The 64,175-nt window shown below is 40.8% G+C and overlaps 1 protein-coding gene across 2 annotated transcripts; it reads right to left on the minus strand.

Annotated features, from left to right (window-relative positions):
- Window positions 1-16,722: 16,722 nt before the first annotated feature.
- LOC120792678 (protein inscuteable homolog) lies at window positions 16,723-57,301 on the minus strand. Of its 2 annotated transcripts, XM_040131912.1 has the most exons (13): window positions 57,166-57,301; window positions 48,529-48,620; window positions 36,495-36,861; window positions 35,409-35,461; window positions 35,175-35,298; window positions 33,822-33,935; window positions 27,521-27,646; window positions 22,137-22,308; window positions 21,182-21,360; window positions 20,950-21,016; window positions 19,548-19,703; window positions 18,437-18,513; window positions 16,723-17,336 (listed from the first exon to the last, which is right to left on the minus strand). In XM_040131912.1, exons 2-13 carry the CDS (start codon window positions 48,585-48,587, stop codon window positions 17,208-17,210), a joined length of 1,623 nt encoding a protein of 540 aa, XP_039987846.1. In that variant the 5' UTR covers window positions 48,588-48,620; window positions 57,166-57,301; the 3' UTR covers window positions 16,723-17,207. The 2 variants fall into 2 exon arrangements, with proteins under 2 accessions (XP_039987846.1, XP_039987847.1); XM_040131913.1 differs by lacking the exon at window positions 33,822-33,935.
- Between the last annotated feature and the right edge of the window lie 6,874 nt (window positions 57,302-64,175).

The following is a 64,175-nucleotide window of genomic DNA, read 5'->3' on the forward strand; positions in this document are numbered from 1 at the left end:
TAGAGTCAGACTCTAGTTATTTCTGCCTGCCTTACCCTGTATGTGGCTGTTAGCCCCAAGCCCATTCGTTCCTATAGAAGTCCACTTTAAAAACAGGACACAAATATATAGATTAATTTTTTTTTAAAGGCTAAATAAGCTCCTAAAACAGCTGGGAAATGAAGCTACTAAAAACCGTGTTTTTTTAGCTCAAACAGGGGCGAATCGGGCATTTGTTGAGGACCATATTCATAGTGGAGATTTGTCGCTATAGTGAGTTAGATAGCCTCTGCAAATCGGTCACGAGTTCTCAAAAAAATAAAATTATAGAAAAATAACTTATTTAAAGTTATGTAGAAAACACTACATTTGTGGGGAAATTTTGAACTGATATCTGAACCCTATATAACCCTTAAAAAAAGGTATGAAGAAGAAAAAGTCATGTTCCAAAATAAGGATGGTCTTGGTGTTTCAAACACACTGAACTGTATAAAATGGCACTTCAGATTTCCAAGTTGGTAAAACTTTGGAAAACTGAGAAAGAACAAGTGAAATGAGGACGCTGAACTGAAGAAAGAATCCCTCTACAAGCAGAGGTCCACATCAGTATCATTTAATCCAGAGGTCCATTGATGAGGAACAGTGAGTTAGCTAAATGCTAATGTTACCATGCTATCTTGCTCACAATGACAATGCTAACATGAGGATGCCAAGAGGGTATAAAGGCTACGGTGTTTACCATTTTAGTTCACCGTTTTAACACACGCTAACGCTTGCTGATTAACACTAAACACAAAGCACAGTTGAGGCTGATGAGAATGTCATTAATCTTTTCATGAAAAAACAAAGTATTCGACGAATCGGAAATTTGACATGATGGTGGCGCTGAAAGATGAAAGGTCAAGGGATCACCAAAAATAGTTAGGATTCATCGTCTGGGCACCGTGGATGTCTGTACCAAGTTTCATGACAATCCATCCGATTGTTATGTAGATGCTATTTATGGATGGTTTTTTTTTACTAAAAAAACCAGAAATGTGAACTGCTAAAAAAAAATAAAAGGTGTACTTACTTTGCAAGATCTTGCAAAGATCTTACTTTGCTTGAATTTTGCAAGATGTAACTTGAAAGCAAAATAAGAAAAATTTGATGAGTTTTTTTTTTTTTATTCACCAAATACACAGGAGAGAACCACAGAGAACCATTTTTTGTGGATGACCTTGATCTTTCAATCCCAAGTGTAAGCCTGTTATTTGGAGAATTGTGAGTAAATACTGAATAATGGTAAACTGTTATGTCCTGTTATACATACTTAAAGAAAAAGTTCTTGAGAAGTTCTTAAAAACTTTGAACTTTCTTGAGCTTTCAAATAAAGCTTACAGTCATTATCACCAACAAAGTCTCTTTTGGATAGAACAGTAGTTTATTAAAATACAGAGGAAGAGTGCCTATGTACTGAAGGAGAAGGTTGCTTGTAGTGTATGTCATTTCCTCAAAGTATGAAATTGTGTTGTCCCTACATAAAAAATAGCGTGTGTGGTTGTATGTATGTGGATGACATGCCAATGTGCTTAGAAATTGTACACGTGGACAACTGAAGTTTGTGAAAAGAGAAAATTCCCTTTTATTACAAGGCAAACAGTTGTTGGTGTCCTTTATCAAACAGCTCTTTGGAGAGAAAGAGAGAGAGAGAGAGAGAGGGCTATGCAGACATTTAACCTTTTTATATAGTCTTACAATTGGGGCTCTCAAGGCCTTTCATTTGTGAAGTTCCTGTGGAAAAATCAGGGAGCTTGGACTCATTTCATCTACCGGTACAGTATATTTATATTTCAGCTCCAATCAAGGCTAGCAAATATGCCATCCCTATGTATTTTCCCCTCTGAGCCCTACCTCCCCACTATAATTTCCACCGACATTTTGTGTGCAAATGCAGTAATAGACACATTTATCACATCAAAAGGGATTCAATTTTCTTTTCAATCATCCACCGGTATGAATAGCGCCACATCCTCTGCGGCCAACAATAAGGGGCCATTACCGTGAGCCAAAGGATGGCTTCGCCTTCTCTATGCATTCAAGGGGAAAGTGTGTCAAACTGTTTGCCGACACCAACGTTTGTTCTAGGCAAATGGAGACAGCTTTCAGACAGGTTAGTATCCAATTTTATTGTCAGACAAATGTCATTTTTGTTTGGGGCAGCGGTAATCATTGGGCTCAGACACCAGTGTTCCGCGATGGTAAAGCCGGCAGTTAGTCCATTTAATACTCTAACTCTCATGTCAGTAGCAGATTGCCAAGTCCAGACATGACACCCGCTGTCTCTTCATTATGTGAAGAGGGTGACATGCAGGATTCAGGCCTCAGCCCTCTGAGGATGGCGGAGGTGGGGGGGCTAAATGTTGAGACATTGTTGATCTACATGGAGAAAGAAAATACTCTGCAACTGCAACTAATTGTTCCCTTGCACTGACAGATCAGAGATGTGGATGGGATACTTTCTGTCAGATTTTCTTTGCAGTGATATATGTGAGTGTTGTGCTTGCAGTTCTGTAAAGGAAAAATCACCACTTCAGTCAGTATACTGTAGCTTTTTTACTAAAGTTTAGAGAGTTTTGCTAAGAATGAATAATAATAATACCAAAATTAAACATGATTCTTCATACAACTGCATGGTTTTGCTTTTGACAAATAAGTTTCAGGTTTAGTTGATGGACAACATCCTACTATATTAATGAAATACAACCTAATAAGGAACAGATCATCCTTGTCCAGTTCACCTACCCTTATCAAGACATATTTAGGTATTCAATGTCTGACATTAAGATATATCAGAAAATAGGCATATATCTTAAAAAAAATAAAGGAAATTAGAGGATATTATTCCAACTCACTGATTTATGAAATGTATTGATTATTCTATGCAGGATGAGGAGTCTTTCCACAGGCTATCTAATTATGTTCCAAATATTTAGCACTTGTTCTCACTTTGCACTTCTTTTTTTGCTTCTACAAATTAGTTTTTCTCTTGGCGGTAGAAAATTTGTATAAAAGGGTATAAAAGACATTGAAAAGTGTTCCCTTCGAATTAAATGGAGCAGCCTTGGGTTTGAATATTTCACTCAGTGTTAACAACATATATTTCAATGAGGGAGTTGAAACAAGCTGATATAGAATATATTCACAGTGTGGAATAAGATCATTAAAACACCTTTCTTTTTAGCCATGCAAGGGGAAACAAAAAGGATAAACTTAATTATATGATGCATTTTAACTTTATTATTTTAGTTTTTTTCTATTTTGCTTTAATTTTATTAATTGTTTACATTATATTTAGTTGAGTGTCATTTTGTTCCCATCTTTCATTTAATTTATTATTATCATAAATAAATTACTAAAAGCCGATGCGTCTTTTTCTAAAGTACCATACAGAGCCATCAAACACTGTTGTAAAGTAGGTGAATACATAGTTTTACGTGTCTCTGATTCTTTGGAGGTTTTGGAAACCCCAAAGCTTCCCAGGCCATTACTCTTCTCGACTTAATTTGATCAAATAAAGCATCTGAGGATCAAACTGCTGCCAGTGTCGCGACCAAGACACTCTCTCTGCCCAAAACGTCTCTGCTGCGTTCTCTGTCATCCCCCTGCAGCAGCTTATACACGGTCCCTCACTGCCAAACCACCCGAGCCGCAGCTGATGAGGTCATCCGCGTAGCCAGCACCGGACGGCCCCCGAAAGCTCTGTTTAATCTTATATCATTGGCAGAGAGGCGCCTAACCAGCTCCGTCTCTCACCGCACTGTTTCAGGGTGTTCACCATCCAACAATGCTGTCTTGTCTCAGCCTGCGCGGATTCTTAGAGCCGGCTCGTAAAGCTGAATCATTCTCAATTGAAACGTTTGAAGTCTACAGGGAGCTTGTGCTTATGATGCTGTTCGCAAGGGGCAACGTGGTGGTTGGGACAGCGTTTTTATAGAGCATGGCGACTTGGCGGTGATGCTGAAACGATCTAGAAATGAAGAGTGAGCCACAAAACCACGTCAGCACATGAGACAGAGGTAGCCCATTTACTTTTATGTTAAGCAGAGTGTGCTCTAGTTGTGGTCTGGCTACTGAACTATGTTGGAAGTGGAGGAAATGAACAATCACTGTCTGGGTTTAGACCCCGCAAACTGAAAAAGAAAAACATTTCTTATTAATGACACATTGAAAATGATAAATAATGCAGTGTAAAGATGCTGTGCAGTGATTTATTTGAGTGGCTCATTTATTTCACGGGCCAAAATGAGCAACAGCAGCCGAGGAGGATATTTAAGATACAGTATAGCTCAAGTATCCAGCCACACATGTTCACGTTTCTGTCTTTCTCCATTAAATATGTATTGCATAGGCTTAGGCCTCTGACCTTGGCTTGGGAGAAGGCTCGCATCATTTCATCTTGAAATAAAAAGAGAGACTGCCAGCAATTATAGCATGTTAATTACATATTCACTTTCATCTGCTAGAAAATCACACAGATCTGCCCTCAATGCTGCTGTTGGGTCTCTTTTGATGGAAGGGAAAAAGCGCTGTACTGTATCTGAAAAAAAATCTGTCAAGTGCCCTGTCTAGTTAATATCTACTTGTCCTTACCTGTTTTGGTTACAAGTGCTGCTCTTGTTTAATCTTTGAGAGATGAGGGAAAATAATTTGAAGTTGAAGCTGGTATGACATACCTGAAGAAAGTCCTGAATATTTGAAGGAATCAGTACTAGGACAGGAATCAGAAATAGGCTAGTCTATTTTTATCTTGTTGTAGACAACAGCTGTAGGAGCAACATCTGTGAGGAAACATCACCTGGGAAATACACACAGTCACTCGTTTCACCTCTTAATGAAAGACTCAATATTCTGTCTACAAGTGCCTCTAATGGAGAAGGCCTCTTCAGCGGCTTTTGTAATGTCCCCTGTCAGGGTATGTGAGGAGGAGGTGGAGGGGTTTGACAAACACTCTGCCCCCTCTGTCCCATGAACCCCCCCCCGTCTCTGTGTCAGAGAGCGATTTGAACAGAGATGGTAATGTCGCTGCCATGTTAGATCGGAGGGCAGCGGTGCAGAACAGCCCAGCGGAGATGCAGCGGCTTCGACGCTCTATGTCGAGCAACTGAGGTCAAGAACAGAGACTTTGTACTGGGATGAAAGGAATTAAGTCTGCATGGAGCTATTTTACAGGGCAAGAGAAGGGAAAAAGGAGAAAAATAAATAAATAGCCCATCAGGGATTTGAAGTTAAATGTACCCTATAAAAGATGTCGAACGCTAGATGGGAACGTTTTTTTATTTAATACGATTTAATACAGAGGCAAGGAGCTCAAATCAGAAGTAAAATGATGATGCCGTCATTGATGTGACAAAATGGTGACAAACTGAACTGACATGTTACCTGACCAATGAAGAGAATTTATTTTAAGTTTGACAACTGCCTTTGTTTTCTATTTATGTTTCAGAAAAACTTTCCCCAAAAAAAAGGTAAAAACATCTGCACCTTTATCTCCTTTGCACCAATATCGTTGCATCTGCAAAGCTGTAAAATGTTCATACTGAATTTCATTTGTTTTCCTACGATACCCACTCTTGTATACAATATTAGCTCATAGCACTTAAAGCTTGATTAACATTTTTTGGGGTTCTGTTTTGGCACGCTTTCCTGGTTAAAAGCATTATAATGACCAGTCTGAGCCAATTCCTCAAATCCCATTATAGAGAGAAATGTCTGTTTTATCAGTTATTACTTATGGCACTGTTCATAGCTTCACAAACACGGCATCTCTTTTTCTTGAATGTTCATTCTTCAAGTGGAAATTCCTTCTCACAGACACACACAAAGTCATACATGTTCAAACAGCCGCTCCAAGAGGGCAAACACAATCAGCCATCCGTCTTAATGTTTAACCAGGAGTGTCACTTTAGGACACAGGTTACATACATGAGACTCCATGAGTCTCCATATTTACTTTTCTGCTCGGGGAAAAGTTACAAAAATCAACTATCAATTTAATTTTTCTTATTAGCATCTGAACACGTCTGTAATTTAAAAAGTGGAAACTAAATGTATTGTTTTCAAATTCTGAATGAAATACAAGCTACATCAAAACAAAAAACATTCAAAACAAAATTTGGATAAGGAAAAAAAAGTCAGTATAACACGTATATATATATATATATATATATATATGCCCCATGTATATATATATATATATGCCCCATGTATATATATATAACACAGGGGCAAATGGCATTCCCTCACATCCAATGCAGTTTTGGAAAAAAAACATCACTCAACCTGTCACTCAAAATAAAAATGCCCTGGAAACCAGAAAGAACTGCTGCCAATCCAAAACAGTGTCAAACATATTCAGACTTGTTAGACATATAAAACCTAAAGGCTATGGATTCTCTGGGCTGTTACATGATATACGCCGTCATAACTGTGGACACAGACAGTTAACATGCATAGTCCAGCGGTTTGCTACTGTCTGCAGTTATGGGCAGCGATACAGAAAAAACAAATACAATTCTGCTGCCTGGTCGTCTGCAGGAGAAACAATCTCTCCACAAATCCTCTGAGACAGAAAAGGAAGAAGAGTCTGCGAGTGTGTGCGTGTGTGTGTGTGTGTGTGTGTGTGTATGTGTCTGTGTGTGTGTATTTGTGTGTGGGGGGGGGGCGTGCTGCGGTGGCCTGTTAATGAAGAGGGGGGCTCAGAGGACCAAAGAGAGAAGAATTCTATGTGCTTATGCATGTGTGTGTGTGTCTGTGTGTGTGTGTGTGTGTGTGTGTGTGTGTGTGTGTGTGTGTGTGTGTGTGTGTGTGTGTGTGTGTGTGCTTGCATACCTATCCAACAGTGGACCTCCCAATGATTACACACTCACCAACAGTGGACCGGTGAGCAAATAGAGTGCACTGCCGGACCAAGGCGGGTTGGTGTGGAGGCACAGGGCAGGGCCAACGCAGGTCCAAGCCCAAGTGACATGCATGGAGGCTCTGGAGGATTGATTTTGGTACTCCAGGTGCCACTGTTGGGCAGGATTTGAACCAGACACTGCACCACCGGTGCCTTATGGTTGCAAAAAATGTCCCCTTCACACTTTCTATCCTTTCAGTCTTCACTTTGAGTTTTGGACTTCAAAACTGACTGAGCCTCATAAGGATCAAACTCACATCCTCAATTTTTAAAAGCAATCCTCTAACAACATGAGATATTTGGTCAGACAATTAACCCTAATTTCCTAGAGCATTTGAATGTTTATCTTGGGCGTTGTACTTCAAAATTTACTGCAGATCCTGAGGATTGAACCCAAGACCTATAAAACTCTAGAGTAGTCCTCTTACTCGAGCTATTGGAACAGAGACACCTGAACTCTTACTTTTTTTAGTAAGTACTAAGAGATTTTGACTCTTTCTGTAGGACATTGGACCACAAATTCAGGTCTCCTCAAAGGAACTCTACCAAACAGTCCTCTAACTCCTTGAGCTATCTCACTGACTAGACTCGCTCTCTTTCCCTCTGTGTGTGGGACTTCAAAGTACAACAACTTGCCTTAGGGTCAACCCAACAACCTCTAAACCCGTACGTGGTCCTGTTACCCCGGTGCCTTTTTTACCGGGCCACCATGACCTGTCAAAGGTGATCCCAACTTTTTCTTTGAAAAGCACCCAAAGGAAAGAGTCAAAAGCTCTAAGAAAAAGAGTGAAACATTCCTCAAGTAAGTAGCTCAGCAAGTTAGAGGACTGCTTAGAAGTGTTGACATTCAGTTTTTGTGAGGCTCAGTAAATCTTGAAGCATTGTCCAAAGGATGGACACAAGAGCTCTAAAGTAAAAACTGCTCAAGGGGTCCTGGCTAAATCGCTCAAGGAGTCAGAGGACTATTGAGAAATCTTGAGGTCAAAGGTACTACATATTATGTTGATGCTCACTCAATTTTGAAGTCCAATGTCCAAAGGAAAGAGTGAAAAGCTCCAATAAATCAAGATCAAGTCTGTCCCGTCAAATAGCTCTGGGTGTTACAGGACCACTCTTAAGTTTTGAAATCTTGGGTTCAATCCTCAGGTTCTCAAATCAGGTGCTCCAATCTGTGGAGATGGATTCATGGCACCATCCCCCTGCTGGCAACTCTGACACTTGTGCATTGCTGTGAAAATGTTTTTTGGGTTGCTTGTTTTTAGGTACATCACTTGTTATCGACTTTGAATTTATGCTTATGTCCTCACAGAAAACGTGTTAGTGTCACTACTGTTGTGGAAGTGTGTCTTTCATGTTATCTGCTGATGCCCATATGATATATGTCCTTAGTTTGATCAAACAAACCATATAACAAGTTTCTCCTCTGGAGATTAGTTAAATAATTCACTGTAACCCAGCCTATTCCCAGATATACAGTAATAATAAAAATTAAGAGATGATCAAATATATATAGTGCTTATTTGTACACTAAAATAAGCCTTACAACAAGAAAAGAACATCAAGTACAAGATAAGAAACTTAAAACATGTAGTTATGAAGAAATTAATCTGAGCTAAAGTTAAATTAAGTTTAAGATTAAGTTATAATTAAGACTTTTTTCTGTTTAAATAAAACACATTGTCTCAGGCAGATGAATGAACTACAGTATCAGCAAATGTTAAACTACAGTAGTGAGTAAAACTACTTTTTAAAGGGTTAGTCCAAAATTACAATCTACCTATAACTCTGGATAATACACAGACCTCTTGGTCAACAGTTTATATTAATGCTATTTCTTATATAAGGAAGTAAGTCTCAATTAGGACTCGCTTCACGCAACTTGTTCACGCAGTTTCATTCCACTGTATTTTCACTCTATTGGGGTGGTAGCAAAAATATTTGAGACAGACATTTTAAAACCTGGATAAGTAAAACCCAAACTATCTGGACGTTATATCATTATAGGCGAGTCAGAGAATATGTTTTTTTGTAAACTGGGTGAATCAACCCTAAGGTTTTGTCTTGAAAACATAGTACTTTCATGGTGGGTTTGGCCTAGTCGTCATGTGGTGATGATGGTTAAGGTTTAGAGACTAGAATCATTTATGTCACTGGGGGTCCTCATAAGTTTAGAGGTACAAACATGTGTGTTCATACAGTATATGTGTGTACACAAGATGTTCAAAGCAGTTTTTCTCTGGTGGAGTTGCTCTAGTCCCGAAAGAGCAGTGGTCTCTCTCTCTGCTCTCTTTCTCACACACACACACACACACACACACACACACACACGCACACACATGCGCACACCAAACACACACACTAAAATGCAAAAATACAGACTTAATGAAAACACCCTTTGAAACTAAGGAGACTGTGGGTGCTCAAATTTTAATCACCACATTTCATTAATTCATTCCTTTTCCACAAGCACGCTGCTCTCTGTCCAATGAGCTACTGTAGCTACGAGCTACTATGCCTGAGAATTATTTTAGTAACAGAAAAAGATTGAAAATGTTCATTTTCTTTCACTGAAAATTAATCACATTTGTTTATCTTTTACTTTATGGTGTGAAAAATAAATTGCAGCCCTGAATACGCCGAACGCTTGATCAAGGCCACACGTCTTGAGACAAAAAGAAGCTGTTTGAGCCTTGGCGCGGCGCTTTTATTTGAGAGTCAATTCTGACCCACACAGAGCAACCTCCTGCCGTCCTGCCTGGCACGAACAAATTAAGGTGCACTCAGGCAACAATTGAACAAATTCATGGCAGTCCACCAGGAATTCTGTTGAACACAAAGAAAAAACAGGTTTTGTTTTACACTGAAGGTCTGTGAAAGTAAAGTTTACTGTACAGCGCTTGACTTGCTTTAACGATAGTTTTAGCACAAATTAACATTGAGACGCCTTTTTTTTAATTGTTTGTTGTACTTTCTTGACAGTAAAGTGTCTCGTCCCGCAGGATTTTGAATGGTGCAGTGGGCAGTTTCTTTTCTCAAACTGCGGTACATTAAAATGACAGGAAAACAAAATGTTCTCTTGTTTTTATTGAGTGGATGCTCACTAAATACTGAAAGGTAAATAGCGTGAAAGACTACCCATAATTCTATATGATTTACACATTATGAGGAAAAAAATTGATTAAAGGTGTCAAGGACGCAATGATACACTCCGAGGTAGCACGATATAAGGAAATGATGGACGATGCACAAGTAATAACGTCAAAACACAAAACAGACTGTCCATTATTTTCAATATCAGAACACCTCATAGTGTTATTATCGTGGTTATACCATGGCAACACACATATCACAGCAAAAAAGACTAAATGTGTTCACGTTCCAGAAGTTAAAGTCCCAGTCATTTATGGCATGGAGAGTTTTGGCAGCTGGAGTGCTTGAAGGCGTGGATGGAGATGAAACTCTCCTGGTTGAATCTTCAGTACAAAAGGTGAGCGACTGCAATAGAGATAAAGTCAACAGTACAGGCCTGTGTACATAAAAATCGTACGACTCCCAAGCTATATAAATGCACTTTACTTTAGGATTCTGGGGCAATTATGGATGAAATCTATGCAACCGTGCAACCGTGGGGAAGTGTTTTATTCCTAATGTCACACAACTCTGATTCACTCCTCTCACTGACTTATTCTCCACAGCAATGGCGTCTGAGGCTCTTGGGTATCACAGTGTTTAGAGCCGTCCATGCCAAACGGAGAGAAAAACATGATTTCTCAGAAACAAAGTTGAAATCATTAAAACTGATCACCACTGATATACATATCATTATACATCGGACTCCTGTGTTTCAGTGTTGAGGAACACTGAGGAAATTATAACAATAAATGAATTAATAAAATACAAACTTTTAAATGGGACTTTGGGGAAAAAAACTTCTGGAAACAGCAGCTTCTCCCAGTTTGCACCACTATGGTCCCGCTTGTCCAACTGACATACTGTTGAATTCAATACACATTTAAGGCTTATTTTTTAACTTGTCAGATTGTTTTGGCAACTTAGGAGCAAAAAGTAGAAAACACCGGCAGAATTGTACATAGGGCTGACAGAACATGACATAGAAAAACACTACCAAATATATATCTGTACATCAGGGCCAGACTTGTTAAATAGTATCTGATCCTTCAGAGCCTCTTCATGTTGAGTTGGAAGTGCCTCCCTCAGGTAGGTAATAAGAGACCCTGCACATATTGAGTAACATCATCTCCAGGATTTTTATGTTGTCCATGCTTCCTGTCATCAGAGTTTTAAGCCAATAACAATATCACAAGACGATTTTAGTTCAAATACTTCAAATGTCACAAAGGCAGTGGCATTCAAAATTACGTTTAGCGAAAGTTGAATTAACTCCGGCTACACTACAGCCAGCAGGGAGGGTTTAGAAAATTGAGGTTACTCATACAGTAGTTATTTGTGTTTGTTGCTTAACATATACAATTTATTTATCTGCAGTATCAAGACACATAGAATAAAATCATCAAAAGGAATTTGTACAGTACATGGGGTAAGGCTCTATGATGTTCTAATGCATGGCAGCTAGAGGATAAATACGTATGACCACTGTACACAAAACCCTGAACATTTTTGGCATTAGGCTTTTACCCTCCACCGACTTTTGCAAACGCAAAGTGCTGATATTAATTTACACTCAATGTTGTGGTTGTATTTTAGCAAGTAAGATCCCGCGGGACCCTCTAATGGGAGTCAGCTAGGGGACTGGACCAGAGATATCCGTAAACAGGAGTATTACTCTCTTAATTGGCTGTGCAACAGGTGATGGCACTTAAGACATAATTAGTCTTTATACTGTGAGGTCATATGTGCTGCAGCAGAATGCTAATGTGGGATTGGTTTGTGTGTGTGTGTGTGTGTGTGTGTGTGTGTGTGTGAGAGAGAGAGAGAGAGAGACTCTAGAGCTTTAATGGGCAGCATGTTTGCATATAAAGTCAGTGCAAAGACATGAGTGAATGCAAATTTTTTCTTGGTCTCACGATTTAAGGTGAAGAAGATTTGTGCGTTGAAACGTTTCCATCGGAGCGAAACATTAGCGTTTATCTCGAGGCTCGATGTCTCGACTGCTTTGTCAAACGAAAAAGGAAAACAAGGAGATGTAGAGAGGTCTCTTCAAGAAAATAACAGAAGGAACTGGGATTCCTGGGAAGTTCTGTGATGAGCTGTGACACAAAAAGACAGGTGCAGGCGCACTCCGTACATGCATGGCCCATGTCTATGTTACTTGTAATAGAAATCTTCAAGTGGAAATTAAAAGAAATTGCATTTTTTTCTGCTTTAGCATACATATCAGCGACAGAAAAACTGCAGGTGTGGAATTTAACTGGTGGCTTTGTTGAGAAGAATCAATTTAAATTACCCACTGATGTTGTATCCGTGACGTGTGTAAATTTTTTTTTTAAGCACCTGTGATGTACTGTATGTGGACATTTTTGAGAAACGTCAGAGCACCTACAAGATACCATCTTAAAAATAACTTGGAATGAAAAAGGAAACAGGGCAACGCTGTAACAGTGGTCTCGTTCACATCATATTCTTCAGACCATAATAATGAGCAACCAACTCTCTGTTTTGTCTCAGAGCCAGAATAATAACTGAAACAGGAAAAGTTTTAACTTAGTTGTAATGAGCTGAAATGCAATTTGGTTTTTGACGGTCATCAGATATTGGTCATTGCGTGTTGACCTCGGCTGACTGACTCTGTCCTGTCAATCTCGATCAGACTACTCAGATGAGGGGAGGGCTCAACTTATTGAAATATAACTGATGTTTTTGTTGGTGGAAACATTGAAAGTACCACAACTGGGCAGCGGCGGCCAACATATGCCTTTTATGGCTTTGGAAGTTGTGCCCTCGATGCACTCTGAAGCATACCGTCTGTGGGCCTCTGCCATTGGATTGGAGGCATTCATATTGAGCCAAATGTACCAAACCAACAAACAAATTAAAAAAAAAATCTGCACAAATGTGCATCTTAACACACCTTAGTAATACATCATCTTGTCTCCTCTTCAGGGAGCTGCTTCTGTTTTGGGGCTCCTTGAAAATAACCTTCCCTTCCCGACGATGGAGTTCTTGAGCCTGAGATCAACTGCATCCGAATAGCAGTTCATGAGTAGACTAACAGTGGACACAGGGGTCTACAATTCTTTTGTGTGCATCTTGAAAATATGAGAACTATTAATCCCTTTTAATCTCTTAGCCAAGTGAATATGACTTTTATGTTTGGCCAAATTATTTCCTACTAATTTGTGAGGGGTTTTTTTTGTTTTTTTTTTAAGTAAAATCTAATGTATCAAGTTCTCAAAGTAGTTTCAAAGACATTTCAATAAATTTTGGCCCTCTGAAGAAAAGAAAGTAAGACACAGAAACTCTTCCGAGTCAGAAGCAAAAGACGTGGCACATAAAATATTAAAGTCTCAGGAGAGTCAGAGAGAAGTGTCTTCTTGCATTAGTCTACAAGTCCTCAGATCCTTTTCTTACACAAAATGTCTGTGATTTATGGTTTGGGACAGTGAAGATGACATGAAAATGACTCTGTGCTACAGCTTACCTTTCTTAAAGAGTAATAAATTGCATTTCCCATTATCAAAGTGTTAGAGCTGATATTCTGATACCTGCCGCTGAGAGATTTTTTGGATAGAATGATTAGAAAAAAATTGTGGGTCGGTGGGTTTTTCATCATTTAATCACTACCTTGAATCTTTGTTCACATTGTCAGTGGATGAAAACAATAAGGATGGCAACAACATAACAACATATTGAAGACGGGGAGGGAGGACAGTGTAAGTTCAAGAGCTTAGAAACTGAAAAAAGCTGAAAAACTCAGAGCTACAATACTTGGTCTCTTGTTCATGGTCAAACCAAAACAATATCAAAGGAACCTGTGTTTTTTGGCCGTCTGTTTAGTTCTCGTCTGCGTCTATACATATTTCATTGGGTCTCAACAAAGCGAGGCAGGAGCATATTCTATCACAAAGGCCTCTGAACACAGTCCCTGGTGTGTGCCGGACAACACACACACAAAGCAGCTCAATTGTCTCAACACTGGGCGAGGGTGTAACAAGTCCACGCTCAGTGTAAGTGCCCTTAGGTGAAAAAGAAGCTACAGAGAGAGCAAGAAGGCCCTCAATTGTCTCTCCAAGGAGAGGAAGGCTCATGGAGAAAAAAACCTGAGTGTTTTCATCAAAGCGATGACAATACAAAGGACATGTTTTGCAGATAAGCCCTCACATATTTCTTTGCTATCACTTTCTGCATCTTGTATCAATCAATTGTGAGTTAAAAATCTTGTATAATAACTCTGCAGCCCTTTTCAAAGCTATTGTGAATGGATGAATGAATTTTCACTGTGGAAAGAAGATGACAAGTTTTTCTAATGTGCACAGCTAGATTCTTCACTGTTACTCCTCCCAGTGAGACTCAATGTTTTTCAGGCGTTGGAGGCGTAAATAGCAGACGCCCTCCCCTGGTTCTCTGACAGGACCTGGCGGTTCATGGAGGACCAACAGGTAGACCTTTGGGCCCACGTTCTGTTAGTCTCTTAGCCTCTTGCTTTCCTTCTCTGTGAGCCTCATTCAAAAGGCTTTTCTCATCCCTTTGCCTGCATTTGCAACAAGACAGATGTGTGAGTGAGTGTAGCCCCTCGGAGATAGCCTGAGGGCAGTGGGGCTTTTTCAGAGACTTTAGCTGCATGGACCCTGACCCTGTTTGGCCGCTGCACCAGTGGTGCAGCCCTGTTGCGTGTGGCCTCAGTAAAGATAAATAGAACTCCAGTCTGTTTTGCAGTGAAGCCAAACTGTTTCTATAATTCAAATTTCTCTGGGTATTTAAAATAATAGGCATGCATGATACCGTAAACCTGCGATCAATGATTTTTTGGCCACTTGGGGGCAGCAGAAGCAAATTGTATACAAAATATTGACATATCAACACCTTTTAAATTGATATGGCAAATTTGTTAGCAAACAGTTGCTTATTTACACATCCAGCCGCTATGGAGCAACATTGTCATTGATTTGGAGTTGTGTGTCAATGCACCTGATGAATGTGAGTATAATATTCACTCTCTTTAACCTCTGTTTTACCAAGGGAAATATCTGGCTCTTTAGCTGCTGAATGCTCCACTTTGTTCACCAGCTGGTTGCTAACTGTATCTGTCAGCTGCCTGGCGCTCAAAAAAGCTGCTTGCTGCTAAAAACGACGCTATGAGAGCGGTGAGAGTGATCCAAAATCTTAAAATTGTGTGCCGGCAAGCTGAATAATGACCTGAAACTAAAAAAAATCTCCGTAAAGCCGAGCAGAGATACGGTTTCGGATGATAATTAACAAAATACAGGTTCCACATAAAGATGTATAATAATAAAACTAATAATTATAATAAAAGAGCTAATTACAAGACACAATAATAATAATCATAGTAAATATAAAGAAAATAAATATAAGAAAAATAATAATTGAAGCAGTGCGTGTTGAGCAGGATCATGGGGGCAGTAGGTGGTTTGCAGTCACAGATCCAGACTCTGCAGCTCCAGAGGCAGAAATACCTGCAGAAAGTGACAGGAGAGAGGAGAGAGATGAGAAAGCTCAAAACTACGGGAGAGAGAAGAAGTCAAGTTAGTAACGAGCATTGATGGGATATGAATGCGTGTGGATGGAGAGGGAAAGGAGAAGGGAAGAGAGGAGCTCCCTGCATCACGGGAAGTCCCCCGGCAGTCTAGGCCTATGGCAGCATAACTAGGGGGTGGTTCAAGACAAGCCTGACCCAGCCTGAACTATAAGCTTTATCAAAAAGGAAAGTTTTAAGGCTGCCTCCTGGACCCAAACAGGAAGATGGTTCCACAGTAGAGGAGCCTGACAACTGAAGGCCCTGCCTCCCATTCTTCTTCTGGGGACCCTAGGAACCACAAGTAAGCCTGCGTTCTGGGAGAGCAGTGTTCCACGGGGGTAATAGGGTACTATGAGCTCTTTCAGATTCTGGAAGAAATGCAAATTTGAATATTAAGAGTGGTTACAAGGCAGGGCCTGGAGTTTACTTTTCTTCCTCTTTCTTAATTTATGTACTTAATTTTCTATTTTGTCAGTGTGTGCATTCTTCACTATGTTAACATGTATTCTTGTGGTTTCACCATGTTCCGTTTTGTTTTCCACAAGCTTTATTTTGTGAAAAACTGAAGCATACAACTGTTACAACACTGTGAACATGTAACAAAGTTTCAACAACACACTGAACATTAGATGGATGATTGCCTTTATTCCATGCATGGCATACAATAATGGTAATTCTCTTTAAATAAAAAGCATTTTTATATTCAAATTCGAGACCATTTTAAAAGATTAATTTTACAGTAGCAAGTATATGTCATTTTTGAGATTAATGGCAAATTAAGTTCAACATGCTGTACATCATTCTGTAAGAAACAATATATTGTACACCAGGACAGATGGATCATGTTGCCATATGCCTCCAAAGTAAAATACGAATAGTGCCCTGTCAATTAAGGTACACAAATAATACACATACTGAAAACATATAATAGTTCATGTCTGACTGTAATAATTTAGTTGTAAATGGGTATCCGAATAAAATGGCTGGTGATTGAAAACATGAAAAAGGCAGTATTTTTGCAAGCGTTGAAAGAAATTAACCAGACATACATGTTGGTACTTGTCATATTCATCTAAAACGCGTCTGACAAAAATGGCCATCTGAAGCTAAATGCTTCAGAAATGCCAAAATGCTTTGGATACAATATCTTCGGATGAGAACAAAAACATTGCAGTGGTAACATATAAAGTGTTTCATTCAGAACAGGTTATACTTTCATTTTCAAAAAGTAGCACCTACTTATACAAAATAATTACTGATATAATTACTGAAGTGTAATTCTCCATTGAATAAAATGACCTTTTTTCTCGAACACCGTACAAATTCATTGCATTACATGTGATCACTGAGTTGCACTAGGCAGCGCATTGATGTAGATTTACATATAAATGTCCTTTGCATCCATTAAAACTGACACAATGTAGTTTCACTCGTTTTACCCAAACCCATAGAGGCCAGTATAAAATTTAGGAAAGGGCGCTGGAAGTGACAAACAAAGCTTCAGTCAGAATGTTTGGGAGTAAAACTGCTTTTTAGTCCTCTCTGTGTCATGAGACAGTATATGTACATGATTTGTACATGAGTTCAGCTCCCCACTCTCTAGTGCGCAGCCCGTCATACAAAGCTCTCCTCCATGTTGGAACACAGCAGGAAAGAGTCGACCAGCCGCGGTTTGATAAGCTGCTGGTGGTCGGCTGCCTCGATGCTGTCTGGACACCCTGCTGCCAGCCTCCTCAAGGCAGCCTGGAGACACACACACACACACACACACACACAAACACACACATATCAGTACGCGTGTGCCCAAAGACAAAAAATCCACAGACATATGCGTTTTCACATTTCAAGATCATGCAGCAGAGCCACATGCAAACTTGCACATTTAAATCATTCAAATACATATGCAATCACACATTTAGACAACCAGGGAGGTAGAACGGTAACTGTACAAGTTTAATTAGCAATTAAATAAAAAGAACAACAACTTTATGTTAGCAGCAAAGAACAAACTAGTAATACTGTACTGCCTGATGAAACTAGAGAAAACTAAATTCAGTCCTACTAGACCAGGAGCTGTTTTTTTCCCCCCACATCTTCTGCCATTTCAAGAGCGCATGAGTAGTACGTGTGACGTCTCAAACCCATTCAGCCAGGAGAGCCTCCAACATTTACATTTAAAGATAACAAATTATCTGTGAAAGCTCAGCGTCCTTTCAAGGTAAAAATTCAACACCTACAAATGCACCTTCTTAACCCTTGGCTAAAAGGATAAAATAGAATCACTTTAATTTGAATAGACTGACAAGTGTGGTTACAGTGAAGAACAGAGTTTTTCTCAGCGCAGCAAGGCAGACCAATTAAGCTCCGGACCACTGTGCGCTTCAAGTCCCCTCATCGGCCCAAAGATCAGGTTTTAATAATTATGATCAGATTCAAAAAATGATAGTAAGTACGAGCAGGGATATTATTCATGATATGTACATATTTAAACATACAACATTTGAGATGATGTGAATCGGTCAGCTATCTCAACATGGCTTAAAGATACTGAGGTTGTGATATATTTTCAATTTTCAAATGTTGCCCTGTGGATGTAATTAAATTGGACAGTCATTTGCTGCACTGATGTTATACATGCAGGCCTGTGGTATAATGCCCTCAGTTTGTTCTACTGAAGTCCTATGTAGCAAGTGGAGCTGAAAATGCATAGTATTTTAGGGGTGCAACTGAAATAGACAGCTTGAATTTTTAAATTGAATATTTGTATTCAGGACATGGAGTCATTCACACATATCTAAGGGCCTGCACACACACAAACATATAGACATACACTTTACACCCACCAGGCAAGCGACCAGCACTGAGTCGCTGTTATTTCTCTCAGTAGGGGACCGACACAGTTCAATAAGGCGAGGAACAGCTAAGACAGGACAGAAAAAAATCAGTTACAAGCTTGTCCCACTTTTTGATACTGATATCAAACAGAGGTGTAAAGCAGCTGCACTTACGTACAGTAGATTGTCAGAGTAAAAGTACTTTTTTTGATCTAAGAACATACCCCAAAATACCAGTTGTTTTTCAGTTTTCAGTTAAATTTAAGTTCTAACTTTTTATATTTTTACACAAATTCTTTATAAATATCAGTGTGCTTGCAATGAAATCAAACAGAAGTAGAATCACATTTAGAAAAAAAGACACTCTTTCCATGCAGTATTCATGAAGAGCTGCTTCCCATGAGACAACAAGGGATGCAGGGGAATGAGCAGACAGTACATACAGTACATTTGTATATCAAAGAAGAAGTTTTTTCTGTCCAGTGATCAGATACAGACCTCTGGCCTGTGAAGTTTTTGTTTTTCTCCTTAAAGTAAATAAATATTCCGGGAATCAAGTCAGGTTGGTGTTTTTGTGGATTTAGCCTCATTAATTAGAAATGGAGTACCTCAAGGCTCCATTCAAGGGCCATCTTTATTGTAATTATGCTTATAAATCCACTTGCCTTCTCTTTAGCCAGTTTTTTAGGATCAATTTTTTGCAAAAAGGTCCCTCCAAAATTTCAATGACATATTTTATACTTAATTTTTCTTCCTTGTTTTTCTCTTTTTTTGTCCATGATATCCTTATGACTGGGTATAAAATCTTAAGTGACTTTATAAAGTTACTAAAATACATAGTGGTGAACTGTGACAAGAAGAGAGGAAATATTTTTAATTTGCTTGTTTGGGAGCCCTTGACTTTGAGCCACTTTGAGCCACTCAGTTCATTTATGTCTTGGGTCTGTTATGTTATTTTTTCTTACTGAATATTTTTATGTGTGGCCATTTGTTTGTACTTTATCTTTATCTTTTTTTTTTTTAGAAAATTCACAAGTTTTGCTCTACTTTCCTGCATTTCCAATTGTACTATTAATAAATAAGAATAGTGTTAATGTGTTAAACAGAAAAGCTGCCGTACCTTTTAGCTGAATGGCTGTTTGGGCCACGTCAGGGTCTCTGCTCAGACGGGCCAGTGTGACCGCAGCTTTCTGCTGTACACGCTCGCAGGCGGCACCCTCTGATGGACTGGAGGAGGACGGCTTTTCTCCCAGCAGCAGCAGCAGTCGCTCTATTCCTAAAAGACAATAATATACAGTACAGATTAGCCAGGCAAGAAGCCAAAGAATCAAAGATGTCAGGAAGGATGGAAAGGAACAGAGATACAACAAACAGAACAGTCAAATAGGAACACAGTACCAAAACAACACATTTAAGACACACAAGAAAAAACAAATTAAGAAATGTAGAAAGTAAACAGACAAGAAATAAGTTAGGAAAGAGCAAGACAAAACAACTTAACATTCAAAAACACAGATCAGTTTGAAACTTCCCAGACATAAAGTTACTCAAGCCTCAGACACAACAAAGTGCTCAGGTGAATGTGAAAGGAGCCAGACGTTACATACATAACTTTCAGGAAGGATCGGGACCAAAAGTGCAGTTAGAAAACAGAGTCAAAAGTCCAAAAACACTCAATACAAAAAAGAAAGAGATTAGATAAAAACAGCACAGTTAGGCCTTCAAGCGGTTACACATAATTCTTCAAATTTGCTCCACAATTGCAAAGGCTCACTGCATCAGGGCAATTCAGTTGTAAATTGCAGGGACAAAGACTGTAACAAACTGACCCTGAAATACATTGTGCAGATTCTGAAAAAAATAAAACCAGTTTTGTAAACACTTACTAAAGTGGGCAAGAACAAACTATAAAATATATAGTATCTGGAAATACTAAACTGACTGAGGGACCAACAGACATCAAACAAGAACTTAATGGACAACTAGTAATAAATATTACTGATACTGGCACAATCAGAGGCTTTAACACAATGACCCAGACCCATTTTGAGAACATTTACTGTCCATTTATGTATTTTACAATACATGACTAATACAAGCTTAGAGTTCATGGAAAATGTTATGTTGAGCGGACTCCAAAAGGACCCTGAAAAGGAAAGAAATGACCAACCACAGACAAAAGCACATATAAAAGCAGAAAATATGAACAGTGAAATTGAAGAATGAAAAAAAAAAAACGTTTTTTTAAAAAGAACATTTAAAACGCTTAGCAATAATGCTTTAAAATATCTGAAAATGCTCAGTGGTTGATGTTTTATTGAAGCGCTTCTAAGCTACCTCACAGATATTACCTGATGCTGCCATCTTGAGGATTAAAGAAGAATTACACTAATATTTCTCACTAGCACCTCAACTGATGGATGCCAGTACTTTCTGGTGTATTTTTCTTCCATTCAACTGCAGTGTTGCCCAAAAGAAATAGAAATGATATATAACATTCAATTAAAAGGAAAATGGACTACCTTGCTCTTGCAGGACTTCAGAGGCACACTGCTCTAAGACTGAGAGGTTTGCCAAGATTGTCACCACCTGAGATTTAAACAACAATGAATAACACACGATGATACATATACACATACAGATGCTTTTCTAACTAATTAGTGTCATTTGAAGATGCACACTTTATCAGTTTGCTTATATAGTTCTTCTACTTTATATTTTGTGAGAAAATAACACCTAAATGCACGTGTGTACCTGGTCTTTGGAGTAGGGTGTGTCGACTCTCTGGCGGTCTTTGCAGGCCTGCAGCAGGATGTGGATGGCATTAAGCTGTAGGAGAATCTCGCAGGCCATGCTGTCAAAGAAGGTGATGTTGGCCAAGGCTGCAGATGCGAGGAGGAATACTTCGCCGCAGGAGGCGCTCTCACACAGCTCTGAGGGAATAAGGCGTCACTCACTAAGTACGGTGGTTCTAATTTAAGACAATAACATGTGTAATGCAAGCAAAGCAAAAAACCCTGAAGTGCACTGGCCGACGACCACATTATTTACTCCAGTTGGAGGTTGTTTTCTCCTGGCGACCAGATCACTTGTTATACTTGTTTGTTTGCATTTGTTTGCATGTTGTTTTGCAGAGCTAATGAATTAATTTTATTCTCTGTATAATACAAAAAATAATTTATTTGTATTATACAATATCTATTACAAATACCCCTAGTTGTGAGTTTATTAGGTAAAACTTGATAAAATTAATGCAGTCTAATAAAGTAAAAATAAATCCTGTTTTCATGAAGGTTTTTTTGGATGTATTTTGTGCTGCTGTTGAGATGTAGTCAGTTATGAGTTTTCCTACGATTGTCACCACCTGAGATTCTGTTCTATTCTATTATTTACTCTGCCCTCACTGATATAAATGGGTTGGGCATCATGTTAGAAACACCTCTTGCTATAATACAACGTAATTTAACAGCTCCCAGAATTACCACAAAGTTGAATCCACACCTCTCTAAAACGAATCCAAACAAAAGATGAGCATTATAACCTTCATGAAGGGAGGATTGATTGCAGGACTGTTGTGTTAGACTGCATTAGTTTTAGCCGGGTGTACCTAATAAACTGGAAACAAATCCTGTTTCTCCAAACGAGTTTTGGTGAGGTCTGCGATAAGTCAGGGGTCCAGGGTGACATTATCAGCGCCAGGTCCACTCACTGATGAGCGCGGTGACGATGTCGTGCATGCTCTCCAGGAAGCTGGCGAGGTGCTGTGTGGACGTGTGGTGGGGCGAGGTGATCTGAGCCACGACCGCCGCCGCCTCGGCCCTGGCGGCCTCCACGCTGCTTTCATCGGTCAAGATGTCCGCCAGGCACAGGATCCCATCCACCTACACATTCGATGACATAGAGTAGACAAGAAAATAGACCGGATAGGATTTTAAAGGAAAACACCAAGGATGCTCTCAGTTTGAATTACTCAGTGATGGTGAGTGCATTCCAGAAATGATCCCGTAGTCTTCCCTCGTGCCTCCTATACTTGGACTTCATTTAGTTATTTCTAGTCAAGGACATCCTGACCTGAACATGGAATTGCATGGCACATTAGCTGCAACAGTTTGTGCCTTGGACTTTTGTCCCTGAACAATAAGTGACATCAAGCTGCTCTGGCTGTCTGGTGTGTGCGATCCATGCGGAATCAATAATCAAAGAGTCAGGGAGTGAACTTCTTCACATGTTTACTAAAGAGCACAAAGCACAAAACATTTACTGCCATCTGGCCCTGCTGTGGGCGGGACTGAACGTGCACCAAATGTTTATATGGACCCCCTATTGTGAGAGACAGGTCATGGACATACTGTATGTGATGTGGGGGGTGTATGGAACGTGTGACTATAAATGAAATCGGTGCCTGTCTGAACTATTGTGGGCCTCTTTTTAAGTCTGAAGGTTCTGCCAGTCGGAATTTTCCGTATTGTGGAAAACTGAATGGAAACCACTAGCTGCAAGCTAGAAATACTTTAGAATTGAATGTAAGTGCAGCTTGTAGTCGGTCTATCTCAGAGTCCACTTGTTGTAGACTTGGGTGAGTTGGTGCCCACCAGACTAGAGCCAGTGTTGCCAACTTGTTCTTGCCGGGGTTTAATACCAATATGGGTGTATGTGTTCCTTTGGACTCTGTGGTGCCAGGAATTGGAATAAGCTAGCTCAGCACACTAGAATAACAGGTAAGCAGCATATTTTTAAAAACAAGGTCAAATTATGACTCATGGGAAATTTGGAAGTGTAAATCTACAAATCCTATTTAAAACTTTTATAAACTTTTTATAATTTATTTTTCCGTTATTGTTTCTTGAAGTCACTTTATTGAGACCATGTAGGTATTTGCTGTGATGGTTTGTTAGTCTGAGTATCTGCTCACTTTTTGAAACCAAAGTTAATGCTTTTTTTTTTTTTAAGGATCCACGGATGCCCTGGTTGGTGGTATGATGTCACATTGACTCCTGCAGCTTCGCTCTCTTCAAGGACATCAAGGACCACAATGGAAACAGGTTTTGGACTTTATTGTGTCATCCTTGATATTTTTGTAGTTATGTCCTCCTTTTTGTAATGTCAAACGAAGTAAATCAAACTTTAAAACAAAGATCCACAACATATAAAATCAGGAGTGCGGTCATTTAAACGGGGAATATTTTAATAGTAGGCAAACTGTATGAATCACTTTAACTGGAATATTACTGCAGGCCTTACTGCTGAACTGAACTCCCTCTTAACTTTGCATCTTGTCACTAGCGTGTTGATGAAACATCTGCATCAGCATCCCCGGCCAGCCAGACAGGTAGCTAAGTGTCCACGGTGTCAGCCTGGCTGTAAACCTGCGTCTCTGCCCATAAAGAAAGAGTGAACGTGCTGCCGAGAAACTCATCCGGCTGGAACCGACCCAACGCGTGGGCATCATGAGGTTTGTGGAGGAGCTCAGAGTTACTGAAGAGCGGGAAACCCTCTTCTGTTTCACTCAGGGGCACGAGGGCATACCGATCTCCCCGTTGTGTTTGTGTTGTGATTTAGCATTGGAGTGCTGAGGCCTCAGAAAATTTTGGAGATGTAGAACAGATCATTGTCCACTTGGGTGCAGTGTCGCACAGTTCATACAAGCTTTACCACAGGCGCTGACAGCTGCTCTGCACCTTTCCATGTGAGTCTTGCATACGCGCAAGTGATGAAAATCAGAACACACTCTGGAAATATTCCATGCTACCCATTAAAATCCACAGTCATAAACTGCAGGATTGTGGTTTCCATCGTGTTGATGAACACACCAATGCATCACCTGATACATCAGAAACATTGTTTTTTTTTAATTAGTCACTTGTCATCTTCATTATTGATATCATTTAGGAAAGAGCAATTTCATACTTTTGATGCTCTGTCACCAGCATCCAACTCTCCTGAAAAATAAAGTTTAGAGACAAGCATCCGGAGTGAGGTAAACCGCCAGGTCTCAGCCGGCCACACCTGTCAGTCCTTTCTGCTGACGAGCCTCAGCGGACCAAGCTTCACGGGGCAATTCCCTTTTTGTCCCCGTGGACGGCTGTGGCAGTGTGCAAGCGCGACCCACTGACGTGGAACAATCCCCCCCTCTGCTTCCACCACTGTCCCTGCCCGCACCTCCTCCTCCTCCTCCTCCACCTCCCAAAAATAGAAGGTTCCCCAACTCCTTCATCGTACGACGGATGCATCTCATTCACTTTATTCTCAAGGCCAATGCCAAATAACCTCTCTGCTCTTTTAAAGAGTCAGACCAAAATTTGTGACCCCGATGTCACGGTCACTGTTTTCAGAGATTTTTGCCTGTGGTCGGGGAAATAAACTGGATTGTGGATCTCATTTGAAACTGTACAGCTTTTACTCTCAACTGACACTACATGAATGTTTGGCAGAGAGGCGGCAATCACGGGCAAATAACAAAAAAAAATTACTGTGTTTATAGTTTCTAATCCCATTAATCTTCTTACTTCTAGAATATCGCACAGTGGAGTGACAGGACTGAGGGAGAAGAAGCTATGAAGGGCACCGTACCTTGACTGCTTTTTCAGTCAGTATTACACTTCTGTCGTGTGCTGCGTCCAAAGTTTCACAATGCAGATAGCGCGTGTGTGTGCGCGGCATTTTAGGACAATCGTGCGCTGTAAGTTAATTTTATATTGTAGAACTGTGGGCTGAAGTTGATCTGTTTCAGTGGAGCCTGATGCAGCTTTTTTTATCGTCAATCCACGAATGTGTTAAACTTTCAGTCTGACGCAGTGTTGCAGTCATCAATCCGCTGTACTTGATGTGGAACTTCTTTTCCTTTGTAGGCTTGACTTGCTCGTAATCAGTACTTTCCCCATTCAACGTCTTATGACTACATGAGGTACCTGTTGGGAATGAAACTAAGAAGTATACTATATATTCACCAATGAGCGGTGCTGGTGGATACCAGCCCCCTTTTTCTCGCTCACCCTTCAACGGTGACAGTTGTGTTTCTCAAGCCTGAGCGATCGCCGGTGAGCGGTTGGTGGCGTAGACTTGCCTGACAGCCTCTCTCCCGGGATGAGACTGCTAATCTGGGGCGGACTTCGGTTCCCCTTTAAAAAGTTTTCACTCTTGAATGATTCACGCTGTCCCAGCTGCTCTATGTGTGAACACAGACGCCGTTGTGGCATCATTATGCGCCGGAATCAGGTTAAATTTGTCTTTCTGTAAACGCTCGCTTGACACGGGTGCGTCTGTTGTTTATTTTGGTTGAATTCTCGATAGGGAACAAACGAGGACAAACAAAGAAGGCTGTATCATTAGTTCTCTCTCTCCCTGTCTCACCTTTTTTTTTTTTCCCCCTTTACATTCACAAACATACGCAAAAACAGTGAGAAGTCATTCAGGTCTAAATGTCTGTCCTGTCAGCTCAGCGGCCAGGAGGTCCCATATAATTCCATTTAATCTTTAAATCTCATCTCCAAACACCACAGAGACTCACTGTAAATCATGACTCATCCTTTTTGTGTTTGTACTGTATAATTCTGTCATCAGGAAAAAAAAAGAAAAACACACACACACACACACACACACACACACACACACACACATACTTAACCTTACACAGTGTGATGCTTATTTTTCTCACTGCCTCCCATCCTAAAATTATACAGTCAGAGAGTTTAATGGCGGTTCACCAACCCTGAGGTGACTAAATTTAGTGAACTCATTCATGAAAAATGAATCAAATAAATAGAAAGTTGGAAAACTCAACCACCGCTGACAAAAGTTTCTCAAAAATAGTAGAGAGTAATAAAGCCCCTTAGAGCCTGTGTGAGCCAACTTCTGCCTCCTGAATATTATGAAGGAGTTAGTATCTACCATGTTCAGTCTTCCAGTGGTAGCTGGTAAAATCAGCTGCAGCATGTTTGTCCCCTTCAGTAAAGGAGAAGTGACCAAAGAGGACCCCCCCCCTCCTGACAGTAATCAGTGATGTTTTTAGGAAACGTGGTCTTAATTTTCCTAAATACTACCATCAGCAGCACTGACACAAGATGGTGTCATATATAAAATTTTGATTATACGAAGGTACTGTAAACTAAAACCAGTGTATCGATATTTTAAGTCATTTCTAAAGGACAACCTATTACAAGGACGACGTGATTTCATTTCCCCCAGAAGAAAAAACGAATGCTTTTTTTTCCTGCTAAACCTTTGAATCAACTGTTGAACCTTCGGTTCCATGATCACACACACTTTATTTCCGTGCAGCCAGGCCTCCCCCTGCTGCCCTCGTTGGCGCACAGTCACCGGTGAAAACAAACTATAGCCTCCCAGTCATAACATGGAAAGTGGGAGCAGGGCTGAAGGCGAACGAGACAGAATAAACTGCGCTGCTGGGAACAGGAGCTACTGTCTGTCTGAACTACAACTTTCAGCTGATCAGTGTAAACATCATCTGTCTGGACTGGAGGTGGCCAAGGTATTTTACTGGAAGTACTGTACTTACTTACTTTTGATTGATGTCATCTCTCTCTCTCTCTCTCTCACTCACTCTGTCTGTCTCTCTCTCTTTTTCTCTCTCCGCCTGTCTCATACACATCCACATACCCATTTCTCTATTATGAGGAAATCTGGATTTGTGCTCATGTACCATTTTCCTCCCCATTTTAATTGATTTTTTTTTTTTTCTTTTTTTTTTTTTACATCTGGCCATGAACTACAGGCTGGCTTTGGCTGATTTATGTACAGTTAATCTCTGAATCAGTGGGCACTGTCTCAGGTAAACACTCAGTTGTATTAAATTAATTATCCAATCAAGCTATTATTATCATGCTCCTAACTCTAACCCACGAGTTAAAGTTTTTGGTTAACTGGAGAATTAGGCTTAGGTTAGAGTCTATCTTCTTGAGGATCATTTGAGTTTTAGACCTTGGGAGTGAAGACGTTTTTGCACAGTGAGGACATTTCGGCCAGTCCTCACTTTGAGACAGGCCTTCAAAGGGCAGTTTGAGGGTTAGGAGTCGATTTTAAGGTTTAGGTTAGACTTAGGTTTCCGTTAGGTTTAGGGTTGGTTGAGAGATTTACCTTGTCCAGCTGGTTGATCCCCTCCTCCACACAGCAGATGGAGGCCACTGTTCTCAGAGCGTGAGCGTAGAGGTCTTTAAAGCGGTCCTGCCTGCAGATCTTAAACAGGGCCACCACAGCTCCTTCCTGCGGGAGAAGAAAATGTAATGGTATGTTTAAGCTTTTGTAAGTTAGGAGCTACACAACGCTACAGTGCTTCATAAATCTGCACCGATGTGACATTTTGACAAGTTTAGTCCCAACAACAGTAGAACTTTAAGCTGCTAAATCCTTGGTCGACCACCGGTTTGATTCGATTGTAAAAGATCGACTTTTTCTTTGAGATTCGATATGGATACATTCGTTGAGTAATGGTCAAAATGGTTACTACATGTGTATATGTGTATGGTACAATACGGATGAATAATAACTTGGTAACTTTTTTCTGAGTCTTTTTGAATGTGGTTTCCTTTTCTCACAAGCCTCATGTGATTATCATTACTTAATTTGTTTTCTCATTCTCTATGGAAAAATGCATGAACTGTACTTATAATGGACAGGTGCGGACTGGATATTTCTACAATTCTTTTTTATTATATTATGTCTTATATATATATTATGTATGAACGTGTTTATTGGCCCCAGTCACCTGGTCTGTTCTTTAATTTATTTATTCATTTATTTGCAGTCTTTATGTTCTTCTAAAAGCAGTGTTTTCAAAATACAATAAAAACTGCGGCGTCAAGGCTTTAATAAAATGCGGGATTCGGCTGAATTTCTTGAGGATAAGGTGTAGCTACAGTAAGTGTGTGTTAATCCTCTCCTGCTGTTTAACGGTCACACCGTGACTATTAAACAGCATTTAGCCTGAGGTTGAGGTCATATTCCCAGACATTCATTTGCTTAGTGCTGTGCCTTCTTCCATCAGTATTGTTGGTATAACTTTAATTTGTGGCTGCCACCCCAGCTTGATAAAGCCTGTCTCACCGCTGGCGACACCCACAGCTTACATGCCCCGAAACCGGTTATATGTCACTGACACTTGTTCCAGTTACTGTATATATCATATTTATATATTGTTAGTGTAAAGACAGTGGCATATTGTGCATTTAACAGAAAGCTTTTGAGCCCATAGTTGGGAAGATTTTTTTCATTTACGAAGGCCCAGCAACACCACTTTTTTTATTTGTTCAATCGTCAAGTGGACAATGTTTGGTGCACTCAGTCCTCTCTACATTTTTAGTAGCATAGGTCAATGCAGGACAGCATTGGTGGAAAAAAGGTGGTTAGGTTGGGAAACCAACTTTCAATGAGACCACAGCTCTCATTGAGACTTTTCACAGGCCTGACATTAGGGTTTATGCTAGCAAATTATACACCACACATCATAATCAGCTCTCGTCTTGAAGCACACATGATTGTGCAAAATGGTGGATCAAATTGATTCTTGCCAGACCGCGCTGTGAGATCCATCAGGTCCCACAGATCTAAGCCAATAGCAGCACGCTGGTTTTAAAGAGTCTAGGAGACCTGAAATGACCGATGGATTCGGCCAACTTTACTCAGCGAGCCTGCCAACCACAAAGCCTATCAAATGGCTCACACAATTTATCATGTCAGATAAAAACAGCCAAAATATACATATTTCATGAATGGAAAACACTAAGCAGAAAAAAGATTATCTGTTCGCCATAATAGCTGAGCATTTTCTGTTGAATTACGCTGGTGTAAACAAAGAAAAATAGCACCTGTGTTGGCTCCGTGTCTACAGTAAAGCACCCCACTGACAAAAAAACACTTGCAGGCATTGAATTCTATTTGCCGTGCAGATAGACGGAATTACCTGGAAAACGATGAAGCCGGTAACTACCATCATTATCCTAATAAGGCCATTATACTGGGCTGGCATGTCTCACACACTGCTAAGGCCATGCTGCTGGGGCTTGGAGTGGCTAATCATCCTGCCCTCTTGCCTGACCGCTCTTTCCCGTTCGCTGCCTACACAATATTGGTACCTTTCATACCTGGAAGAACTGCCAACAGCGACAGACAGTTTTCAGTAAACCTTTTGAAACTCCAGAGAGGCTCACAGGCTGATTCAAGCTGTGTTCAGATAGTGATGAAGAGGCTGTTGATCTCTGTTGTTTTTGTGTGACGCAAATGTTGCTTTAGCTTTCAAAAATAAGCAAGTCCGTGGAGAATCTCCGCATGGTCTAATGCGCTTTTGAGCTTTAGTTCTTCGGTTTAAAATGACCATTTAGACTTTAAATTTTATTTTAAAAGTTTGATTGAAAATTGAAAGTTTATTTGTCTAAAAAAAAAACCTGCTCTGGATATCAATGGTGCACAGAGTGTGAATTCTACAGACTCTGGTGATCCCTTGACTTTTCCTCTAGCGCCACCATGAGGTTCATCATGGTAGTATTTACCCTATTGAATAATCTAGCTGCCATTGCATCTATGTATATAAACTACGAACTTTGTGTCATACTTGTTCATAGACCTGATAAAGGTCATTTGCACATGAAGTAAACCAGCAATCAATGAGACAGTGTGTGGAGGTTTTTCACTTGAAGTGTATCTTTCTAATCTTTCTGAATCCACTCCAGAATCTCCAGCCTGGCGACCAGGTAAATTTTATTCAGACAGTTTGTAGTGGAAGTGAATTTCTGTTTGTTTCATCTTTACAGACTTTCTCCTGCTTTTCCTTTTCACAGATCGTTAGGCTTGTCGGTCGTTTCTTTCCTTTCCCCATCAAACGACTTGCAGTTCTATTGTTTCCACTGACTTCATCCCCATCCCTTAGACGAAGCCCACAGAACGATTTATTCTCACACTCATGCATTTTGGTACTAACACATTCATGTGAAACTTGACTACTCATCTAAAAACGCCTCTGTATCCGTGTGTTTACATGTCGAGGCCTACACAGCGTGTAATTTCTTTCCATTTCATAGTTTTCTGAATTTGACTCCGTGCTCTGGTCTGTTGTACTCGCTCACACAAAGCCTGCAGTGTCTGGAGTTGCACGAGGTTGCAGGCAGTTTGCTGCCTGATTTGCAAACAAAGAGGGTTGAGGGGTTGAAAAAAAAAAAAAAAAGAGGATCTCACTATGTCCAACAAAGTGTCGGTGTCTGTAGCTAAACCATAATGCTTGCCCCCCAAAACAATGCTCGTTCTTTTTCTTGTGTCTTATTTCTAAATATCTCTTCCCTCTCTACCCACGTAGTTTTGATGACACGTAGACTCTCACCAGGCCTGAGTTACTGCCACATCACGCTCACCCACACCCTGCAGTCTAAAGCTTTCAGTGTCACAAGAGCAAGGACACGCACATGAGGAGTCTGCCAACATGGACAAATTTAAATCAGTATCCATCACGACAGTAGGTGAACACTGAGACAGAAAACTTGCTTGTACATCATGACACAGTTGCTCTCTAATATCCCAGCTGCTGTTTGATTTATGAGGTGGAACATGGCTCAGTACTAAACACTGTCAGCTCATATAATATTTTTCTTGCCCTGGTCCTTTCAGCCAGTATGTGTTTGTTGGAAGCTTTTGTTTTCCTCCCAGAGTCTACAGACATGCAGACCTGTTGAAAATTAGACCATAAATTACCAGAAAAATATAAATGTTCATTGCCAATCACTTATCCCGGTGACACAAAAGAAAAGAATATGAGACTTGACTTGCTCTGGGGGATTCAGGAAAAAATATTGAAAAGATTTTTTTTTGTTTTGTTTGAATATGTGAAGCATTATTTGTCATTATGAGCGGGTCATCAGCTAGAGGCAGACATGGATGGTGTTTGACAATTGTCTGTATGATTTGTTCTATCCTGCTTGGTATACCAGATGGCTGCAGTTCATTCAGTCGTGACAAATCAGTCACAATTGTGTGATTACTTAGAGTCTGACAAGCTGTCAATTATGTAAACGTGCTTTATTCTGTAGTAGTATAAACCACACATATGAGGCACACGAGGCACATGAGAATAGAACACCGGATACGTTATGAAATCATGAGTTGTTATGGTTAGAGATGAAAGATGGTGCATCTCACGGCCCTTTATGTTACACTTCAGGATCGTTTGTGCTCCTCTTTTCATTATTGTCATGCATACATTTAATTTAATATATGCAAACAAATTAAATAAATTGTCCACAAGTTAATGAAACTTACATGTTTTTAAAGCATATGATTTATTTAGCTCCCATAGAAAAGTTCAAACTGATTCTCTAACTCACTTGCTATAATGGCCGTTTTAAATCTAATTTATTACACAGCTTGTTTAAAGCTGCTATATTCAATATTTTTATGTTAACATCTGACTACTTGTGTGTGAAAGGAGCCGTTCACAGTTATAAACCCATAGAGAATTATTACTCAACCCAGCAGTTCCTCAGCTTTGATTAGCCTTTTGAGCGTCTTTCATTAGTGTTGTTTCCAGCAACAATCTGTATGCTTTCTGCTTAACATCAAACAGCAGGCAAATTTAGCAACAGGCTGGTGAACATAGTGGTGCATTTACCACCTAAAGACCCAGATATTTCCCTCAGGAGCTGGTTGAGACCTGAATAGAGTTGAAAAGGGAGTGAATATTGGACTTACATTCATCGCGTGGGCATAAACAAAACTCCAAATTAATGCTAATGTTGCTTCATATCTGCTTGATGTTTAAAAAGACAACTGTTTGCTAACAAAATTGTCGTATAAATGATGTTGATGTTCTGTTTACAGGTTGTTTCTGCTGCGTCCAAGTGTCCAAAAATAAATTCATGCAGCTTTAAGTATCGAGATCTTTCATTTATTAAAAACTTATTTAGTTTATTTTTGACAATCCTTTGACTTTGTTGATTTACATTTTAATTCTTCTACAAAACCCAGAGGAAGATTTTATGACCTAACAACATCCCTGTCGTCCCTGAACATTAATGTATTAGCAGCAAATAACAAGCAAAATGAGCAAAAGGGATCTGAAATTGTCATCATCCAAGTTAGATGGATGCGAATTACAGGTTAATACCTAATTATGACAAGATACTCTCATTTTCCCCTAAGGAGCCGCCACTTCCTTAAACTCTCTGGTATCCATGATGCTGTTTTAACATTGTTAAATTCCACCCATCTGGTGCTTCCAGCGGAATGAAATCAACATAATAAAACCTAAAATCTACAGATCTATTTAACGCCAGTCTGGATATATACACAATGATTCATCTCTATTTATCATGCCGTCTGCCTCAATACCACTCATTTAACCTACCTCCCTTTCTCCTCCCCATACACGGCACACCAAGCACTAAACACCGTCTGTCAACAGCACCACTTGTAAAGAGACGGAGGAGGCAGAAATATCATGTCCCCACCCAAGCATTTAAACGGCTAATTGCTGTTATTCAAAACAAGCGCATGAGTAAAGTCAGCGGAAACACTGCAGAAAATGATAATGACCGAATAGCTCGGATATGAGCCAGACGATTACTGTATTACTGTAAATTGTGTTTATGTGACAGTGTGACAGACAGACCGGTGGAAGCTCATTAATTCAGAGGGCAGGTGGACGATGTTCTGTACTGGGTATTCGTTAGCAGCCACTGGCGGGCAGGTTTCCCTCAGACGCCTCTCTGAGGGGTTCGGCTAGCAGAGCTAGAGAGGGAGTTAAGAAAGGTGGAGCGGACTGGAAGGTAAAGACGCCTGAGCAACCTGCCTTTGTGATCAATTCTTACTCCTAATGGGAGCTGACAGAATTGATCCGACAATCGGGGGGGCAAAGAGGTGTGTGTGTTACTCTATGTGTGTGTGTGTGTGTGTGGGCCATCAGGAACAGTCTCATCAAGAGTATCCTGGAAGCGGCCAGCTAACTAATGGCCAACTGAGACTTGCTGTCCAATCTGTCTTTTCTTATCTCAAAAGGAAATAGCTTTTTAGAGGCATGTGTAAAGAGATAGCTGCAGGTCTGCTGGTCTGGATGATGAACACTGGTAAAAGGTGGGGCCGATCATAACCGGGGTGTGGCCAGAAAGAAGCAAGGGGTGGAGATGGAATATCAAATGAAGTCACCTCAGCCAAAGACTCGGTGGGAGGTCTGAGTGAAAATTGCAAACCTAAGATTATGATAGATCGTGCTGCTGACTTGTCATTGACGTCAGGATCTCGGACCTCACAGGTTTTTGCTGGATTAATCTTAAACAGACACATTTCAGTAAAGGTTCGTGGTCCAAGTCTTGAAATGAATATCTACTCAAATCAAACCCATGACCAAGCCGGTATATCCATTGCCAAGACAGCACAGGGTCCACTTGCTTGTCCACAGTACCTTGGCAATGATGCTACAGAGCTGAGGCCCATCCTGTGTGAGGGACAGCAGGTTGCTGATGGCACTGCCGATGGCGTGAACGTTGTCCGATGATTCAATCTGTTTGATCAGGACCTGCGAGGAGATTAAACCTTGAGTACTTTTTTCAAATGGACCTACAAATCAAAGGCTGCATTTTTTAAAAACAACGTTAAGGTCACTTTACAGTCTTTTTTTTTTTTAATGGTTACATATAAATCTCCTATGTATAGTTTTTCCAGATATTATAGCTAATTAATCTGACGGAAGAGTTTTTGTTTGTGGCAAAATAAAGGTTTGTTGCTAGTAGCCCATTCATCTCAGTATCCATGGATCAGATATACTATCATTGGATGGTGCTTAAGTTAGAAATTGTCAAGTTGTGCACATTTTTTAAAAATTAGGTAAGATAAACTGAATAATTAGATTTCTTTCCCAGCCTATCAGTCATTTGACTGAGCCCAAATGATGTCAGCAGAAGGATAACAGGATGATAGGTTGTGTTTGCCAAGGGTTTCACGGTCTCATCGGTGTTTGTTTTTCCAAAGCTTTGAAATCTGTAATTGCTGGCTAACTCATACCAACTTTAATTTTAAGAGTAAACAATTAGACCTCCAGATAATGACTAATTACACAATAAGAACGTTTAAACAGAAACTAGAAGCCGTTGTCTCAGTATAACATCTAAGACATGAAATGCATTCATCCATCATCTGTGTGAGTGTAATCACAGATCATTAATTGAAAAAATAAATATGTCTTCCACTTTACCTTAATTCTCTCGGTCAAACAAAGGTGACGTAATCCTCCATTAGTTCAGCCCATATGCTGCTGAACCCATGTTTATATTTCCAATCGACCGTTTATTGTTGAATGAGCTGGGAAACTGTGCCTCAATTGATTCACTGGCAACCACAAACACACACACACCTCATTCTAACTGTAATCCAAAAAACCAAGCAAAAAACCCCTCAAAAAGTCCATTGAAGAAGCCAGACCCAGCAAAAATGTCCTCACTTTTGGACAATTTTGGACATCACTCTCTAAAACTCAACTGTTGGTCAGTTCGACAATCAAATAGGACCATCAGCTGCCACATTTTTTCTCCTTCACTGTTTAACGCTTTGCAAATAGCAGTTGTGAACGTGGCACAAATTTGCCGTGTATCAGCTTAACCTTGACAATAAAAACCCGACGACGAAAGCATCAGGTTGTGTCCATTAAAGCCGTAAGTTAAAGCCCATGTGTGGTGTGTGTGAAAGTGCACAGTCAGGGACCCAAATGTGAATACTGAAAACATAAGGTAAATGTGCTCACATATCACATATTACATACCCGGATCTCATTAGCTAAGGCCATGTCAATCATGTTGCTGAATGAATCACTGACATCAGTAAGGATCTCGTGGATGGCCTCTCTCATGGATTTAAGGAAATATTCATCATCAGTGTGAAGGCACCTGTGGGTTGAGGGGGCGATTTAACACAACGTTTAGTAACTTGTTATGAATCAATCCACTTTCACTATTTATTCTTTGTTATGATGGTATATTAGCTTTTAGAGTTTTACCTCTCTGTTATATTAGTCAGCTCCATGCACTTTTCCAGCAAAGATTTCTCATACTGCAACGGAGGGAAAAGAAGAAACACGCTGAGTGGTGATAAAACACACAGAAAAGAAACACCCCTAGATGAAAATGAATGGCAGAGCATTTCCCTCTTTTAAATGAGATGGGCGATTCACGTAGTGTGATTGAAGGTAGGAACATTTTTCTGGTTTAGACATTTTAATTCGTATAATTTTTAGAAATCTAATGCTACATGGTAATACATTATTCCAATTTCTAATGTGTAAGAGAAATTGGCAGCAGAGGTTTGAGGTTTGACAGCAGGTCACAGGCACATTACTGATATTACTAAATTTGCTTCTTTAAAAAAAACTGATCTCCCTTGAAGGTAAAGGTGTCATTTGGATCCACATGTCTCTGGTTTTTCTCATCATCAGACATGTCCCATGTAACAGTATAACAACATAGTATCCCACATTATATTCAAGGCTATTGTAACCTCTAGGGGAAATTATTCCTCTTCTCATATTATTTTTAATATTGACAATCGTTTTGTAACTTTTGTTCTTAGCCTACTTGACAGTTCATACTCTCAAGTAATCTGTGGGATTCACCTGATTAAACAAAGGCTAATTAAAACTAAATACAGCCTTTGGTGCTGTTCTCTCTTTTCATTAACTTATCACAACTTCACCTGCCCGAGTCTGGTTTTTCCAGTCCTCTTTGAGATCAGAGTGTTTGCACAAGCCCTTACAGATTAATGATTGTTCATGAACAAAGATCTGATCACTTAGGAATCAGATCTGCATATTTCTATCCATTTTAATATTCGGTAATTGATGATATACATTTCCGATGACTGATACTACCAGACCTGTAAAGTTCTGAAATCTTGGAGAAGGCTAATGTGACTTCTATTATTCGACTGATAGGCCTAAGCAAAATATAAATGGATCTGATTCTAAAATTAGGCGGTAAATTGGTGGAAGTCTTCACTTCAGCACATATCTTCCTTTCCTTTGTAATTTCCATTTTGATACTTTAAAAGCTGGCTTCACATTCCAGAGATTTCTGAAATCGACTGTTACCTTCTGCATCTCAGGTGGTGTGCTTCGGGCAGCGCTGTACTCGTGCACCAGAGAGCGAACGTGGCAGTTAGCCCGGACGGCGGTGCTGTGGACCCTCTGCCAGCGCCCTTTCTCCAGCCGCTGGAACATCTTGCCCAGCTCCGTGCTGACCACCAGTGCTCGGCGGAGGAGTGTCTGCAGGTTGTTCCTGGCCACATGGTCCCCTGCACCAACCCCGGAGCCCACGATCAGCTCTCCCTGCTGGGAGTCCTCCTCCACCCCGATGGGTTTGGCCTGGAGAACACACATACACTCCACCTCCGTCATGTGGCGGAGGTCCTCCATCCAGCGCTGGACAGAGTCGACCTGGAGAGACTGCATCCGGCTGCTGTGGGAGAAAGTAACAACACTACGGTTAGAGCTTGCTTCTTGACTTTTGTGAAGAAGTGTGTGACATTCATTTATGGGTTTTAGTGCTTTGGTTTGATACAGGCCTCTTCTGTGAGTACGCAAGCCAAGTTAAGACAAAGAGACCAGTTTTTAAATGAGGATAGAGATGGGGATTTCCATGTAGGATTGGCATTTTTAATGGCCACCAAAATGCTTAATAATTAATACTTCAGATGAATACTTTCTGCACTACATGCATGCAAAGAGAGTCAGTAACTGACGCAGGGAATGACTGTGGTTAACTTCATGTGTGTGTACCAGTGTGTACATGGGTTTCTAGGACCGCTCCAATTTCAACCTAGAGCCCCAACAAGACAAGTTAGGTCAGATAGAAACTAAATGAGCTGATAAATAAACTGTTAAACTAAAATAACATTTTTTGGTAAGCAACAGTGCTCCCGAAATCCCTCCTCCAAACCGCGATTGTCCAATAATAGCTTAGCAAATGCAACAAGAAACAGCTGGTCTGTTAAGCTTTACATTTCTCTGCATTTTGATGCAACTCGTCCCCCGTGTGGGAACAGGTACCACGCTACTATCCCTTATATCAGACTTTAGGGTAACGTTAGCACCTGTGTCCTCATCTGTATTATTTAGGGAAGTTTCCCTAACATCTTTTTGCCAAACTCATTGGTTTATTCTCGAAAAATTTTCTCAATTAAAAAGAGAAACATATTGTTTGAAAAAAAAATTTTTTTTTAACTTTCTAAAAATATAAATCTAACCATGTGTTGTTTGTTCAACCAGCTTACTAAATGAAAATTCTAAAATACAGTCACCAGGAAAAATATACGTCTATATCTATTTGAGGTGAAACCTTCCTTCATCAAAGTTTTGCATTTCAAGGTCACTTCAAATTAAAAAAAACTTTAGCAAAACATTTTCTCCAGACACACAGACCACCTCATACTTTCGAAACGCTGAGTATGGAGCACCAATGCACATACTTACACAGACACACTCAGATGCACATACTCTAGATAGTATGTATATCCATTGTACATTAAGTCAATCGTCAGTCAGCTGAGGAGGCAGAATAACAATGCAAAACTAGTCAAATCTGCTGGTTGCAGATCGAAGAAGCTCACCAGTTCAAAACTCTCCAGCAAATAAATCTCCCTCAGTCCAGTCAGAGGATGGAGATATAATTAGCTGTAAATCTAGACTGGAATAAATAACTGCACAGTGTTACGCTGTGTGGTAATCATTAATCATGACCGTCATGACTTCTGAAAATGGATGAGATATGAGCTTTAACTTAACTCTAAGCGATTAAAGAAATTAATCCAGAATGTGCTTTGCAAATAAAATAATACTGAACCCAGCTTCTGTTTTTTCACATAAGAAAAAGACCTCTTAAAAACCACTCCAGTTCTGAAAATGTCTCTTGTTGGAGATTAATCAAATGGTGGTGAATAACAGCGTGACTCAAACTAAGTGAGTCAAATTAGCCACAAAGAGCTTGATCGCCAGTCAAAGGCACAGCTGAGGAGGAAATGGAAGGGCCCTCAATTATTAATTGGCACAATATTCCTATATATTTCACCTGATTACCCATACGTTTTGTTTTTTTTTGGTTGATCTGTGATCTATTTCCTAACTCCAGCGATGTCTGAGTATTCATAAACAAACAACCAAATCAATCTTAGGGGTAAAATTGTGCGACAATATGCCAAATTCACTTCATATCGGTCCCAATGCGGCAATTTCAAACCATTTTCCACAGTTATATAACAGCATCACATAAGGATGAACCTGTCTAGATTTACACGTCCAACGCTCCCTTCACCACGGGGGGGGGGGGGTGTCTGATAATAATAGGTTTGTTTTCCAAAGGAGGGGAAGCGGTGCACTTCAGCTCGCAGGGAATGACAAATATTTACATGTGGGGCCAAGAGAGGGTCAGGCGATAGCGGCTCTATCATCCCAGACATGGATCCTGTGGAGAAGTATCGGTCCTTCTCATCTGCTGGTGGCTGTCAGTAAACTGAGGGATGGTGGCAGCAGCGGAGACAGGAGCTGGTTAACAGGAGACCCCCCCCCTTTTTTAAAGGCAACTGCAAGATTTCAGCATGTTGTTCTGAACCAGACTTGGAAGTCTATTTTATTAATTCCTCCCTCTGGGTTTGATGTTAATGTTCTCGCTGTGATATTACATTAGATGTTAAGTAATTCTCAGTACTGCACTTAGGTATTAGACTATTAAGTACTGTTGAATAAGCATTATTACGAAGGTAATCATGATCAGTCAAATTTAGATGTTTAGTTTATTAGTATATCAATATTTTTAAACAAGGTGTTTTTGACGGAATCTGCGATCTTTCACGGTAAACATTTCTTGATCTTGCACAGCTGTCAGTAAGAGTGTACGGCCTGCAAGAAATTTAACTGCCGTAGACATGGTGGGGAACACGGAAAGTCCTGAGAGATGAGCTGACACATTGTCGGTTTGACAGTCAGAAAAATGTAAAATATCCACCATCCTTATTTCTTAAAAAAAGGGATTGCAATGTGCTCTCTGAAAAAGTAATTAGGTGGAAAATGAATAATATTAGTATTAAATTGGTAACAAACATAAACCAAGAAAAAAATCTCCTGAACTTTAGCAAGAAAGACCTACAGGCAGAATCACATAACTTTCATATGGAAACAGCTACAGAAATGCAGCTGTTTCCAATGCAGAAACTTGCTGAGCAGAATCAGAAACGGCTGAATCGCAAACAGATTTGCGTAGGAAATCAGGTTGATGAGTTCACTATTCCTGTAACACATCAGGTGAAAATGATATGCATTTTTTTAACTTTTCATGTGCTTGAGGCATATCGAGTTGTTCTGCTGTATGAGTCACTGAGAGGCTGCTGAGACTTTAGTCTGTGTGTGTGTGTGTGTGTGTGTGTGTGTGTGTGTGTGTGTGTGTGTGTGTGTGTGTGTGTGTGTGTGTGTGTGTGTGTGTGTGTGTGTGTGTGTGTGTGTGTGTGTGCACTAACCCATGGGGACTCGTGTCACAGTCGGGACAAAAATTGAGGTCCAAGAATTGGTTTTAAGGTTGAGGTCACAATTAGGCGTAGGTTAGGGTTAGGGTAAGGGTTAAGGTTCGGCATTTAGTTTCGATGGTTGAGGTTAGAGTAAGGGGCCAGTGAATGCATTATGTCAACGAGTGTCCCCACGGGGATGGCGGAACAAGCTTGTGCGTGTGTTCTTGTACTTCTCTTATTTGTAGGGTTAAGTGTTAGCTTAAGGGTTAAGGTAACACTTCTGGTCAGCGTAAAAGCTGGTGTTGGGCTTAAAGCTGTTAGTAAGGGCAGGGTTACGGGCTAGCGAATGCATATTAATACATGAAACAAACCTAAATGCCATATTTCCATCATGGTTACTCATTGTTTTTCCCTACTTGAAGTTGGACTGGGGGGCTCATTCAATCATATCTTGTTGCAACCTTTCCTTCTGCAGTGGTTTAATGGCACCAACTGGTGATTTAGCTCCACCAGCTGTTTGTCTCAATGAACCACCTCTGAATTTTCACAGAATGGTAGTAAGTGCAAAGATTCACATTTTCTTTTGCAGATTTTCTGGAAATTCAGTCGGCTAGGGAGGTATTTTGTGGGAGGTCGCTCTTACTACCTAGTTTCAAAATAGTGATCGACTAAATCCGGTTGAACAACCGGGGAATGATTTGGCAAGTAAATAACTTTCCACTCTAAACGGGTCTATATTAGCAGGCTAATGTTAGTTTTTTCAGTTGGTTTAGTTTCCGACATGACGGGAACAGCTTCAGCTATGCATTTCATTTGAAGCCTTTGTGAAATTTGTGCGGTGCAACCGGTTTTAATTTAGTGATGGGTGAATCTTCATTTGTTAAGTTTTACGTTACGAAAAGCTGGGGCGACCGCTGAAAATTCTGAAGATGTCCTTATCAATTTTTCAAGTATAGAAATTGCATTACATACATTCCTAAACTTGAAATGGTTTGTCACTCATATGAACCTTACAATAACCCAGTACATTTTCAAAAACCTCCGTTCTGTGACATCCAGCTGCTTTAAAGAGGGAATCATCTGTGACAGCAGACCTTCTGTGCTGAGGGAAACCTTCACTGCACAAAGAAGAAGAAAACACAAAAGCAACACTTGATGTGGCACCTCTTACAGAACCTCTTACAGAATGTCTAATCACAGGGTGTGAGTCAGTCTGTTTGAGGCTAAAAACAGCAACTACGTCCGCATGAAAACACACTGTGAGCACGAATCTCTTAGCGTGTGCTGTCTATGGGTCATTCACTAAAGGCATCGTGAAGATAATGGAAACAAATGACAATAAAAAATGTGCTTTAAACTGCAGTGACAGTCACATCTTTTGTCCAACGCGCCGTATCAGCGAAAAGTGTGGCGTAGTGCTTCTTAGTTAGCACCTGTTGTCACTCAAGTACAGCAGTTATTGGACAGCAGGAACTAATTTGTTCTTCAGGGGTGGTTGCCCATTACTAGGCTTGTTCTACATATCGCTAGAGGCTCCATGTGATTCAGGTACTATGTACAACACTTAACACATCATGAGCACAGGTTGAGTAATGTCTGCCTCTCTTTGGACGGCCACTTAATGAATGGTTTCCCCACACGTCATGCCACCTTGCTGTCGAGTGCAAAATGATCCTACTGATGTTTTGGATTGAAGTGTAGACACTGTGTGGCTCAGTCTGCCTAATTTTCTACGTCCTGTATGATAGTTAGCTGAATATCTTTAAGTTTTTGACTGCTGGTAGGGTAAAATACGCGATTTGACGACATCACCAAGGCCTTAATAGGGAAGTCTCACCACTTGGCAGCCATCTTGGCAACACCCAGTTATTTCTGGGCTAACAAGACCACGCCCCTACCTAAATGAATGGGGGGAGAGCCACAACCGCACTTTCAAGGGTCACTGGTACATAAAAACTGCATGTATTGAATAACTCTGATAAAAAAACACTTAAAAACTTTGGTGACTTTGCTCCAATATAAGTTTTAAAAGGCCTTTTTCTACAGGTTATACTTCTGCTACACATGCGCAAGGTTTCGCTTGCGTCAGTGCAACAACACGATTGGCTTGCTATGTTTCCCATTCGGCTGTTATAAAGCAGAAGATTGGCTTATTTGGACCGTAAGTGTTCATTTTCATCAAATACTGTGCTCATCTTGTGTAACCAGCACCAAAACATTACCCCAGTAAGGTTAAAACAGGCTGTAGTCCAGTTGAAATGTAAATGGATATAGTTCAAATTTTTTATTTAGTCAGGTGTGTTCAGATTGAACATGAAGTGAATTTTCAACTTGCTTTATGGGGATAAATCTGATTTTTTTTGTTTGTTTGCCACAAACAGTCAAATATACCAACTGCATGAAGTAAGCACTGACTGTGTGCAGAGCGGATCGAAGCCATCTCTCTACTGTTTTTATGTGACAGCCCAGACTTAAACTAATCCCAAAACTCATCAGTAACTGTAGTTCTGTCATTTTCCTTCAGACCCCTCTCCTTTATATCCTGTATGTTCATAAAGTGGAGTCAACGCAGCTTTGAGATGTGAATGTCTTGCTCAAGCTGAAGCATTTTCCACAGAATTTTTGCATCTCTTTGTACCATGCTGCTCCTAAAATTGACTTATTGACTTATTCTTATCAAACATTATGCCTTAGACAAACTAGTTTTACTTGCCAGAATCTGCTTGTTGGCTATTGATAGCTACTTAGTTCATGTTAGGCACAAAGGAAAATGCTGTGTCCTATAAGTGTTACTGTCTTTAATCAATAAAACAAAGACCTTTGTAATCGGATAAAAGACTTGCAGGCCCTGTGGTTTGATTCTCTATAAAACTAACAAATGGGTGAATGGATGCTTTCATGGTACCGTAAAGTGAGGGATTCTGGATAAAAGCTTTCACCGAGTGGTTTAAAACAACATCTGGAATTGTCCACCAACTGCATACAGTATTACTGGCAAGTCACGCAGCTTGTTTGGAAAAGAAACACTATAACATATGTTAGTTCATGTAATCTTTTCTGCTTTGGATCTGACTGCATTGAGTTCAGAGTATTCGCCCCACAGTTTTCTGATGTAGAAGTCATTCAACACAATATAAGCTGCAAACAGCACTTCAATGTCGCCCAGTGTCTGGTTTGCATGAATATCACAGTCTGACGCCTGATGTCACATTCTGTATGAACAAATGGAAATCTTTCTCCAATGCCACAACAGAACCACAGTCCAGCGAGGCAGAGTGAATGGAAATGTGGGCAGAAAGAGCTGCGAGATTTTGAGGACCAGGCCATTGTGGCTTTGGCTTTGACTGAAGGAGGAAACAAGGACACTGTTGTCTCAAAAAGAATAAAATATGGAGGAACATATACAAAGAGACCAAATAGGATGTTAATGCATTCCTCTTCTGCTCAAAGATCAGAATACCGCTAGACACAACACTCTTCAAAAACTTCTTTACACAGAGGCTACAGCTCCACTGAAAACTTTCTTTACATAATGCTGCCTCATTCTGTCAAGATGTCACAGATGAGCCAAGAAAATGGTGAGAGCATATGGCTAACGGTACTTTTGAATGCGCAAGTCACCTAAGGATTTAGGAAATGCAAGCCTTGATTATCTGGGCGAAGGTCGAGTCTGCGCTACTCCCAAAGTAGTGCGCGGTAAGGGGATATTGTGGCAACTGACTGGTACAGTTGAATCCTGGCAGCGGGGGCAGCCATCTGAGTCCCAGATGTTTCAGACGGCCTCTAATGTGCAGCCAAGACCACACTCACCTTAAACAGCACACACCAAGCGTGTTTCTCTTTTGTTGTCTGTCTCTCTGTCTCAGTCTATTCACCTCTAACTTTATTCTCTCCATCATTTGTTCTCCTTCTCTCCTCACACTCCTGCCATAACACATGCCTTTTTACATGGACCATGGGCATAAACATACAGCTGCTGCAGGCATATGTGCAAGACATTATACTGTGGATCACTTTGTCTCCTTATCTGTGTCTCAAACCAAAACGAGGGTCTAATTTTCGGTTTGCTCCCGTTTTATCTCAGTCTCTTTCCCTCGCATCAGCAAATCCACACTTGTGCCACTTTTCCGGCACTCCTACATGGGTTGCAAGCCAAAGCTGCAACATAAAAAGACGCATATACAGACAAATGATGCCACACAAACCTTTTTAACCCGCTCACGTTATAATGACTCGACAGCCATTTTCAGATTGTAATCTGAAGCCTAGGTTGTCCAGACAAGCCGATCTGGGCAAAGCGCTGGTTCTGTTATGGAGATGTTTGTCAGCTGAGTGCATGTATGCGTGCCATCTGCGTTTGCAATTTATTTTAATACAATTCAGTCATTTGACTCCTTTCATCAACTCATTTACTGTCATATGCAGCACAAATAGGATTTATGTTTGGGTGTATATATGAGAGACAGGCAAAGAAAGCAAGTTAGAGATTGTGAAAGTGCGTGTGTCTGGTTGCCTATGTATGGCGTGACAGCTCTACTGATTTCATATCCAAGGGCATTCACCGTGCACCCTCTGCAACGCTGTGTAAGCATTTGTAATGACAAAACTGTCAGAAGATATATATTCAAAGTTATTATCAGTGACAGAAATATTTTCAACCACTGCAGCTGATGAAGAGGCTTTTCCCATTAAAAAAAAAGAGGAATTAGGATCTGGCACTTTCACAGCAAAGATATAAATCACTGCTGTGTGATAACAGTTTTTACTGGTGTATCTCCAAAGAGAGATTTTTCTGAAACTCAGGAGCAACAGTTTATTTAAAAGATCAGCCCTCCATCTTGTGATGAAAGCTGTTTAGATGATGGTTCAACAGTGCAGAGAGTCCGATTTAGGTCAGTTGGCAGGTTTGTGCTCCCTGTCAACTGTTCGTGACTGCTCGACTGCGTGGAGGCAGTTCTGCTCAGTTTTTACTTCAGTTTCTGATTGTTTGGTATGCGCGCTCTTCTCATTTTTTCCATCTCGACCACGTGTCTGACAGATTTTTCAGGATTTTTGGTTGCAATCCCTGGCTCTCATGTGCTGATATGCATCTTAAATGTAGAATCCAATTGTGGACTAATGTTTTCTAGTGATGTGTGTGTGTGCCAGGGAGGGAGTGTGAGGTTATGTGTTTGTGTATGTGTTTGCATTGTCACTAAGGATTTGACCTTTGCACCTCCTGCTATTGATTTGTTGATCTAGGATCCTCGCTAAGACCGATGTAGTGGTTTGGGGTTGTTGAACCAACAACTCTAATCAAACATCACCTGGCAAATATTTCCCAAGGCAGATATGAAGGAGGTGAGGATGTTATTTTTCTCAGCAGCTTCCGGGGTATGGGTCGATAAGACCTGCCTAAACCTTTCTCAGCATGAGACGAACAATCTAAAGTTAATTTAGTCCCAGTTTCAGTTCAGTTCCATGATGATTTAAATTTAATTCTTGTAATTTTGTAATTATTTGACAAAAATATTAGTACTGTCAATTTTAAAGCTGCACTAAATAAGCGCCAAAACAGCAGACAGACAAAGTTAGCATCTAGTTAGTGAACATAATGGACCATTTAGCCAGATATTTCCCTTTTGGAAATAAGTTTTAGTATTATTCTGAAATGAAAATACTAAAAGAAGCGTGAATGTCGGATAAACATTTGTAGGGTCACCCGACACACCAATCTAAATGACTCTAAATGCTTGGTGTGTGCTGTCTAATTCGGACCGACATTAGCCCCGATTGAAAGACACGCAGACCCTCTCATTCGTTTGAGTGGAGCCAGTCCATCATCCAACTTTTGCTGCAACACAACAAGATGTCATCCCGCTAGGCCTGGCTTTGGTCAATCATTACATGCAAGCACACATTCCTAGTGGATTACTTTGTGACATGAATGCCATATTTCTACTATCTCGCGATCGTCGCAAGAGAAGATAGTTGCTGCTGATTACTTTCCAGAGCTGTAAAAGCCTGCCTGTTAGTATTATAAACAATTGTTCAGTGTTTTGGCATCTGATAAGCCTTTACCATTATTAATCTTTTACTCCAAGCGGACTTCATGAATAGTCTTTCATTGTCTCACCTAGACCTTATAAAGAACACGCCCCCCACCAATGCAGCCCCTTGCACTGTTTCAACGCAGGGCTGTTTTCTGTCTGAATTCCAGCTACGGTGACAATATCACAATTTTTATAGTTTGTTCTGCTGCCTCCAAGAGGCCAAAAATTGTTAATGCTGCTTTAAGTAAACTCATTGAGATTTTTTAGGAGAGGGAACCTTTTCTCGCCATAGGTTTTAACTAAGTTAGAAAAGAACTTTCTGTGCGGGTGTCCCAAAGAGGAGCTCAATGTCTTATAAAAAAAGGAAGGTCCTGCATTCAAGACAGTCTTGCACATTCAAGACATTTATTCAGATAGTACATCAAACAACTGTATGTTTCAATTCCTGCAGACCCTCCTCAGTTCTCTGTAAACACAAATTACAGATTACACCATATATTCTTTTAGAGTAAATTGAGTAGGCTATGTAAGATTGTTATTATGATTATATGACTGTTGTTTTTGTTTGTATTGCTGTGATTCATCATCATGCATCATGATCCATCTCCTCACAAACCACAGAGGATGACGAATGACATAACTAGACCCCATCACCACTGTAAACCTCAATCTCTGATCCTACAGAGCTGCCATGATACCAGCGTCTCTCGCACTATCGCCACCATTACAGTGCATTATCAGAAGGAGATAGGGGCCAAAGTATGCTGCATTTTTGGGGGTCCCATCTGCAGATGAAACAGAGCGGTTATTTTTTGCTATCATGGCTATTATTGTCAGTATGTTGTTTTGGTGTGTTTGTGTGTTTTTACATGTATGTGATGAGTGTGTCTTGAGGGATATGGAGTCCACAGAAAAGTGATTTCAACATGGAGAATATTTACAGCTCTTCTCCAAACAGCTTTAATGTTAACATTAGCAGCCCAGAGACTGCGTATGACTGTTTGTATTAAACTTGGTGTTTATGACAAACCATGTAATTTGGAATTACTTTTTACCCAGGAAATAGTCCCAGTGAAATTTGTTGACATCATCTAATTCCCGGCATAGTTTCAAGTTTCAACCTGAAAAGAAGTTTAACCTGTCAGAGTAAGTGAAAACACCTGTATGAGTGATGTATAATGAATCAAGAACCAACTACTGCACTACTCAAGATATGTCATTGCTGCTACTCACCAAAACTTGCATTGGAAATTTTTGAATAAATTAATTTATATTTTCTGATCCACCTATCCTGCTTTCTTGGAGTCTGTGGGTGGGGTCCTGGAAAGAGCAACACCTGGGGACTCTATACTGTAGTTCTTCTGGGCAACGTCAATGCTCCAGTTGGAATCAATGGAGAAACCTGGAAGGGGATGATTTCTGTGCTAGCCATGGATTGGCCATAACCAACACCATGTTCAAGCATAAGGTGGTTCGTAAGTGTATTTGGTACCAGAACACCTTTGGCCTAGGATCAATGATTGACTTTGTGGTCATATCATCTGATCAGCAGAATGTCTTGGACACTCAGGTCATCACCACCTGGTGATGACTCAGATCAGATGGCAGGGGAGACGGCCAAAAAGGCCCAGCAAACCCAGACGTGTAGTGAGGGTGAACTGGGAACATCTGGTGGAGGCCCTGTCCTTGAGGTCTTTAACTCCCTCCTCCAGAACAACTTTGCACTCATCTCGGCGGAGGTTGGAGACATGGAATATGAGTGGGCTATGTCCAAAGCCGCCATTATGGATGCAGCTGTTACGGATTGTTTTTCGGAAGGTCATCAGTGCCTGTCATGGCAGCACTCCGACACCCCATTGGTGGATTTGCCCTGAAATGTGGAAGGCTCTGGACGTTGTTGGACTGTCTTGGCTATCACGCCTCTTCAAGTCCCATGGAGGTCGGGGGCAGTGCCTGTGTACTGGCAGACCAGGGTGGTGGTTCCCATTTTAAAAAAGGGGGACCAATTTGTGAGCTCAAATGATCAGGGTATCACAGTGATCCGCCTCCCAGGCAAAGCTTATGCCAGGGTGCTGGAAAGGAGACTTCGACCGATCGCCGATTCAGGAGGAACAGTGGACCAACTCTTTACCCCTGCAAAACTACTTGAGGGGCCATGAGAGTTCGCCCATCCAGTCTAAATGTGCTCTGTGAACTTGGAGAAGGCCTATGACCGGGTCCCTCAGGGGATCTTGGGGGGGCTACTGCAGTAATATGGGGTTCTAATATGGGGCCATAGCTACGAGCCACTCGAGCCACTCGGTCCCTATATAACCGGACTGAGACTGTACTGCGGTGTCAAAGACTTTAGTGGCAGTTTATACCTCAGTGGATAGTTTTGGTAAATAAAACCAAAACTATCCACATGGCTACATACCAAACAGGAAAAGTGGGAAACTATATTATTTTAGTGATTTGGGTAAATTTACAAGTTAAACAATACATTTCTGAGTTCATCTATGAACCAGCAAACTGTGTGTACTTCAGAGCAGGCCAGTTACAAAAAGTGAGGTGCAGCTGCTTCAGATCCACATTGGTCAGACTACTGCTACTACTTGCCTCATCGGAGATGAAGAGAGCAAGCTGCTCTGTCTGGAGCTGCTCTGAGGAGTCGCCATTCTTTCCGAGGCCGTCTCACTTCAGCTCAGCACCTGAAACACAACACATGCAACATAAACGTCAAGTCTGCAGGACGTGAATGTGAGGGTCTCTTCCTTTATCGTCTCATTTTCCTGTCAAATGTGACAATATGTCGGAAAAAAGTCAAATTTTATCAAATGTAACAGCGTCATTACACGGCAACATTCACCATAACCACTTTGAATGCAGTATCGCACATATATGAGCATACACTCTGCATCCTCCTGGCTGTGTTGCTTGCGACCGCAGCGTTATCCACTACAATATCTCTTTATTGATCCACCTCCAAGCTTTCTATTCTTGTCTTGTCTTTTTTTCCTCCAAGTAATTCAATTATCAATAAACCTCCCTGTTTTAAATAGCTGCAAGCCGCTGGTGTGCCAGTGGAATAATATTTCTTATCTTCTAATTTATTGGCTGGCTGCCAGCCAGTGACTCTCTTCCCTACTTTGAGCCTAAGCAAAAGGGGCTGACGCTCTTAAGTGCCCACAACTTTATTCAGCCATTTTATTGATGTATCCCATTTAGATTAGTCCATTTTCAATCGGGAGAAGCCACAGATGCCCTCCTGCCTGAACCACACTCTAATCCTTTTAGTTAATGATATCCTGCAGTGGTGTGGTTTACCAATTCATGTTTACCGTGGAGTATAATTAGCAGGTAGTTACAAAGTGAGGCTATCTCTCTGTCTCGCACAAACACGAACACACACACACCCTGCAAGTGTCACGGAGCAGGTTACAGCTGTGGTGCCCTGCTTTTTAATAAATGGCTCCAGAGTGTTATGAGATCAATAGAACTAAACAGGAGCACTCACAATGAAGCAATTGAGACCGTAGGGATGTGTGATGCACGTGCACGTGAGATGTCACTCATGCGATCACATGTTGGCCTGCTTTTTCAGTGCCGCAGTGTTCCAGCCGAAATGCTACGATGACAGAACAACTGATCCATTTTGTACAGTTTGGAGATGGAGGGGATCAGGCACAGTGGCGCATCAGAGGAGTCACCGATTTGGTTTTACTGTTTGCTTCAATTGCTCTGAAATTCCCTGGGTTACATAATTATGAGCAACAAGGGAACCATTTGATGATAGATGAGAAAAAAGATGGGTTTTTTTTTGGGGGGGGGGGGGGGGGGGGTGACTGAGTCATTGACTTCAATAAAGAGATACCCAGAAGGATGAATAAGTGAAGAAATAGATAGTTGTAGTACAGACAGAAAAAGAGGAGGGGGAGAGTAGGAAGAAAAAGGTGCAGAGAAGGAGAGAAAGAGAGAGAGGAGGGGGTCCTTTAACTGCAGTCTTGGCATGAGTCCTCAAAGGCCATTTTCAGAGAAAGCATCACAGCGAATCAGAAATTTTACCAATACTGTGCCAGGACCATGGAAGTCTGGAAGACTGACAGTATAAACCCTGCGTTCGGGGGAAAAACCTACATCCATAACACTCATCACAGTTAGAATAGAGTAGAATAGAACACCAGAGAAAAAGTGCTGATATAATTGCACCGTTAGATGATAACAATAGGAGGTGTATATTCATTATATTGGCCCTATAATTGAGCTTGGGGTCATAGCCAACGAGACACTGATCCAGCAGATTCCATTACATGTGCCTCCAGCTCGATACAGTGCTCTTCTGTCTATTACCATACAAATGGAGATGAGTTGTCCAATCAAGCAATACAGTCCTGAGCACTTAGAAGGTGCCGCTAAGTGCCGTGTTAAGGACCATTGCGCTGGAAGTGGTCTCTGTCATTCTGCTGTGAGTGGCCACCGGCTGCAAACGATCCATGAGGGAGGAGAGTGAAAGGTTTTTAGTGAAATGTTTAAGTTTACAACAGGTCCTCTGTGTTTCTGGGACTGTTTCTTTCACGGCATCCTGGATGATTTAGTTTTGGTGCCGACAGTGTTATGTTTTAATAATTTATGTAATGTAACTATTAAGAGCTAAAGCTGCCATGACCTGCCACTCATTTTGAATAAAGTATGTATTTTCGTGGAGCTGCAGGCACCGCGGTTAAAACATCCCCAAGTGCATTAACGTTGCAAGTGCCACAGAAATATGAGCTTCCTAAGCAGATGGTCAGCTTTGACGAGATCCTGGCTAATTTTCTTGCTGTGGTGGACATTTCTTTTCATGTCTGGGCTGAAACCTGAGTGGCCCTGTGGGTTTCCCCGTTCGGTTGCCACGGAGAACGTGCCGGTTGTAGGTGAACCCAACAAAGGACACCTCTGTCTCAGCCTCATGTCACACGCCGGGTAAAATAACAACCACTCAGTGACTTGAGTGTGCAAGTGAACTCACTAGGGTGTGCGTTCCAGATGTACTGAAGCACTTGTAGTTACTCATTGCATGTGTGTAGAGGGGGATTTAAATGCCGGTACGGCTTTGTGTGCATGTTTCTGTCACTTGCAGTTTTCCAGTGATGTTTTTGTGATGTCTGTTCCTAGTTAGAGTCACGCCATGTTGCATTTAACACAAGAGTCATCTGGATTCTTTCTCATCTGAGGTCAGTAGCCTTTATGTATTCTGGCTGTATAGCTAAACAGATTGACCAAGCTTGGGAGGAGTAATTGCAAAGGGTCTGTATAATGAGCCACTGCGTGAAGAATTGGAAACTGAAAAACCAAAGTAAAACCAGAACTTACAGGTTCAGTTAAAAATCACAATGAAATCCGTGTTGATTTAAGTTACAAAACATCCAGTACTACAACATAATCTTACTCAACAGTGCATTGACTCAGAGAATGGTGAAAATTAAGGGAAAAAGGTAACAATGTGATATTATAAATTTATTTTATGTTTCTGTTTTTCACAGCTTTGATCAAAAGGAATTTCCACAAGCCCAAGACACGCCACCATCCCCAGCTTGAAAGACTGATAACACATTCACATCAAGGAATCGATGATAGAGATGGGAAAGATTCCCATGTTAAGAACGGAGAACTCAGTGTGGCTGTATAATTTCATAGCTGGTCAAGTGAGGGTTAAAAACACTGTTCTTTGACAATTGAACACTATATTCATTAAACGTGGGTTGAATTACATTAAACAACAGTCTTTGGCTGACGTGAGGCGTCCATGTTTGCTTCATTTTTCAGAAAGTCCTAATTACAGTAATTCCGGTACAACTTGGACACGGCCTGAGGCCGGTGGAGTAGTAAGCTCTGACAGTCACTTGGCAATCACCATACCTTCTTACCTTTTCCCAAAGGGTGGAAGATATGGATTATGCACTGTGGGATAAGGGAGAAACACTTATGATTACAAACAATCTGCATGCGATCATGGTGAAAAAACATTTTGGGAGTATAGGCCTTTGAACGCTAACAGGCTTATCGTTGCTTAAGTTTTGTTAAAATCAGGAACGGTTCAAAATCCAATAGCAAGTAGATACCGAGAGTAGACGCTTATTTATCTTAAAACATGAACTGTAAACACCAGGAACATGGTTCATTTTTTTTAAAGAAGGCTAATGGAAAAGTTAGCACTTTTAGCTCAGAGGTGACGCGGGGACCTTATCTATAAAATTTTGATTTTGACTCCTAGTGCATTAGATACCAACACTGCACCTTCCTAAAGCTGGGGTAGTTCTGACAGACAGCTTTAAAAAATAAGTTTTGAAACTGACCAGAAATATCCTTCCCTTTAATCCCTATACACTTCTTTCTGACATAGCTCTAATTCTTAACTAGGGTTTTGTCTCACAAATAAAATGAGCGCATGTGCAGGGTAATGTACCACCAAGATTTCATTGTCCGCTTACCTCACTGTCTGTGCTTTCCATAACTGCAGAACCACTGGTTAAAAATAAATTCCAAGTGCTTTTTATAATATTCTGTGGTGAAGCAGAATGCCTCTCGCAGATTCAGGGTAAAACCACCAAATAAATACAAAAACTGTACAGCAGAAAACAAAGTACCATACCACTGTGGCCTAGCTTCGTTGTTTTGCCAAGAGCAATGAATCTCTTCGGAAACACAAGTAATCAAACTCTGAGGAAAAACAGCAGAAACAAACAAAGCCACTCACCATTTTGAGAGGCGAAGGCTAGGTTCCATCAATGTGATGGAGGCCAGGATGGAATGATTCAGGCAATGTACTCATGTAAGTTTTAATGTCCTTGTTGTTTCAGGACTGCCTCATTGTGTAACCGGTTCCTTATGGTTTGGCTTTTTTTCAAAACTGCCAACGATTAAGCACAAAATGTTTCTCCTCCTGCTGCTGTCCTTAATCCACACAGACCGGAGAAGGGGTCTGCTAAAGAAGTTGTCTCTGGCCTTTGGCCTTTAAATACAGTGGACATGCTCTGCATCGGCGACTCAACGGTGCCGTGCTGCTCATGTCCTGTTATTGTGCTGGGGACTGGGTTCACAGGAGGAGACGGTGGTCAGAGTCTCACCACAGAACTGTCATGTGGAGAGGAAGGCAGAGCAGGAAAGGTACCGCATGGGTGGTTGGAGGGGAAGACGCTGGAAGCAGGCCGTGCTGAGCCACGGACCCAGCATTCCCATCCCACACACAGTGGGCTGGCTTAAAGTGGGCCCTTGTACTTGGACAGAGAGACCCACACAAGGCAGCAGATAATGCCTGCTGTGAGCTGCTACTGCTTGAATGTTTGGTGAGTCAGCTCAAGTTTCTCCAGGGATATTACAATGCTGAAGATACTTACACCATTCTACTGACAAGTTTTTCCATGGATATTAAAGTACACAAAACGTCCTTTTTAACTGATAATTTTGTGCCTCACGGCAAGTTTTCTTATATTCTGCGATAAGCCTAGTGTTCGAATAAAGTGACAATAAAGCACAGTGTTAAAGGAACTGTGGTACATTAAGTCTTAAGTAAGCTAACGTAACATGAGCTACCATGCGCGTAGTCGACTGGATTTTACAACCCATGTGTACGATGAACGTCCAGTTTAATTGTTTTTTAACAAAACACATACATTTTTAAAATCATCCGTAAATGTGTTTCTTCTACACTGAGATACACATTCAAGGACATACTCTCCAGACACAACAGCCCTCTTGCCCATTATCTCAGTAGGTCTAAATGCAGAGCATTCCACAGATAACATTGGCATGGTCAATTTATTTGAAGTTTAGGTTATGTTTTTCCCAGGCTGACACTCAGCTAAAATATCACTCGGCTATTGTTATGCTAACACAGTTAAATAAGTCTAATATTAATAATTTGTAGAATTGGAATATTTGCAGCACTATCAGTGTTTTCGGTCCCATATGTATATTCTCGATATGTATGTTTGTGAACTTTTTTTTTCCTATTTAATTGAATTTCTTAATTTATTTTTTCACCTCCGGAGAGATTTGTTTCTTACGTTCGTGTATCTATCCAATTTAACTACACCAAGACGTGAAAAAATAGGTCTCTGTTCTTTTCCAAGTGAACAATGACAGTAATCGGAGAGTATTTCTGTTCTCAAACAATTTGATTCATTTAATTCTAATTTCAAAGAGAATTTTGGCAAAAACAAATATAAAGGTGGAGCTAACAACTCCCTCTAGCAATACTCAGCTACACATTTATACAGCTCTATCGAAATCTGAGAGTTGTTCAGTACAATCAGTTAGCAGAGCCATTCTTCTACAGCACCACTGGAGTAACTGGGAGCCACTGCCTTGCAGTCACATTTTTCCCAGCCCGTCCAGGGATCTGAATGTCCTTCTGAGAAAACGTTTTGGCCACAAGCCCAGCTTTTGAGGCTACCATCACTCCATCGGCACTGGTGAACATAAAACTTACACACAGAGAACCACGAAGAATGTCAGGGCAAAGGCTGATAAGCAGCCAAGGATAGGCTGTGCTGTAAGTACAGTTACATGTATGGCACAATGGCTTGGTAAAGTAAAAAAAGGAACCTGGTTCACAAAAGTTTGAGAAGCAATATAACATTAAAACTCAAAATGTGTTTGACACAACTTCGGTATGTTAAAAAGTAGTCTTCACAAAGAACCATGGCTATGGTCATCTTGAAATCTTGTCTGTTAGTGTTCTCAGAAAGAGTTTCACAGAAACTCAGACTCTGCAAGTGTATGATTCTCTTCTCTGTTGGCCATTCTGCAAATACAGCTTATTACACTGCTTCCATGTGCTGCTACCGTGTTTGGAACATAAAGAGCACAAGGGTGTCCAGAAGCAAAGCGGATTCTGCTGTAGGGTTGCTTTGAGAAGTTTAAGGAATGTTTTTATAATTATTCTCCATGGACGATTAATTACTTTTTTTTTTTTTTTTTTTAATTTGGATGTCATTATATGAAGCTGTCACACCAATCCACAGTGCAAATACATGCAACCTGCAGTGAACTATGTCAAAATTTGAGTCCAATATAAAAAAAAAAAATAGCAGCTGCACCACCTTTTAGCATTCCCTCTGCCTACATCCAGGTCTTCCAGTGGTCTGTCAAAATAATACATCCTGGCACCGAAGTCAACCAAGGTGGGAACCACCACTGAAAAAAACACTGACAGCCCCCATAGTTAACTCCGGATTCACCCAATCACTCTGTTTTCTTTGCATGTTAGGAAGCAAAACACGATCCAGAATATTAAATGTACAAAACTGCATCACTCAGTCTGCATCACCACGGGTGGCTGTTTTAGTTCCCTTAGAGACACTGGAACATCAATTTGCCTTTAAAAGAAACTCAAAACCATATTCTACAGCTGAGTGGCTAATGATAGCAACACAGTGCCATTGTCTTGACATGTCTCAGGCTGATGGTGACAGGGGGTTCAGGAGCGTCACGGGTTTGAGTGTGACACCGTGATGTCAGGAATAAATATGTAGGTGGATGAAGCGGAAGAGCCATTCCCATTTCCATATAGCTTTACAACAAAAAGAGGCTGTACGGTGTTTGGGAAGGAGATCGAAAGAGTCGAAAGAAGTGGAGAGTACGAGAAGATGACATGGGGAAATGTGGCAGATTGGATTGTGGGTAAAGCAGGTTAAAACATAGGACCGTATAAACACTCTTGTTACATTAACCGCTCTCCAAATAAATTGGTTTTGCAGAGTATCAGTTTCGTAACAGAGAAAATATTTCTTCAGCATGAGAGGTTTAGATGTGGTTTTCTTACTTCAAAGAGTGCAGGGTTAGGTTATCTTTGGAATGGCCTCTTCTGAAGTTCTTATAGCCGCTGTATGTAAGTTTTTGCTATCGCTGATGGCTGAAGCTCTTGACAAGTAAACAGCCATTAATGCTAATGTTGGCTATGTAGCAATAGCAAAAACTCATATAGCACCTTTAACACCACAAGAAGCCACGCTGTAGTCCTTACAATTTGAATGTTTAGTAAGATGTCGCTTTAAGGGGCTTTCCTGGCGGCTTTGGCATCTAAGAAGCTGACCGGTTAACCACAGCATACCTGGTTCAAGTCTGGCTTGGGACCAATGTTGCACGTCATCCATTCTCTCTTTGCCTTCATTTCTCAAAAAATACACTTCATGTCCTACAAAGCACTTCACATACACTAATGTTGTTTTCTTGGCTAGAACTGGCCAGTCCATAAGGCCATTTTTATTTTTTTTTACCCAATCAACAATCATTCATAAATGCTGTTCATATTTTTAGCAGGTTTAATTCTACCTGGTTTGATCCAATTCCTACTCAAAAGTGCAGAAAATCTCGTTTGCAAACAGGCATTAAAACACATCGATCGCAAGAATTCACAGATGACAGTCTAACAAGAAAATAAACAATTATAGACTACACTTGTGAAATGCTTTTACCCAAACTGCTTAATAATTTGCTTCTTATTCACACACATACACACAAACACAGAAGCAAGCTACCATGCAATGCATACCATCCTACCATGAAAAAGTCCTTGCCTAATCATCAGGAGTAACTGGAATTCAGTGTCTTGCTCAAGGACATTTTGACATGTGTACAGGAGGAGCTGGGGATAAAGTGGAAAAATGAAGACCCACGCCAGATACGGAGACAAATAAAATTCAATTCTAGGTTTCAGTGGCGACAGGAATAAAAGAGACTCTGGTGCGCCGTGTAAAGTATATTGACAAGTGGTCAGTATGAGTCGTCTATCCAATGACTTTTACAAGAATTTACTGTGTGGATTAAGATTTGAACAGTATAACATCAACGGAAAGAGGCTACAAAAGGTTTCTGTAGGGCTGAAATAGTTCTACTACTGATAGTTTTGTGAGATAAAAGTGTTAAAAAAGAAAAAAGTGGTGGAAGGTGTCGGTGGAGGCACCGAGAAAGTATTAGAATGCCTCCTTAATGGGTCATCTGAGTCTTTCTGAGTTTAAAATCCCATTCGGGAGAAGGAGAGAGCCGCTTATGGTTCAGCATCTGTCACCAGCCGCTGCAGAGAAGATGGACTTCCTTGACACGTGAAATGCTCCCCCAGCAGTGTTCCTGACAGCTTAACCACAGTTTTGTCCCATCCTACTTCTGCCACTCATACTCTACCCACCCACTGTTACTCAGGATTTTCAGTGGGTCTCAAGGCACAAGCAGGAACATCTCACCTGGGTGATCTTTACAAAACAAAGGTTTTCTTACTTTTTCAAGCAGCAATCAGCCGAGCGTGATAGTCTGAAAGTTCTTGAATGCAACGCTGCTGCTTACAGACAGCCCTGTCCCTTCTCCCTCTCTGGCCTTGATACCTCACCTGCAAGCACTCTTCTAATTAGTGCAGTCCACGATAGCGAGGAGAAAGCATACCTACAGGCAGTCAGCGTGTTGCTGGACAGATGATTGGTCAGGGTGAGGTCTGTTGTGGTTTTATTTAAGTTTGAAATATTTTTTAGCTTTGTGTTTGTTTGGTTTATTTAAAAAAGCATTTTTAATCTTTGCTGACAGGGTGTGGGCAGCACTGATTGTGTGGACATGGCACGTAGGCTCGTGAAGACGATCTGAGTGTGCAGCAGTAGCATTGCAGATAAGCACTGCTCATTTCAATGAGGACCTGGCCACTGCTGCTTTACCTGTATTCTGTTGCTTTCAATTTAACATTGTTTTATTTATTACTGACAATTTAAAGAACCTTTATTTTCTCTTGTTCTTTTAGCTCACTTATTGTCTACCCGTCTTTTAAGCCTTGTTCAGACTGCCAGCTCAAATCCTTGCAATCCATGCAATTCAAATCAGCTTTCTAGAGCTGCATCTCAGTCCGGACTCTCTCACCACTTACCACTCACTTATCCGCAAATGGGATTTCAAAGTGTCTTTCGTGTCACTCGTAACGTGACACACAATGACAGCGTAAAAACTCGGAGTGACGGAGTGAGCAGAATCCATTCCTCATGCTTCCGCGTTGGAAAGCTGCGTCACCAGCATAGCTACGCCTGCGTCGGTAGCACAGCGGCCCATGCAGATAGGTTGGTGATGTCTGGACACACAGTAATCCGACGGCGAATAACGGTGTGGACATAAGATCTGATTTCAGAAACAAATGGGATGTGCCTGCAGTCTGAACAAACCCTTAGTCAAGCCATAGTTTGTTTGTTTTCTTTTTTTTTGTTTTTTTAACTTGTTACAAACTTTTATCATGGGTGTAAACTAGCCATTATAATTATTATATAAATTATAATTATATGAAATTGACCACTAAAAGTATTGGCTTAAAGAATCTCGTATTTTAAGCTGTGAATGTAATAAATGTGCCCATCGTTTGCAGCAATCCACATCTGTCTTTATTTATTCTTAATGAGACTTCTGCTCAGTTGCAAAATGAGTATACTTTGCTGCAAGCACATTCAGAAAAATGAACAGCGGAAAAAGTAATGTTATCATTTGTGCAGTTTTAAAATTTAAACATTAGTCTCAGCCCCAACATCATAATAGCATATAGTACAATGCTTTTTCTATCTTAACATCAGACACACACACAGCTATTCCTAGCAGTGCATACAGTAAAAGCACTCTACAAAAAAGTTTACTAGAAAATTAGGCCAATTTTGGTTTTGCGTTGCATGCCTTAATTAACCTTGACTCTCAGAGTGCACCAGTTTGGGATATGAAAACTTAAGTCCCTCCCCAACAAACTCCTGACTCGACTAAATGAGCAGATTCCCTTGTAAGGCCTAAAACTATGCAGTCTATTTAGGGCTGGGAGCATTCTTTCCTTTTGGAATAAAAATATGGAAGCTGAATGCTCTGCACTCATGGGGTTTCCAGGCAACTTACATCACTTATGGAGATGGGGTCAAGTTGCGCACACACACATACACGCAGACCTGTAACCCCAAGCATGGTCTGAGATCAGCCATCCTGTTAAATGTCAAACTAATAAATGTGGACAGATCGCTACAGCTGATAGAAGTTACACTTCAACGCAGGAGTAATCACACCAGAATCTGTTAAATCCTAATTCTTCAGACACCAAAGGAGCCTGGGACACATGTTTCCCCCAGGGAGATGAAATTCAGCTGCATAAATAACTGTACTGCTTTACCACAAGCCTGCTAAACACACTGTCGTTTTGGTGCTTTATGGTCAGCTGTAAAAGTCCCCGTAATTCTCATTTTCAAAAAAAAAAAAAAGATAGCAGCACCATACCTCTTGAGAGCTCAAATAAGCCCAACGTCATGCCAAGAGAAATATCCAAATGCATTTTAAGCTTCCAAGCTCCACTGACAGTTTGCTGTATAAATAATGGAGAAATCAGCCGGGAAACAGACGACATCCAGAGCTAACAAAAGGTTTTGGAGTGGAGCTCAGTAGCTCCAGGAGCAGCTCCAACAGGACATAGAGACTGGAACTGGATCCCAACACAGTCTGGTTCGGTGAAGGGGGATCGTGTGGGTACATGACACCAGAGTGGTGATGGCCGGCAAAACATCAGGGGTTGCTTAATAATGAATGAGTAAGGCCCGTAGAGAGGCGCACACACACCACATGGCTAATAGGGAGTCAGACTGCCATAATTGGAGACAGGTTTACAGCATGGTCAGTTAAACGTAGGGTATATGACTATAATCAGTGGGAGAAACTTGACACATGTTGCTAACAAAGTACTTTGTCATCACTCTGCAGCGCCACACTTTACACACAGCAAGTTTGTTTAATCCTAGTTTATATTCAGACTGAATCTGTCTAGTTTCATAAAACTTCCTTTTATACTTTGTTTCTCTTAGCTTTAGTCCAATGGCCGTTAAAAAAAACAAAACAGACATGATTGTAGACAACAAGTTGGACCGAAAATCTGAAAAATCAGTAAATTATAACCCAGCGTGGTGTTCAAAATAACAAGATTGATGGGTGTTAACTTTAACCACACCCACCTCAGAAACAGAATGTGATTGGCGATGCAATGCCCGTGGCAAAGGAGAGGGGAAAACCGAATCAGAGACGAGCAGCCACCAGCTCCAAGTAACAGAAGTGGAAACCACTTTTTCTCATATGAAACATCAGCTGAGTCATCTTGGAGCCGGGAAAATATCAACAAACACTGAGGTTAAAACCAAGAAACAGAAATGCATCAATTTGAAAACCTGTGGTTTGACTAACTGGGCCTTCGTCAAAGCCCAGATTAAGTTGACGCAGAGTACCCAACCAAAACTGATCCCCAATGCAACACAATATAGAGCCAAAGTGTCATGAGATATGCGGCTGCTGTCCCTAAAAAGTGCAAAAGGATTTGTGCGCATAACATAATATACTGTTTGTTCAAACTTGGCAACGCTTAGATCCCCCTGGACGACCACATACCCAAACACCATTAGACCAATGCTAATGCGTTTAAATTACCATGTATTGCACAACACACTAGAGAAAATACAGCAGGTCAGGATTCGCTGGTGTTCACCCACTGAGTGTGAATACATGCACACAAGTATCCTGGTTAAGATGATGGCAAACACCATCAAAACATCCTGGTTTTGAGAAACCTGGAAATACTAGCTGGAGTACACCTGTAGAAACCAGGATACTATGACATGTATATAGGTTGTCAGGGTTTCTGACCATTCTCTGATAGTACAGAATTGAGGGGCTAAGACACAGCTGCACACAGATAATCCAAAACCTAGATCCTGCCATGATCTCACATACGGGGATATGAATAGCCAGGTTTCTCATGTTCCATGTAAACACCATAACCCGAAATGAGATCAAAACCAGGACACGTCTTGTTGCCTAGCCCTAACCATACCATAACCATATTTTATTAGCAATAACCATGACCTTTCCCCAACCTAAACCATACTGTTGTAGCCATATGCAGATATTCCAGAAAGCTAGAACCTTTTGGCACAGAACGTAATCCAGGGGTTTGCAGAAACGTCTAATACTGACACTCTCTGGTGACAGGATTGCCTCACCGCTCAGTAGAAATGATGAGGTTCCGCAAATGAGTGAGGAAACATTTTCAGCTCAACGGCTACAGTGCATTTCTACTTGGTACCATCGAGGTGCACTGAACTCCCAGTTGCTTTAGTAGAACTGCTCTGGCTCAGCATGAGTTCTCAATAAAACAGCAAGACCGCAGCTTCCCTGAATGAGAAAGCTCCAAGTCTTAAGTCTATCAAAAATATACCTGATTATTGAGCTTTTTGCAGGTTAAATTATAGTTCAAGTTGACAAAAATGTACCGCACAAAGACTGGACAGAGTGGATGTATGGTTTGAACAAGGTGTAGCAATCTTCACACATTTATTTTGATGTCTCAGTGAAAAGGGGAAGGGGTTTTTGACACCACTTGCATGTTTTTATTGGTCATCTTATTTTTATGTGTTTTGTTATAAGGTATTTTTATGACCCTTTAGGGTTGCCTTAAAAAGTCTGCTTTTATTTTGCTTCAGTTTTCTCCTGTTCTGTTTGAGTTTGGCTAAAATAAATGATCTTGATACTATGATACACACTTGAGATACAACAACATGCAACAAAGTATCTTCACCTATCTAAGTACACAGCAAGTTCATTGCTTTTTCAGAATTTCCGTGAGTATCGTGGTCAAGGTTTTAAAGTTAATGATAAATTCTTGCAAAATCTGTGTCATCAGCTTCCAGGTCTGACTTCAGGCATGTGGCAAAAACAATCCTTTGAAACAGATTCCCGACAGCAGCAGGAGCTCTCAACCCTCAGCATCGTTGCCTGATCTTCTCCTGTCAGTCACAGGGAGAATGACCTCACTGGCATTTATGTCACGCAGCTCCTTCAGTTAGACGGAGTGCCTTGGAAATGGCATTGGCACAGTTACAGCCCAGCTTCACATGTCCAGAAAGACCAGGCACCTACTAAAACATAGGAGTCAAGCATGATCCATACCACACAATTTATGGCCAGCCGTCTGTCTATCCATCTCCGCCCACGGGCACCTACGATGTAAATTCATGACCTCATATCCAACGCCTGGATCATAAATAAACACTGAATGGATATTTGGTTTAGACGCAGCATTCGGGCCAGTGAGTGACCCGATATTAGGGGCCACGAAATGGCTGAGAAAAAGCGAGCAGAGAGGGAGGGGAGGAGGACGTAATAGCAGCAATTCCTTGCGAGTCAACTCTACAGCTGTTTGACATTAAGAGGTAGGAGTAAATTATGTGGGCTGGGTCCATGTGTGTGGGTTTAGGAGAGAAGGGAAGAGCAAGAATCGGGGGTGGAGGATAGGTCCACTAGCCAGATCTAAGCCGAGGAACACAGGCGCTTCAGGGCGGGGTGGAATTTTTCAAAGTGTTTTCCTTTGACTGTTATTCCACCACTGAACTAAAGGTACAGGGTAAATGGGACACACATGGGGTCGATGTGATAAGTAAATATCGGCTGCAAATATCGCAAGGTATGCAAGAAAAGCTCCATATGTGCCCATCGAGCACACGTGAGACTTCAGAAAAGCCATTTCAGTGCTATTTTTTTCCACTTCAGGCACAAAAGGTAAACACATGTGAGGGTTTCCTGGGTAATTAGCTCTGAAAACAGTCTGCCATGTCTCATTTGAGATATAGAGAATATTCTCAGAAACAAATCCTTAAAAGGTGTGGTTTCAACATTAATAAATAAAAAAATGCAGCACCACGTGTTGAAATAAAAAAGGGCATAAAAATAACAATGGAATGTGCAAAGAGAGGAAAAAAAACTATTTACAGTTACAAAAAAGATATAACAGATATGCGAACAACTAGAGCTGAAACAAGTAGTCAGTTAATCAATTAGTCACTCCACGGAAAATTAACCAACTAATTTGATAGTCAAGGAATTGGTTAAGTCATTTTTCATGCAAAATTGCTCTCCCTGCTCTTGATTCGGTTTCTCAAATGTGAGGGTTTGATGCTTTTCTCTGTTGCATATCATTGTAAATTAAATATATCTTTGGTCTTTGGACTGTTAGTCAGACGAACCAAACACACTGAAGACATCACCTTGACTAGTTAGTTGCAGCCCTAGTTGCAGTTGTGACATAATGAATAACAAAACACTTTAAGGAAAATGTCATTTAAACAAAAGTAGAAAAAGTTCCATGAGTTAGAACTGAAAATTAACAGTTCAGAGATCATTAACACCTTTCAGAAAATTAAATTAAAATGTTTGGTTTTTTTAGATTTTGAAACGCTTCCTCTGAGTTTCTATCACTGCTGTATGAAGCTGTATGAGTCAAAAGTAGACAGAAGCAGTGATGGTGATCGGGGTTACCCAAACAAATGACAACACCAGCGAGAAGGAGTAATAACTCCTCAAGACTCCCTGAGGTGCTCTCAACAGCATCAACACTTATTTAAAGGGAGGAAGGAGCGGTGACCTTTCTATCCTCTGTGAATCACGCGGCGAAAAGACGCGCAGAACTACCGAAGCCTCCGTCTCCTCTCATGATCTCGCCAATGAACCGCAACAAGGCCACAGAGCAAATGCAGTAGATTGCAGTCGCAGAAAAAGACAGATAAACAGACTGAAGTCCAGCAAGCCTTGACCTCCCTCCAATTAGCAGATGGAGATAGGAAGAGAAGTAGAAAGCAAAGGAAAAGAGGTCAACGCAAGAGAAGCTCCAAGCTGATGCTCTAATTCAACCGGTCTGATATTGATTTATCTCCCAGCCTTGGGCCCCAGAGTGGCTGCCATATTGGGCCCACCTACGCAAAAATTTATACCTGCACTCTCCTAATTGAGTCCCCACTCCAAAGAGAGATCCTCCACTGAGTCATGAATGCTACTGCGGTGATGTGTCAACAGTCACCATTACCCACATTAAAGCAGCGTCGAAGATGTACACGTGACGCACGCGCAGCGTCTATATTTTGTGACGTAAGACAGATAAAAGTGGGGCTTTCTCATGAGATTCATGGGTGCTGCTTCCTGTTGTGGTCCAGTGTTCTTTAAATGCTTTGACAACATTTCTATCAAGCGTGTTAGAAATGTCCATACTTAGCCACAATTGTTTACTGGTTCATTTTTGTTCAATAGTTATTAATATTATTATTAGATCTCATTCCTGCCTCTGTGATTAATGTCGGTGACGGACAGCTGGCTCCATGCGGACGAAGACGTTACTCCACCAGGTCAGGTCAAAGGTCAGCAACTCAAAAGTAGCAGTGAGAGCCACTGATGCTGTTGTTGCCGTGCAAGTGCAGAAAGGT

The sequence above is a fragment of the Xiphias gladius genome, chromosome 8, assembly GCF_016859285.1.
Source record: "Xiphias gladius isolate SHS-SW01 ecotype Sanya breed wild chromosome 8, ASM1685928v1, whole genome shotgun sequence".
In the NCBI taxonomy this organism is placed as follows: Eukaryota; Metazoa; Chordata; class Actinopteri; order Istiophoriformes; family Xiphiidae; genus Xiphias; species Xiphias gladius.

Excerpts from the sequence above, each read along its gene's own strand:
- LOC120792678 (XM_040131912.1), bottom strand. The coding sequence starts at position 48,587 with ATGGCGACTCCTCAGAGCAGCTCCAGACAGAGCAGCTTGCTCTCTTCA. Across the intron at positions 33,936-35,174 it reads CCTTAGCTAATGAGATCCGG|GTCCTGATCAAACAGATTGA; the intron begins GTATGTAATATG and ends ATCTCCTCGCAG. Across the intron at positions 19,704-20,949 it reads TGAAGTCCTGCAAGAGCAAG|GAATAGAGCGACTGCTGCTG; the intron begins GTAGTCCATTTT and ends ATTGTCTTTTAG.